This window comes from Lepidochelys kempii, chromosome 7, assembly GCF_965140285.1.
Source record: "Lepidochelys kempii isolate rLepKem1 chromosome 7, rLepKem1.hap1, whole genome shotgun sequence".
In the NCBI taxonomy this organism is placed as follows: domain Eukaryota; kingdom Metazoa; phylum Chordata; order Testudines; family Cheloniidae; genus Lepidochelys; species Lepidochelys kempii.
Genome location: NC_136386.1, coordinates 49,760,334 through 49,832,038, shown reverse-complemented (window position 1 = coordinate 49,832,038; position 71,705 = coordinate 49,760,334).

The following is a 71,705-nucleotide window of genomic DNA, read 5'->3' as shown; positions in this document are numbered from 1 at the left end:
GGGACTCCATCATGGTCACCTCTGCTGATGAGCTCTGCATGGTCACCTGCAGCTTGCCACGCTGGCCAAACAGGAAATGAGATTCAAAAGTTCGCGGTTCTTTTCCTGTCTACCTGGCCAGTGCATCTGAGTTGAGAGTGCTGTCCACACTGGTGGTCACATATTGGTCACATTGGTCACAATGGTCACATATTGGACATTGGTCACAATGGAGCGCTCTGGGATAGCTCCCGGAGGCCAATACCGTCGAATTGTGTCCACAGTACCCCAAATTCGAGCCGGCAAGGCCGATTTAAGCGCTAATCCACTTGTCAGGGCTTGAGTAAGGAAATCGATTTTAAGAGCCCTTTAAGTCGAAATAAAGGGCTTCATCGTGTGGACGGGTGCAGGTTTACATCGATTTAATGCTGCTAAATTCCACCTAAAGTCCTAGTGTAGACCAGGGCATAGTGTCACATATGGTATGGCATCTTCACGAGTAACCCACGAAAAAAGGCATGAAACAATTGCCTGCCATTGCTTTCACGGAGGGATGGAGTGAAGGGGTGGGGGCCTGATGACATGTACCCAAAACCACCGGTGACAATGTTTTTGCCCCATCAGGCATTAGGAGCTTAACCCAGAATTCCAGTGGGCAGCGGAGACTGCGGGAACTGTGGGATAGCTACCCACAGTGCACCACTCTGTAAGTCAATGCTAGCCACGGTAGTGAGGACGGACTCTGCCGACTTAATGTGCTTAGTGTGGACATATGCAACTGACTGTATAAAATTGATTTCTAAAAATCGACTTCTATAAAATCAACCTAATTTCATAGCGTAGACATACCTCTAGTCTCAGTGGAAGCCTGGAGTTGCTGCCGTAGCACAAATAACCGTTTACTAATTGTTCTCACTGGCAATTAGTTGTTAGAGAACTAATTGTTCTCACTGGCTGCTGCGCCCAGAGGCCATGGTGATGGGCTCCGAGAGCATTAGTGTCAGTAACAGTTAGTAAAACTGAGGATTTCCTGGACGAAACTCAGGATAGGCTTCCAGGGGCACAAAGCTCTACAGATATAGAGCAGGTTGCACAGAGGAGCCAAGAGACCAGTGAAGAAGCTTGGCAACATGTGACCTCCAGAAGAGGTAAGGGGAATGTCCGGGTTCCAGTAACACAGACACAGGTAACTAACCGCTTTCATGTTCTCTCCACAGGTATCGTTGCGGAGAGTGGACCAGATGATATGTCTGGGGCGAGAAAGCAGAAGGAGACTCCGCTGGTTGGAAGGCATGAGATGCGCTGTCCTGAGGTTGGGGGTTCCACGACCACCACCCCCAAGAGGAGAAGGCGGGTGGTGGTGGTCGGGGACTCTCTCCTCCGGGGGACTGAGTCATCTATCTGCCGCCCTGACCGGGAAAACCGAGAAGTCTGCTGCTTGCCAGGGGCTAAGATTCATGATGTGACGGAGAGACTGCCGAGACTCATCAAGCCCTCGGATCGCTACCCCTTCCTGCTTCTCCACGTGGGCACCAATGATACTGCCAAGAATGACCTTGAGCGGATCACTGCGGACTATGTGGCTCTAGGAAGAAGAATAAAGGAGTTGGAGGCGCAAGTGGTGTTCTCGTCCATCCTCCCCGTGGAAGGAAAAGGCCTAGGTAGGGAGCGTCGAATCGTGGAAGTCAACGAATGGCTACGCAGATGGTGTCGGAGAGAAGGCTTTGGTTTCTTTGACCATGGGATGGTGTTCCATGAAGGAGGAGTGCTGGGTAGAGACGGGCTCCATCTTACGAAGAGAGGGAAGAGCATCTTTGCCAGCAGGCTGGCTAACCTAGTGAGGAGGGCTTTAAACTAGGTTCACCGGGGGAAGGAGACCAAAGCCCTGAGGTAAGTGGGAAAGCGGGATACCGGGAGGCAGCACAGGCAGGAATGTCTGTGAGGGGAGGGCTCCTGCCTCATACTGGCAATGAGGGGCGATCAACAGGTTATCTCAAGTGCTTATATACAAATGCACAAAGCCTTGGAAACAAGCAGGGAGAACTGGAGGTCCTGGTGATGTCAAGGAACTATGACGTGATCGGAATAACAGAGACTTGGTGGGATAACTCATATGACTGGAGTACTGTCATGGATGGTTATAAACTGTTCAGGAAGGACAGGCAGGGCAGAAAAGGTGGGGGAGTAGCACTGTATGTAAGGGAGCAGTATGACTGCTCAGAGCTCCGGTACGAAACTGCAGAAAAACCTGAGTGTCTCTGGATTAAGTTTAGAAGTGTGTGCAACAAGAGTGATGTAGTGGTGGGAGTCTGCTATAGACCACCGGACCAGGGGGATGAGGTGGATGAGGCTTTCTTCCGGCAGCTCACGGAAGCTACTAGATCGCATGCCCTGATTCTCATGGGTGACTTTAATTTTCCTGATATCTGCTGGGAGAGCAATACAGCGGTGCATAGACAATCCAGGAAGTTTTTGGAAAGCGTAGGGGACAATTTCCTGGCGCAAGTGCTAGAGGAGCCAACTAGGGGGGGTGCTTTTCTTGACCTGCTGCTCACAAACCGGGTAGAATTAGTGGAGGAAGCAAAAGTGGATGGGAATCTGGGAGGCAGTGACCATGAGTTGGTTGAGTTCAGGATCCTGACGCAGGGAACAAAGGTAAGCAGCAGGATACGGACCCTGGACTTCAGGAAAGCAGACTTCGACTCCCTCAGGGAACGGATGGCCAGGATCCCCTGGGGGACTAACTTGAAGGGGAAAGGAGTCCAGGAGAGCTGGCTGTATTTCAAGGAATCCCTGTTGAGGTTACAGGGACAAACCATCCCGATGAGTCGAAAGAATAGTAAATATGGCAGGCGACCAACTTGGCTTAATGGTGAAATCCTAGCGGATCTTAAACATAAAAAAGAAGCTTACAAGAAGTGGAAGGTTGGACATATGACCAGGGAAGAGTATAAAAATATTGCTCGGGCATGTAGGAATGTTATCAGGAGGGCCAAATCGCACCTGGAGCTGCAGCTAGCCAGAGATGTCAAGAGTAACAAGAAGGGTTTCTTCAGGTATGTTGGCAACAAGAAGAAAGCCAAGGAAAGTGTGGGCCCCTTACTGAATGAGGGAGGCAACCTAGTGACAGAGGATGTGGAAAAAGCTAATGTACTCAATGCTTTTTTTGCCTCTGTTTTCACTAACAAGGTCAGCTCCCAGACTGCTGCGCTGGGCATCACAAAATGCGGAAGAGATGGCCAGCCCTCTGTGGAGATAGAGGCGGTTAGGGACTATTTAGAAAAGCTGGACGTGCACAAGTCCATGGGGCCGGACGAGTTGCATCCGAGAGTGCTGAAGGAATTGGCGGCTGTGATTGCAGAGCCACTGGCCATTATCTTTGAAAACTCGTGGCGAACCGGGGAAGTCCCGGATGACTGGAAAAAGGCTAATGTAGTGCCAATCTTTAAAAAAGGGAAGAAGGAAGATCCTGGGAACTACAGGCCAGTCAGCCTCACCTCAGTCCCTGGAAAAATCATGGAGCAGGTCCTCAAAGAATCAATCCTGAAGCACTTGCATGAGAGGAAAGTGATCAGGAACAGCCAGCATGGATTCACCAAGGGAAGGTCATGCCTGACTAATCTAATCGCCTTTTATGATGAGATTACTGGTTCTGTGGATGAAGGGAAAGCAGTGGATGTATTGTTTCTTGACTTTAGCAAAGCTTTTGACACGGTCTCCCATAGTATTCTTGTCAGCAAGTTAAGGAAGTATGGGCTGGATGAATGCACTATAAGGTGGGTAGAAAGCTGGCTAAATTGTCGGGCTCAACGGGTAGTGATCAATGGCTCCATGTCTAGTTGGCAGCCGGTATCAAGTGGAGTGCCCCAAGGGTCGGTCCTGGGGCCAGTTTTATTCAATATCTTCATAAATGATCTGGAGGATGGTGTGGATTGCACTCTCAGCAAATTTGCGGATGATACTAAACTGGGAGGAGTGGTAGATACGCTGGAGGGGAGGGATAGGATACAGAAGGACCTAGACCAATTGGAAGATTGGGCCAAAAGGAATCTGATGAGGTTCAATAAGGATAAGTGCAGGGTCCTGCACTTAGGACGGAAGAACCCAATGCACAGCTACAGACTAGGGACCGAATGGCTAGGCAGCAGTTCTGCAGAAAAGGACCTAGGGGTGACAGTGGACGAGAAGCTGGATATGAGTCAGCAGTGTGCCCTTGTTGCCAAGAAGGCCAATGGCATTTTGGGATGTATAAGTAGGGGCATAGCGAGCAGATCGAGGGACGTGATCGTTCCCCTCTATTCGACATTGGTGAGGCCTCATCTGGAGTACTGTGTCCAGTTTTGGGCCCCACACTTCAAGAAGGATGTGGATAAATTGGAGAGAGTCCAGCGAAGGGCAACAAAAATGATTAGGGGACTGGAACACATGAGTTATGAGGAGAGGCTGAGGGAGCTGGGATTGTTTAGCCTGCAGAAGAGAAGAATGAGGGGGGATTTGATAGCTGCTTTCAACTACCTGAAAGGGGGTTCCAAAGAGGATGGCTCTAGACTGTTCTCAATGGTAGCAGATGACAGAACGAGGAGTAATGGTCTCAAGTTGCAGTGGGGGAGGTTTAGATTGGATATTAGGAAAAACTTTTTCACTAAGAGGGTGGTGAAACACTGGAATGCGTTACCTAGGGAGGTGGTAGAATCTCCTTCCTTAGAGGTTTTTAAGGTCAGGCTTGACAAAGCCCTGGCTGGGATGATTTAACTGGGAATTGGTCCTGCTTTGAGCAGGGGGTTGGACTAGATGACCTTCTGGGGTCCCTTCCAACCCTGATATTCTATGATTCTATGATTCTATGAACTGTCCTTGTGTCTCATTCATAGGGCAGGTGCAAGTCAACCAGGGTGGGGGTGCCATGCAGACAAACTCCCTTCTAGCACCTGTGACAGCAGCAGGTGGTGGCTGTGTTGCTGCCCGTGGCATGTTCCCAGCCTGCAGATTAGCCCTGGGGCTTTGCTCAGCCCAGCAGGGTCCCCCTACTCCTTATGCCCCTCTGGGATAAGAAAATAAGTAAAGCAGCATGCTTCCACCATTCCAGTCTCCCATGGGAGCTGTCCAGGTCTGCTGCCGCATGGCCTCGTTCCGGCAGCTGGGTACCTCACTGGCACTCCGGCAGTAACATAAACGGGTCCATGGCTGCCTCACTTTCCATGATCGGTGCCATGGTGGACTTTGCCCCCCTCCCAGCCCCTAGTCATGAAGCCACACTGGGCTGGGCCCCGTCACATCACACAGGCTAAGTGGGGTTGGGTTTGGTCACTTCTTAGATGACAGGTCTCAAATCACAGGAACATAATGTTGGTGATCCATCAGTTATTCCCTCCCTGGTGCCCTCTGGCTGGCATGGAGGGGAGGGGGAGGGCACTGTGCTGCAAGGGGCGTTGTCTTTTAGACCAAAGTCCTGACCACTCATGGTTATTAAAGATCTAATTGACATGTGAGCCCCAATTTCCGGGCCACTTTCCAGCAGTGGCCCACCAATGGTCAATTACCATGTGCCTCCCTAAATTAAATGGATACCACATTCTTCATCTCTGCTTACATTGTGTCACTGTCTAGCTGCTGCATGCCACCCCAGAGGGCTGATCCCTGTGTGTAATGGGCTGTGGGAGCCTTCTGGAGGTGAATGCCAAGAAACCCTGCAGGGAAATAACTCCAGCTAAAGCGAATGTGGGGCAACAGGGAGTCAGGGATGCGGGCATGATCACCACCACACTGAACTCTGTGTTATAGCTGGCCTGTTACTTTAAATCTAGGGTGTTTGCATCCTGTCTTTGACGGTGTAATTAGGGCAGGATAAATGCATATTAGCATGAAATCTGTCATCTTTGCAAGCCAATTTAAAGGGCAAAAAGAAGGCAAAAGCAGAGGACCGGATAATACATTTCATGGTAATTGCTTGAGCTATCTTGTACTAATTAGAAACTCAGCTGTTTCATCCCTAGGAAATGAACATTCCAAGTGATAGGCAGCCACTCCCCTGGCCCCCAAACTGTACCTCTCAGCCCAGCGCAGAGGAGGGGGAGACAAGGAGCAAACAGCCACAAGGAAGAGGCAGATGACAATTCACACAGAGCTGCTGAGGGCCACACTGAGCTCAAGGTCTCTATACAGCCCCTGTCACCATTGCAGCTGAGTATCGTTCATATCTGAGCCTCACCTGTCCCTGTGCGGCAGGGCAGGGCTGTCGGCCCCATGATACTGACAGGGAAATGGGACAGAGTGCCATGTAGGCCCAGGTTTGAAGGGACAGAGGTGGTGTCGCGCTCAGCATGGCACTGCCTATGTGTCTGAGGAACCCACCTCTCATTTCTAAAGGGGCCAGCTGTGTGTGGTATTTGGGCACCTGGTGCCCGCTTGTTTCAGTGGGATGTAGGCGCCTGAGGCTGTTCGGTGTTGCAACACAGAGCACAGCAAGGCCTAAAGACCTTCCAAGCTCCGGGCCTCGGTGCCTGGCCCCAGGACACACAGGGACTGGAATACAGATCTCCCAGCTCCTAAGTGACACAAGCTCTGACCACTCTGGAATGGCATGATGGCACTGGGGCCGTGCCAGGAAAAGCAGCAGAAAACAGGGCTGTGGGACAGACATGCAAGGAGGAGATGGCGGCTGGATTGCAGGCAACGCAGGCAGCAGCTCTGGCAAAGGGGCCGGAAATGCACCTCGGCACCGGACCTGACAGGGGGCAGCAAAGGTGACTGCACAAAATTTGCACTCCCCTGTCCCCGGTCTTGGGGCTGGGGTGAGGTTGCTCTGAGTGACCAAGCTTTGCACTGGGGAAAGGGAGGCAGCGAGGTGCCCTTTGGCACACATGGCTCCACAGTGAGGACAGCAGTCAGGGCTCAAGCTGCACCTGGGAGAATGGGGCTCACTGTGGTGCCAGGCTGGCATTACCTGTGCCATCTGGCTCTCCATCCTGCAGCCAAGTAGACAGCCCCAGTGCTCTGCAGTCACTCCCCTTCCCAGGCACTGCCCTTGGAGAGCCCTGGGCTATGCACTCAGCTGGAGTCAGGGCGCCCAGGTACCATGTGATAAATGAAGGGGGGTTAACTCCCTTTTATGGACACCCAACCAGCCAGTTAGCTGCAAAATCCGTCTTGGTAGCTGTTCTCTGCTTGCTTTACCTGTAAAGGGTTAAAAAGCCTCCCTGCATAGGTACAAAAAAAAAAAAGAGTGGGCACCTGACCAAAAGAGCCAATGGGAAGGCTAAAACTTTTTAAAATTGGAAAAAACCCTTCCCTTTGTTGTCTGTTGTTCTCTCTGGGCTGAAGGGACACAGAGCAGCAATGCTATAAGCAGGAATGCTGTGTAAGGTTCAAACCAGGTATGAAAAATTATCTTCTATACCTAGAAGGAATCATTGGGACAGGGAATGTTTATATAGATGTGATCAGGTTTATTTCTTTATTTTGGCTTGTGGCTTTCCTCTGTGCTAACCCCAGATGCGTTTGTTTGCTTGTCACCTTTAAGCTGAACCCCCAAGAAAGCTATTTTGGGTGCTTAATTTTTGGAATTGTGCCTTTAAAACCTAGCAAAAGTCTAAGTTCCAAATGTATTTTCTTCCTCTTTGTTTTTAATAAAATTTACATTTTTTTAAGAACAGAATTGGATTTTTGGTGTCCTAAAAGGTTTGTGCATGTTGTTTAATTAGCTGGTGGTAACAGCTAATTTGCTTTGTTTTCTTTCTCAGCTCTTCTGCAGAGTGGGGTGAAAGGGCTTGAGGGTACCCCACAGGGAGGAACTCTCAAGTGCTCCTTCCTGGGTTCAAGGGTTGTTGTGGTTTTTTTGCATTTAGGTTGTGGCAGAGTTTACCAAGCCAAGGTCAAAGAAAAGCTGTAACCTTGGGAGTTTAATACAAGCCTGGAGTGGCCAGTATTAATTTTTAAAATCCTTCCAGGCCCCCACCTTCTGCACTCAAAGTGCGAGAGTGGGGACTCAGCCTTGACATGGTGGCAAAGGTGGGATAGTTTTGAACCAGAAGCACAGACCTCAGGGCTTTAAAAAGGACACATTTTTCCTTTTGGCTGCTTGAAAGCCAGGGGGTTTTTTTTCTCTTTCTTTTCTTTGCTGCCTGAGGTGGAACAGGCCCGCAAAGGGATCAGCCTGCAAAGCCAAGGAGTCCAACAAGCCGTTAATTTTTTTCCTTTTTCTATCTTTGTAGCAACGAAATAGCGAGGCTAGAGTAGGGCAGCCCTGTGCATGAGGCTGAGGTCAGGCACTGAAACCTTAGGAAAAACAGTCTTCCCAAAGCGGCACGCCATGGAGAAGACAGACCCAGATCAAACCCAGACATCCAGCTCCATGACCGAAAAGAAGGGAGGGGATGGGGGAACGGGGACTTCCCAGGAGGGAAGGATCAGCCCTCCCACAACCAAGATCCCGGTGACAGGATGGAGGGATGCCTTTAACTCAGGCTGAGTTCTAACTGAGGCAGAAAGGAATGTCTACCTAGAGAAAGCTTATGCGCAAATAAATTGGTTAGTCTCTAAGGTGCCACAAGTACTCCTTTTCTTTTTGCGAATACAGACTAACACTGCTGTTACTCTGATACCTAGAGATGAAGCGCTTGGAAGTGGAGGACAAGCGCTTGGAGGCGGAAATGCAGGTGAAGCACTTGGAGGTGGAGTTAGAGCTGAAGTGCTTAGAGCTGGAAATGGCTAAGCTGAGTCCACCTGGTAACCCTAAAAATCCTTCTCAAGGTACCGCTCCCCATTCCAAGAAATTCCCCACATACAAAGTAGGCGATGATACAGAGGCCTTCTTAGAAAATTTTTGAAAGGGCCTGCCTTGGGTACAACATCCCTACAGACCAGTATATGGTGGAGCTAAGGCTGTAACTCAGTGGACCCTTAGCAGAGGTGGCAGCAGAAATGCCTAAAGAACACATAAACGAGAACGACTTTTTAAACAAAAGGCCAGAATTAGGATGGGGCTAACACCTGAGCATGCCTGTCGGCGGTTCAGAGCCCTAAGGTGGAAACCAGATGTGGCATTTTCCCAACACGCCTACCACATTGTAAAAAACAGGGATGCCTGGACATCAGGAGCAAGTGTTAAGTCTCTGGAAGATCTGTCTTTCCTCATGCAAATGGAGCAGTTCTTAGAGGTTGTTCCTGAGGAAATAGAAAGGTACATCCTAGATGGGAAGCCCAAAACTGTAATCAAGTCGGGGGAGATCAGAACCAAATGGGTGGAGGTGGCAGAGAAGAAGAAAGGTAGTAGCAGTTGGAGCGGATACCAGAAGGGGCAACCCGAGATGACACCCCACCATTGGAGTCAGCCCAAAGTCCCACCTTGCAAGTAGGAGCCCACCACACAGCCAGGGAGACCCCAGGTGCCCTCTTGTCCCACCACCGTACTCTCCAGCCACCCACCTCGCCCCAGCTCACAGTCAGCTGGCTGATGCTTTAAATGTAATGAGCTGGGGCATGTAAAGGCCAACTGCCCCTAGAGCACCAGCCGACTGCAACTCATCACCCCGGAGTCACACAAAGAGCCTTCAGGCCCAGATGCCTTGCAAATGCCCCCATAGCGAAGGGAAAGATGAGAGTGCAGGTGGGAGGAAGATTACTGCGTGGAGAGACAATGGAGCACCTGTGTCCGCTATCCACCAATTCCTGGTGAACCCCAGATTCATCGACCCGGAGGCCAAAGTGACAGTGCAACCCTTTAAGGCCAACTCTTTTAACTTGCCCACAGCCAACTTGCCCATGAATGAGCACTCCAATCATTGGGGCCTAGTGTTGCAGCAGTTGCTCTTTGCCTATAGGAGTGTACCACATCCCAGTTTGGGGTTTTCCCCCCATGAACTTGTTTATGGCCACAAAGTTAAGGGGCCATTACAGTTGCTAAAGCAGCAATGGGAGGGGGTTACATCTTCTCCAGAAACTAACATTTTGGACTTTGTAACCAACCTGCAAAAAACCCTCAAAGACTCTCTAGCCCTTGCTTGAGAAAACCTACAGGATGCTCAGCAAGAGCAAAAGGCCTGATATGATAAACATGCCAGAGAGCGTTCCTTCAGAGTAGGTGACCAAGTCACAGTCCTGAATGCACCCCAGGCCAATAAGATGGAAACATCATGGGAGGGCCGATTTATGATCCGAGAGCACCTGGAAGCTGTTAATTACCTCATAGTGTTCCCAGACCCTACTCTAAAACCTAAGTTTATCATGTTAATTCTCTAAAGCCCTTTTATTCCTGAGAAATCAAGGTTCTTCAGTTTACAGCCCAGGAGAGAGACGACGCTGAGTGGCTGAAGACTACTATGAAGGAAAATGCAACGGTGGCCTTTCCATCACTCTTGGGCATAAGCAGCAATAGCAAATCCAGGAGCTGTGCACCAGCTTCATGCCAATGTTTTCAGCCACCCCAGGACAGACAGAATGGGCGTACCACTCCATTGACAGAGGTGATCCTTGCCCAATTAGAGCCTAACCCTACAGCATATGGCTCCTCAAGCCAAAACCACAATAGAAAGGGAGATCCAGGACATGTTACAGATGGGTGTAATCTGCCCCTCTGAGAGTGCATAGGCCTCTCTGGTGCTTCTGGTTCCCAAACCAGATGGGGAAAATCTGCTTTTGTGTGGACTATCGTAAACTAAATGCTGTCGCTCGCCCAGAAAACTATCCAATGCCACGCACAGATGAGCTATTGGAGAAAGTGGGACATGCTCAGTTCATCTCCACCTTAGACTTAGCTAAGGGTACTGGCAAGTGCCGTTAGATGACCCAGCCAAGGAAAGGTCAGCCTTCACCACCCATGTAGGGCTGTATGAATTTAAGGTGCTCCCGTTCGGACTGCGAAATGCACCTGCCACCTCCCAGAGACTGGTAAATAACCTTCTGGCTGGATTTGGGGAACTTGCAGTCGCCTACCTTAACGATGTGGCTATATTCTCAAATTCATGGGCAGAACACCTGGAACAATGCACCGCTACAGACTAGGGACCGAATGGCTAGGCAGCAGTTCTGCGGAAAAGGACCTAGGGGTGACAGTGGACGAGAAGCTGGATATGAGTCAGCAGTGTGCCCTTGTTGCCAAGAAGGCCAATGGCATTTTGGGATGTATAAGTAGGGGCATAGCGAGCAGATCGAGGGATGTGATCGTTCCCCTCTATTCGACATTGGTGAGGCCTCATCTGGAGTACTGTGTCCAGTTTTGGGCCCCTCACTACAAGAAGGATGTGGATAAATTGGAGAGAGTCCAGCGAAGGGCAACAAAAATGATTAGGGGTCTAGAACACATGAGTTATGAGGAGAGGCTGAGGGAGCTGGGATTGTTTAGCCTGCAGAAGAGAAGAATGAGGGGGGATTTCATAGCTGCTTTCAACTACCTGAAAGGGGGTTCCAAAGAGGATGGCTCTAGACTGTTCTCAATGGTAGCAGATGACAGAACGAGGAGTAATGGTCTCAAGTTGCAGTGGGGGAGGTTTAGATTGGATATTAGGAAAAACTTTTTCACTAAGAGGGTGGTGAAACACTGGAATGCGTTACCTAGGGAGGTGGTAGAATCTCCTTCCTTAGAGGTTTTTAAGGTCAGGCTTGACAAAGCCCTGGCTGGGATGATTTAACTGGGAATTGGTCCTGCTTCGAGCAGGGGGTTGGACTAGATGACCTTCAGGGGTCCCTTCCAACCCTGATATTCTATGATTCTATGATTCTAACACCTTGTGGAAGTAGATAAAGGGAATTTGGATGCAGGTCTCTGAAATGAGCTGGAGTCAGGCTAACTCTACCTTTAATAACACGAGATTTGTAGAAGCGGGGATAGTGCGAAGGGAATGGAAAACAACTGTGAAAGAGGCTGTTGTGACCTTGTATTAGATAAGAATAGAATGCAGACTATAAGAGAAATGGTAAGAAAAATAAGATATCATGAAGGAATATGTATAAACCATATGCAGTTGTTACCTTTATTACAGACAATAATAAGCATAAATACTTGCTCAAATTGTTTACCTGGGAGAGACCTGCTTAGGTGGGGGAAACCATGTGTCCTAGTGCACTCTCTCCCTCTGTGCAATTGCTTGAGGTAATAAAGTGTATCTGATTTGCTGCACCCAACCTCAGAGTGAGAACTGTGTTTTTCTCCGACAACCTCCAAGCTGCCTTCCAGCACATAAGGGAGGCAGGATTAACCATTAAGGCCAAAAAGTGTCAAATAGGTCTAAACAGTGTAACATACCTTGGACTCTAGGTGGCTCAAGGTACTATCAACCTCTACAGGCTAAGGTAAATGCTATCGAAAATTGGCCTGTCCCTAAGTCAAAGAAGCAGGTCTAAACTTTCTTGGGCTTGGCCGGGTATTACAGATAATTTGTACCACGCTACAGCCAAATTGACACCCCACTGACAGACCTAACCAGGAGAAAACAGCCAAATGCAGTTCAGTGGACTCAAAAATGTCAAAAAGCCAGCTTAAGGCAGCCCTTACGTCTGACCCTGTACTGAGGGCCCCAGACTTCAACCAACTATTCGTCATAACCACAGATGTGTCAGAGTGTGGTGTGGGAGCAGTTTTAATGCAGGAAGGACCGGATCAACAATTCCATCCTGTCATGTTTCTTAGAAAAAAACTTTGTGAGTGGGAAAGCCACTGGTCAGTCTCAGAAAAAGAATGCTATGCCATTGTGTATGCTCCGGAGAAGCTACGGCCATACATTTGGAAATGGCAGTTCCACCTGCAGACTGACCATTCTGCACTGCAGTGGCTTCACACAGTCAAAGGGACTAACATCTTTGGTGGAGTTTAGCTCTTCAAGACTTTGAAATACAACACATTTCAGGAGCCTCTAACAAAGTGGCTGATGCACTCTCCCAGGAAGGTTTCCCAGAATCAGCCAGGTAAAAATGTACCTGTATTCTAAGTCATTGTATTCCTTAAAATGTAAAAAGTACTGTTAGGGGGCTTATTCCTTCACCCACTTACTTTCCTGGTCCTTCTCACATGAACGGAGAGCAACAATACCTGAAGTCCAAAGGTGCAAACAATTCGCTGCTTATTGGGGTGAACTTCCAGCAAGCATGATTCCAGTTTCCTTCCTTAGTGTCCCCCTTCCCAGCTCTGACACCACAGAACCTTACCTGTGGCCCTGTTCCCATTCCTGCCCTTCGCTAAACATGATTCCAATTCCCCACCCCCATTCCCTGTTCCCATTTCCCCATCCACTCACTCACTTACTTCCTGATTGACTGCAGACTATATAGTAAAACTTGAGTTCTGCTTAGCTATACATTAACCAATCATTTTACTGAAATTTAACTAACCAATCCTAACGTATTGTAACATGATTATTTAACCAATTATATCCCACCACCTTAATTAGTTTACACCCAGCAAAATTAACTATAAAGCAGACAGAGACCATGCCAATAAACAATAGCAAAGTGGGAACTATAATGACAAAACAATACAGAAGTGAGGATTTCACATCCCAGCTATTGATAAGTGAGTTCTTGCCAGACAGGATGCTATCAAACTAAGTTTCCTAAGCATTCCTAACAGCCCAATAGCACCTTATTTCAATGTGACTAGTTTGGAATGTGAGGATGTGACCGGTCGCTTCCCAGCTTATGGCTGCCTCTGCTGCTTAGCCAAAGGCCTTAGCCTAAGAACAGGGCCTCAGACTGTCACAGTAAGAGAAGGCTCTTACACTGGCAGACAGTGATTTTGATTCTTTTTTTTATACCTCTATAACTAGCTAAGTGATAAGAATACACCTAAATTATTAGAGTATAGGCCTTTACAGACAGGCCTGAATATCTATATCCTAACAAGTACTGTTTAGTCCTTCATGTAATTATTAGTAAAATTAGAGGTTCCTAAACCTCCCGAAAAAAATCCCACCCAGTGTGGACCCGACCTGAACCAGGCTGCCCAGCACTGTCTGTGATTTGGGGGGCATATGATAAATGAAGGGGAAGTAGCCAGCCAGCCCAGTTAGCTGTAAAGTTCTCTGCTTGTTTTACATGGAAAGGGTTACAAAGCCTCCCTGCATAGGTACCAAAAAAAAAAAAATGGGTACCTGACCAAAAGAGCCAATGTGAGGGCTAAAACTTTTTAAAATTGGAAAAAACCTTCTGTAATGATATGGCCAAAGCGGGACACAACTGAGAATCATAGAATCATAGAATATCAGGGTTGGAAGGGACCTCAGGAGATCATCTAGTCCAACCCCCTGCTCAAAGCAGGACCAATCCCCAATTAAATCATCCCAGCCAGGGCTTTGTCAAGCCTGACCTTAAAAACTTCTAAGGAAGGAGATTCTACCACCTCCCTAGGTAACGCATTCCATTGTTTCACTACCCTCCTAGAGAAAAAGGTTTTCCTAATATCCAATCTAAACCTCCCCCACTGCAACTTGAGACCATTACTCCTCATTCTGTCATCTGCTACCACTGAGAACAGTCTAGATCCATCCTCTTTGGAATCCCCTTTCAGGTAGTTGAAAGCAGCTATGAAATCCCCCCTCATTCTTCTCTTCCGCAGACTAAACAATCCCAGTTCCCTCAGCCTCTCCTCATAAGTCATGTGTTCCAGTCCCCTAATCATTTTTGTTGCCCTCCGCTGGACTCTTTCCAATTTTTCCACATCCTTCTTGTAGTGTGGACCCCAAAACTGGACAAAGTACTCCAGATGAGGCCTCACCAAAGTCGAATAGAGGGGAACGATCCTGTCCCTCGATCTGCTGGCAATGCCCCTACATATACATCCCAAAATGCCATTGGTCTTCTTGGCAACAAGGGCACACTGTTCACTCATATCCAGCTTCTCGTCCACTGTAACCCCTAGGTCCTTCTCTGCAGAACTGCTGCCTAGCCATTCGGTCCCTAGTCTGTAGCGGTGCATTGGAGTCTTCCGTCCTAAGTGCAGGACTCTGCACTTGTCCTTGTTGAACCTCATCAGATTTCTTTTGGCCCAATCCTCCAATTTGTCTAGGTCCCTCTGTATCCTATCCCTACCCTCCAGCGTATCTACCTCTCCTCCCAGTTTAGTGTCATCTGCAAACTTGCTGAGGGTGCAATCCACACCATCCTCCAGATCATTTATGAAGATATTGAACAAAATCGGCCCCAGGACCGACCCTTGGGGCACTCCACTTGATACCAGCTGCCAACTAGACATGCAGCCATTGATCACTACCCGTTGAGCCCAACTATCTAGCCAACTTTCTATCTACCTTATAGTCCATTCATCCAGCCCATACTTCTTTAACTTGCTGGCAAGAATACTGTGGGAGACCGTATCAAAAGCTTTGCTAAAGTCAAGGTCCACCACTTTCCCCTCATCCACAGAGCAAGTTATCTTGTCATAGAAGGCAATTAGATTAGTCAGGCATGACTTGCCCTTGGCGAATCCATGCTGACTGTTCCTGATCACTTTCCTCTCGTGTAAGTGCTTCAGAATTGATTCCTTGAGGACCTGCTCCATGATTTTTCCGGGGACTGTGGTGAGGCTGACTGGCCTGTAGTTCCCAGGATCCTCCTTCTTCCCTTTTTTAAAGATGGGCACTACATTAGCCTTTTTCCAGTCGTCCGGGACTTCCCCCGATTGCCATGAGTTTTCAAAGATAATGGCCAAAAAAGACCACAGCCCACAGGCTGAAAAGCACTGCAGTAGGCCACTCACGAGGAGGGGGCAAGAGTCAGGTTCCAGTCCCTGTTCCACATCTGTCAGAGCGGGGTTTTGAACCCCAGTGAGTGCTCTACCACAGGTCTATAGGTTATAAAGAAGGCACCAATCACCGTCTTCTCCAGCATGTGTGTCTTGTGTGAGACCCGAGCTGGGAGGCGTGCTCAGAACACATCTCCTGGATACGGCCCTGTGGGTCAGATGGGCCAGTCTCATGAGCCCGCTGAGGCTGAGACAGGGCTTAGCTGTCACGTGCCCACCAGTGGAAATGTAGGTTCCTAGGGGACGTTCCCTGCACATAATTTGGGACCATGGGATTTTAAGTGGCAGTGAAACGAGTGTTTTGAGGATCTATGGTCTGGATTTAGGTACCTCAACCCCTTTTGTGGCTCTAGCCCTGTCATAAATATAAAGGAAAGGGTAACTACCTTTCTGTATACAGTGCTATAAAATCGCTTCTGGCCAGAGGCAAAGTCCTTTTACCTGTAAAGGGTTAAGAAGCTCAAGTAACCTGGCTGGCACCTAACCCAAAATGACCAATGTGGGGACAAGATACTTTCAAATCTGGAGCGGGGGAAAAGGCTTTTGTCTGTCTATGTGATACCTTTGCAGGGAACAGATCAAGGATGCAAGCCCTCCAACTCCTGTAAAGTTAGTAAGTAATCTAGCTAGAAAATGCATTAGGTTTTCTTTGTTTTGGTTTGTGAAATTCACTGTACTGGAGGAAATGTTTTTGTGTCTTTTTGTAATTTAAGGTTTTGCCTAGAGGGACTCTCTATGTTTTGAATCTGACTGCCTGTAAGATTATCTTCCATTCTGATTTTACAGAGTTTTTCTCTTATCTTTTTTGTTCTTCTAATAAAGTTCTGTTTTTTTAAGAATCTGATTGGGTTTTTTGGGTCTTAAAATCCAAGGCTGGTTTGTGCTCATCTTTTTTATTCTCAAGCCTTCCCAGGAAAGGGGGTGTAAGGGCTTGGGGGGATATTTTGGGGAAATAGAAACTCCAAGTGGTCCTTTCCCTGTTCTTTGTCTAAATCACTTGGTGGTGGCAGCATCTGTTCAAGGACAAGGCAAAATTTGTGCCTTGGGAAAGTTTTTAACCTAAGCTGGTAAAAATAAGCTTGGGGGGTTTTCATGCGAGTCCCCACATCTGTATCCTAGAGTTCAGAGTGGGGCGGGAACCCTGACAAGCCCTGAGACAGCCCTTTCTGCGCCTGCATTTCATATTTGACAGGCTCCTTGGCAATATCAGGGGCTCTGGCTACAGTCTGACACAGCCATATCTAGATTCTGGTTCCCAGTGATTTAGGGTCAACTGGTTCCTGCCCCAAAACACAGTCATCCACCTTCCTTTCTGATCTGAGCCCAGTGAGGCTTTCAGAGTAACAGCCGTGTTAGTCTGTATTCGCTGAAGTGAGCTGTAGCTCACGAAAGCTTATGCTCAAATAAATTGGTTAGTCTCTAAGGTGCCACAAGTACTCCTTTTCTTTCAGTGAGGCTTTGATTCACTCAGTGCTTGGGAAGCAGGTGCCACTGTTGGATCACCTGGCCTCTGCTGAGCTCCCTGGGCTGAGATCTGGGCTCTTTCTTAATCTAAATATTTCACGGGCACAAATACTTGCTTAATTCCCCAACGTTGTCCCCCTGCCGCCCATCCTGTGTTGCCCATCCTGTCCCGAGCAGCAGCCTGGGTGTGCCATCTCACTGTGAACAAGGAGGGCTGAATTCGCTTAGCTATGTTACAGGGCCCTCGTGTGGCCTCCATGGGTTGGGGCCTTCGACCTGTGCCATTGGCAGTCCCCACGCTCCCAGCTCTGACTGACTTGCTTTCTCTCCACAGCCTAGGGGATTGTAGGAAGGCACTGGCAGACTAGAGGCCCTCGATTGATGCAGTGCAGCACTAACCTACACCTACACTACAAAGATCTCAAGTTGGTGGCTCTCGGGGAATTTCACTCAGGATCTGCCCCCCCCCTTCACCCTTGTTCAACAAGGATTCTCTTGGCCCTAGCCATGGCCTGAGGAGCAGCGTTTGATGCAAGCCAGGTCCAGGCTAGCCCCACATTTGGGTGTGCTCAGCCCCGGAGCTTGGGTTGGGTCCAGATCTCCATCCTGAGTGCGGGAAATATGTCTTCTCAGAGACGTGGGACAGGCCCATCATGGTGTGCTCCATTCAGCGTAGGTGAGAACTAGAGTTGTGTGTCTATTGTGACAAAGCTCTGTCCTTGTCTCCGTGGGTCCCATGCTTCCTGGCAGATTTTGCTAGCGTCAGAGGCTCACTGTGACACTCCACGTAGCCCTTCTCTCTCTAGAGGCAAGGGTTACAGCCTACTGAGCCATTTTCATCATAAGCCAGCAAGGGAGGTGAGGAGAAGCAACCCTCCCGCACACAGTCTCTGTTGTCTTGCACCTCAGGGCAGATGAAAGCAAGTCACAAAGTTCCATGAAAGTGCCCTTATGCATGCGAAAGTTTCGCAGCCACTGGGAATCATCCCAGACCTGCAACACTATGCAGTCCCACCAGTCTGTGCTTGTTTCCCAAGCCCAGAATCGGCATTCCACCGCATGAACCTGCCCCATTAGCACCATGATGCCCACATTGCCAGGGCCCATGCTTTGGGAGAAGTCTGTGTCCATGTCCTCATCACTCTCGTCACCGCTCTGATGTCACCTACTCGCCCAGTTTTACTTTGCCAGGTTTTGGTGCTGCGTATACTGCTGGATAAATGCGCGTGGTGTTTAATGTGCTCCTAATTGCCAAAGTGATCTGAGTGGGCTCCATGGTTGCTGTGGTATGGCATCTGCACAGAAAAAAGGCGCGGAACGATTGACTGCCACTGCTCTGATGGAGGGAGGGGCGATTGATAACATGGCTTACAGGGTTGGCTTACAGGGAATTAAAATCAACAAAGGGGGTGGCTTTACATCAAGGAGAAACAAAAACAACTGTCACACAGAATGGTCCCCTCAAGGGTTGAACTCAAAACCCCTGGGTTTAGCAGGCCAGTGCTCAACCCACTACGCTATCCCTCCCTATGGTATTTCAGGCAGGACTGAATCTCCATTAAAGTTTTCAAGGTGCCCCTGACAGACCTCACCAAAATGATTGTTGGCCGTTGATTTCATGGAGTGGGGGATGGGGGAGCAAATGAATACAAACGAAATCTTGTGTATTTCTTGTTTTGATCCACTCCATCTATCTTTTACATCTTTGGCTGGCAGCAGACGGTGCAGTAGGACTGCAAGCCAACCACATCTCCTGGCTGCTTGGCAGAAGATGGTGCAATAGGACTGCTAGCCATCCTCAGCTCCTGCCCACTCACCATAAGGTGGTACAATAGGACTGCCTGCAGGACTAAAGAGAATGACCTGGTTGAGTCACTCCTAATTTAGTCCCTGTGCTCATGTCTGCCCAGGCGCTCCTGACTGACCTTACCGAGGCAGCCAGGAGCACCTTGGACACAATGACGATGGTTATCAGACCTATTGCACCGTCTGCTGCCACAAGGCAATCAGTTGCTGCTGCTGTGTAGCAATGCAGTACCGCCTCTGCCAGCACCCAGGAGACATACTGTGACAGTGAGCTGAGCGAGCTCCATGCTTGCCATGGTATGGCATCTGCAGAGGTAACTCAGGAAAAAAGGCGCGAAACGATTGTCTGCCGTTGCTTTCATGGAGTGTGAGAGGGAGGGATGGCCTGACGACATGTACCCAGAACCACCCGTGACAATGTTTTTGCCCCATTAGGCATTGGGATCTCAACCCAGAATTCCAATGGGCATTGGAGACTGGGGGAACTGTGGGATAGCTACCCACAGTGCAATGCTCCAGAAGTTGATGCTAGCCTCGGTACTGTGGAAGCACTCCGCCGAGTTAATACACTTAATGCACTTAGAGCATTTTGTGTGGGGACACACACAATCGACTATATAAAAACGATTTCTAAAAAACCAACTTCTATAAATTCGACCTAATTTCGTAGTGTAGACATACGCGCAGTGATTAATCGGGGAGGGGAGGAGGTAGCCTGCGCCCACCCTCTACTCCAGGCTCCAGCCTAGGGACCAGTAGCAGCTATAGTAGCTTGACTGTTTGGAAATAGGACACGTAGAATTCCCTGGGACAGTTCCCCACAGCAGCACCCACTTCCTCAATATCTACTTCACCGTTATCTCAGGGCCTCCTTCCTTAAGCCTGAAATGGTGTGTACTGCTTAATTCCTCCAACAGCACAGCTTCCTCCTACAGCTCCTGACACATGCACCCAACTGATGTGCCAGCCCCTAATTGGCTTCAGGTGTCCCAATCAACCTAGCTATCTTCCCTGCCTTCTGGAAAGATCTTAATTGGGCCCAGGTGTTTTAATTGACCTGGAGCAGCTGCCATTTACTTATCCTAGTAACAGGGATTTATTTAGCCTGGGGCTACTATCTCTGTCTCCCACTCCTTTCCTATAGCCATCTGGCCTGGAGGGAGGTGGGAAGCTGTTACTCCTGCTGCTTGTGGGGGAGCCCCCTCGCATCACTACAGGGACTGGTCAGTTTTGCTCTGGCTGCTGATCCCTCCCTCCCTGGGGGACTGCTGCTGACTGGCTAACTGGTGGGAGCTCCCCACCCTGGAGAGCTGCTGCTGCTGCCGCTGGTGTGGGGAAGGCCCGGGGGCCTTGCCGGCCTGCCCCCCCATCCCCACCTCCATCCCTCCAGAGGGAAAACTGAGGACCTAAACACCACCACCACCACCTTCCTTGCCTGGGTCCTCACCTGGCTGGCTGCTGCCTGCTTGCTGCTGCTGACAGTTGCTCCTGAGCCTGCTGCCTCGTCAAGGAGGCAGAACACCACTGCGAGAAATTGTGGAGGGGGTTGGTTGCTGATACTGAACTGAGTGACTCTAACACCTGTGCTCCTGGGGTGGTGGTAGCCTTTGCTGCTGTCGGGGGCATGGAGCCTTTTGCCTAACCCAGATGCCCCCCCTACACACTTTCCACCACCGCCGCTGCCCCCTCCACCAACCCAGCTAATCACCAACACCTGCTGCTCGCCCCTCAACTGGGCCTTTTGCTCCTCCCTGCACCACCATCTGGGACTGTTTCTAGCAGCAAGCAAGGACTGGCTTGTGCTCACAAGCGCTCGTGGGTACACTCCCCCCACCCTTGGACTTGGCCCCCCTCTCCCAGTTGCATTGGGCCGGGGGCCTCCCCACTACTCCCCCCTCAGCCCAGTTTTTTCCTCCCTCCCTACCGTAGCCCCTCAGGAGTTTTTTCCCTGTTGCTTTGCCTGCCCCACCTTGGGTTCCTGAGTTTGTCGATTTGCCTGCCCCACCCAAAGATACTGAGTTTGTTGCTTTGCCTGCCCCGCCCTTTCCAGCAGTTGGTTTTCTCCTGCTTTACCTGCCCCTTCCACAGCCATTTCTCCACCTGTCCCCTGTCTCCCGCTGGCCCACCACCTGCCCAGGCTGTAGCATTGTGTGCCCATGTCCTTTCCCTGAGCGCTTGTGTCCCCCCGTGCTTTTAAGTTGTATACCCTGATCACTGCACCCCCTCCGATGCCATTGTAGCTCTTCCTCATCTGAGTGCAGCTGGAGGAGCTGGTACCCCACCCTGCACCTGCGATTACGTCCCCCTTTTGCCCCTGTATCCCCCCACTGCTGACGCCCTCCTCCCCTGTCCACAGCCTAGCGGGGAGGAGTGGTTGCTTCTTCCATTTCCCCCAGTCCCCTCTGTAGTCCCCCGCCCACTCTGGTACCCTCCTTCCCTGAGTATAGCCTAGCAGGGAGGAGTGGTTAGCCCTGTTCCCTCTCCCCCACTGGTCCCTCCTCCCCTGTGTATTGCTTAGTGGAGAGGAGTGGTTGCCCATCTCTCCACCCCCATATTAGGGCCTCCTCCTGCCTCTTGCTACCATGGAGGAGGACCCTGCTCCTGCCCCTACCCCTACCCCTGTTGACCCCATGGCCCCGCCTTTGCCACTGTCCCTGCCTGCCCTTGCGGCTGACCTCTTGGCCACTAGTGGTCCGGACTCCTCCGCCTTCATGGCCCTCCCTTTCAGGAGCAAAAAGGGCCAGGGGAACAAGAAGGGCAAGGGCTCCGCCCGGAAAACAAAATCTCCTGCAGGCGGGGCTGCCCTCCCTGCCCCGGCCCTGACACCTGCCATGGCCCCTCCTTCCCCTGCTGTTCCTTCCACCAGCTCTGGAGGCGCTCCATCTCAGGCCCCCAGAGCATATGCCCAGATGGCCGCTGCCGCCCCTCCCCACCTGCCACCGCGCCAGCCGCCCTGACCGCTGCCTCCAGTACCATCCCTGGCAGCCGGGGTCCCTTCCCCTCGCTGACCAGGAGGCATGGTGTCCGTTGCCTCCTGGCACCCACCTCACCCCACGTCGAAACATACATGTGGGCATTGGCGTGGGTGGTGGGGCCCACAGCCATCGTGGTGGCCTCCAAAATGTACGGGAAGGTCGTGTTCTTCCTGGCTTCAGAGGCAGCTGCTCAGGAGGAGGTGGAGAAGGGCCTGGTGGTGGGGGCGTGTTCGTCCCCATAAAACTCCTGGAAGACCTGAGCGTACAGGTGGTGTTGACCTCTGTCCTGCCCTTCCTTCCCAATGCTGCCCTGTTACCTGCCCTCCCCACCCTGGGGAAGCCCATTTCAATCATCAGCCCTCTCCCACTGGGCTGTAATGACCCCCCCTCTGTCACATCCTGTCCTTCCACCGGCAGGGCCAACTCCAACTGCCGCCGGTGGTGCGTGATGACGTGGTGCTCAAGGGGTCCTTCCTGGTGCCTTACCAGGGGGCCCACATCCCAGGTCCACTACACAATGCGGGAGGCCCAGTGTTTCATCTGCCAGGCAACTGGGCATGTTCGGAGGGACTGCCCCCTGGCCTGGCCCGGCATGAAGGGGTGCCCGGGACTCCCAAGACCTGGGAGGACACCAGCCCTGTCATCACCAGTGACCCTGGTGGCCCAGCTACCACTGCCACAGCCCCTTCTCCTCCTGCCATAGCCCCCACTTGGGCCACAGGGACAGCACCCCTGTTGCGCCCAGAGGAGCGAGCGGGCCTTGCCTCCATCAGCTGCTATTTGGCGGGGCCCATGGAGGGAGGGCGGAGAGACCCTTGCCCGCCCCAGGAAGAGGTTTTCCTTTCCCCCGCTGTCCCGCCCTAGCCACCCCAAGCCCCAGAACCATCGCCCTTGCCCCCTGGCCCTACCCCTGCTGACCGGCCCTCCACCTCCACCTCGGAGGGCTGGGTGCTCGTCCGGGGGAAGCACGGCGCCCACAAATCACAGGCTCAATCCCTCCCCTCCGACGAGGAGGGAGAAGAGGCCCCCAGAAAGATGCTACAGGGTGCTGCTAAACCTTCCATCACACTCCCTGTCAGGTTTCCCTCTGAACTCTAGGGTACAGATGTAGGGATCCGCATGAAAGACCCCCTAAGCTTATTTCTACCAGCTTAGGTTAAAAACTTACCCAAGGCACAAATCTCTATTTGTCCTTGGACTGAGGTATACTGCCACCACCAAGTGATTTAGACAAAGAATCAAGGAAAGGACCACTTGGAGTTCCTATTCCCACAAAATATTCCCCCAAGCCTATGCACCCCCTTTCTTGGGGAGGCTTGAAAAATAAACAAGGTGAGCACAAACCAGACCCTTGGGTTTGTAGGACACTAAAAACCCAATCAGATTCTTAAAAAACAGAACTTTTATTATAAAGAGAAAAAAATAATAAAAGAAGCACCTTTGTAAAATTAGGATGGAAGGTAATTTTACAGGACAATCAGATTCAAAACACAGAGGATTTCCCTCTAGGTAAAACTTAAAAGTTACAAAAACCAGGGATAAACCTCCCTCTAGCACAGGGAAAATTCACAAGCTAAAACAAAAGACAAACTAACGCATTTACTTGCTTTACTTACAATTTTTGTAATCCAGATGCTTAGTTCAAGTAGGGCTTTGGGAGGTGTATTTTCCCTGTCCTGATTCCTCGCTGACCCGCAGAGAACCAACAAAAAGAACAAAGCAAAAACCTTCCCCCACAGATTTGAAAGTATCTTCTCCCCTCATTGGTCCTTTGGTCAGGTGCCAACCAGGTTACCTGAGCTTCTTAACCCTTTACAGGTGAGGAGGGATTTTATGATACCCTTAGCTGTATGTTTATGACACCCCCGGATGGGGCCCAGCAGGAGGCACTGGCCATGGAAGCCATGGCAACAAACTGAGGCAATCCCACCCCCCTTGTCGAGTCCTGCTCTGAGGAGGCCTCTGCGGGAGTTCCCCCAGCTCCTTTGCCACCTGTGCCCCCCGCCGCCACAGATGCCGGGGTGATTGCTGCCCCGGTTACTGGCAGCGGGGACTATGGGGCCGTGGGGACTGATTTTACTTCCATCTTTGAGGAGATTGAGGCCCTGCATCTGACCCTGGTCACCCAGGGGGAGGACGACCCCCCCGACCAGAGAGCCTCAATCTGGGTGGTGGCTTAGTCCCGCCGCCTCCTCCTCCTGCCTGCCCCTTACCCCCAGCTTTTGCACCTGCTCTAGTTGTTGGGGCACTCCTGGCCCTCCCTATTTGCCGGGCCGCAGATGGCGCTACACCTGAGACTGCAGAGCCCCTCGGGGCGATGGCCAATGCCGAGTGGCTGGGCGCCTGTGGGTGCACCCTCTACCATCAAGACAGAGGGGGGCCCTATTGATGACTCCACCGTGCCTAACGCCATGGTTGCAGGTGACGCGCCTCTCACGACTCCCATGCCCGGCTTTGGCAAAGACTCCCCCTCCTGCCCCCGTCCCCTTAGCTCTGAGCCCTGGTTGAGAGGAGCTCCGCTGCTGGGGACCAAAAACCACGTCTGTTCCCACTCCCGCTTCAGTCCCTGCCCCTGATCACGCTCCCGCCCCTGTTGCTGCCTGTCATAACCATAGGGGTAGCCTAAATTCCTCCTTATCTGTAAGTGGTTAAAAAGCTCAAGTAACCTGGTTGGCTCTTGATCAAAGGAACCAATGGGACAAAAGATACTTTCAAATCTGGTGGGGGGGGAGAGGTTTTGTTTTGGGTTCTTTGTTTCTGTGGCCGTTCACTCTTGGGACTAAGAGGGACCAGACAGCAATCCATGTTTTCCAAATCTTTCTAAGCAAGTCGCTCATATTTCAAACTTGTAAGTAACAGCCAGACAAGGCATCTTTGTTTTCTCAACTTGTGAATTTTCCCTTTGCTAGAGGGAGGTTTATCCCTGTTTTGTTGTAACTTTAAAACTAAGGCTAGAGGGGCTTCCTCTATGCTCTTCGAATTTTCTGCTACTCTCTAAGGTTAACTACCAGCCTCAGTTTACAGAGGTGATTCTTTTACCTTTTTCTCTTTAAATAAGGTCCTTCTTTTTAAGAACCTGACTGATTTTTCCATTGTTCTAAGACCCAGGGGTTTGGGTCTGTAGTCCCTTTGTAACCAATTGGTGAGGATATATGCTCAAGCCTTCCCCAGGAAAGGGGGTGTATAGGCTTGGGGGAATATTTTTGAGGAATAGGACTCCAAGTGGTCCTTTCCCTGTTTGTTTGTTAAATCACTTGGTGGTGGTAGTGATCCCAAGGCAAGAAAGAAATTTGTGCCTTGGGGAAGTTTTAACCTAAACTGGTAAGAATAAGCTGAGGGGGTCTTTCATGCAGGTCCCCACATCTGTACCCCAGAGTTCAGAGTGGGGAAGGAACCCTGACACTGCCCCAGCCCCAGCCCCAGCCCCAGCCCCAGCCCCAGCTTCAATCCCTGCTCCTGTTTCAGTCCCTGTCCCTGATTCCACTTCTGTCCCTGCTTCTGCCCCATATCCCGCTCCTGGTCCCGCTCCTACCCTGAAAGCACTGCTTGGCCCTCTCCCCTCCACCTCCCATGCTATTGCCGCCCCGAAGGTTGTCTCATTTCCGCTGCCTACGGACAACTCTCAGGGGGCGGTTTTCGTTTCTCCATTTTCTGACATCATGGGGGCTGCAATATTCCCTCCGCAGCCCCCTCCCTTGCCTGGGATGGGGATGGGCTGCCCGGCACAGTTGCGCTGGGGCTCAGCCCCCTGTTTGCCCATCTCTGCAGGCCGCGAGGATCTGTGAGGGGCCCCACCGGAGGACGGCAGAGGGTTGGCAACCACTTCCCCCTCTGCGCTGAAGGATGAGCTGCACTGTTTTCTAATGGAAACCTGTGGCTTGAAGGGCAAGGTGCAGCTTGCCCTCCAGTGCTGGGGGGACTTCCATCATGTCCTCTGGGCCACGAAGGCCCTTTTGGGAGAGGGGAGAGGGACAGGGAGGCAGGACATCCGGGAGGCAGGACATCACGGGTCCACAAGTTCCACAACTCCGTATTGAACTTTGGGGTCGAGATCAGGTTGTTGCGGGGCCCGCTGGAGGCTGTCAATCACCCTGCCCGTGAGGATCCACCCCAGCCTTCACTATGACGGTTACCATCTTTGCTACATTAAACACCCCAGGCTGTAGGGTGGGTCTCCACAGGAGCCAGGTACTCTCCTTCCTTCAGGAGGGGGGTACTCTGTGATCTTCCTGCAGGAGACCCACACGACTCCAGCCATCGAGGCTAGCTGGCGACTGGAGTATGGGGACAGGGTTTATTTCAGCCACCTCAGTGCCCATTTGGCTGGGGTGGCTACCCTGTTCTCCGCTGAGCTATGGTCCGAGGTGCTGGGGGTCACCGAGGTCATGCTGGGCCTCCTGCTACACGTCCAGGCCTGTGTGGAGGGGCTGACCTTAAACCTAGTCAATGTTTACACCCCAAACACAGGCCCAGACCAGGTTCGCTTTTACCGGCAGGCATCGGCCTTCCTCAGCACCCTGGATCCTCACAAGTGTGTGGTCTTGGGCCGGGACTTCAACACCACCCTCGAGGATCAGGACTGCTCAGGACTTGAGAGTTCCCAGGCCACCGCTGGTGTCCTCAGGGAGATCGTGGATCATCACTCCCTGGTGGACGTCTGGCGCTACCACCGCCCGGACGACGATACCACCTTCACCTATGTCCGGGTGGAGGACAATCAGTCGCGCCACTCCTGGTTGGACAGAATTTATTTCTCACGTTTCCATCTGGCACGGGCCCACACCTCCGGCATCCGGCCAGCCCCGCTCTCGAATCACCATTTGGTGACTGTGACAGCCTCTCTCAGTTCAGAGAAGCTGGGGCCAGCCTATTGGCATTTTAATAACAGCTTGCTGGAGGGTGTGGGCTTCATGGCATCCTTCTGAGAGATCTGGCTGGCCTGGCGGGGGCAGCGACGTGCCTTAACCTCGGTACAGTGGTGGTGGGATGTGGGGAAGGTACGCATGCCACTCTTCTGCCAAGACTACACCCGGGGCGCCAGCCGGCGGAGGGATGCGGTGATAGGGCAGTTGGAGTGGGAGGTCAGAGCTAGAGAGGCGTCTGGCATCCAGCCTCGAGGATCCACCCCTCTGCGCAGCATACCAGGAGACGTGGGAGGAGCTCCAGGCCCTGGAGGACCATCGGACATGGGGTACCTTTGTTCGATCCCGCGTCCACAGCTGCCGCTTCTTGGAGAAAAAGAGGGGGGCCAAAAAGCATGTCATCTGCCTCCTGGTGAAGGGCGGCACCCCTCTCATGGATCTGGAGGAGATGCATGGAAGGGCCAGGGCCTTCTATGCCAGCCTTTTCTCCCCAAATCCTACTGACGCTGAAGCCCGTAGGGTGTTCTTGACCAAACTCCCAATGGTCAGCACAGGCGACCAAGACCAGCTGGAGCTGCCTCTCTCTCTAGCAGAGCTCTCGGAAGCCCTCCATCTCATGCCCACCAACAAATATCTGGGCATGGATGGGCTGACCATGGAGTTCTACAGCTTGTTCTGGGATATCCTCAGCCCAGACCTCGTCACCATCTGGGCCGAGTCCTTGAAAAGCAGGGTCCTCCCTCTCTTGTGCAGGCAAGCTGTGCTTGCCTTATTGCCGAAGAAGGGGGACCTCCACGACCTACAGAATTGGCTTCCCATCTCGCTCCTCAGCACGGACTACAGGTCATAATGAAGGCCATCTCACTGTGGCTGGGGTCCGTGCTGGCGGATGTGATCCATCCCGACCAGACCTACACCGTCCTGGGCCGGACCATCTTCGATAATTTGTACTTGGTCCTGGACCTCTTGGAGCTGGGGTGTAGGGATGGTCTGTTATTCTCCTTCCTGTCCCTGGACCAGGAGGTGGTGTTCATCAGGATGGACCACGGGTATCTCCTGGGCACTCTGCAGGCATTTGGCTTTGGGTCCCAGTTTGTGGGCTTTCTCCAAGTGCTGTACGCTGAGGTGGAGTGTCTGGTCGGGCTCAACTGGACCCTGACAGAGCTGGTCAGCTTCAGGTGGGGAGTACGGCAGGGGTGCCCCCTCTCAGGCCAGCTGTATGCTCTGGCAATCGAGCTCTTCCTCTGTCTCCTCCGCCGGTGGTTGACGGGTTTGGTACTTTGGGAGCTGGAGCTGTGGCTAGTCCTGTTGGTGTAAGCCGATGACGTGTTCCTCATGGTCCAGGACCTGGGTGACCTGGTGTGGGTGGAAGTCTGCCAGGCTGTTTACTCGGCGGCCTCCTCCACCCGGGTCAACTGTGTCAAGAGCTCTGGCCTCGTGGTTGGGGACGAGTGGCAGGTGAGCTCCCTCCCACCCACACTTCAAGCCATCCAGTGGAGCTCGGGTCAGCTGCTCTATCTCGGCATTTACCTTTCCGCCACATATCCTTATCCACCAGAGAACTGGCAGAATTTGGAGGCCGGGGTGGGTGAGTGGCTTCGGAGTTGAACAGGATTGCTCCGGTGTCTCTCCCTGCGAGGGAGGGGGCTGGTGCTGAACCAGCTAGTCCTGTCCATGCCAGGGATCCTGGCCCGGCTCCAGAGGTCATCCCTGGAGTTTTTCTGACCAGGACTGCACTGTGTCTCTGCAGGGGTCCTGAGTCTTCCCCTGGAGGAAGGAGGACAGGGCCTGGTCTGCTTCATAGTCAGGTCCATGTCTTCTGCCTCCAGGCCCTGCAGAGGCTCCTTTATGGTGCAGGTAGTCCGGTGTGGAGCACGTTGGCACACACCTTCCTCCATTGCCTCCGAGGGCTCTGATACGACCGGCAGCTCGTTTTTCTTCACCTGAGGGGTCTTCCGCAAGACCTCTCAGAGCTGCCAGTCTTCTACCAGGACCTCCTTCAAACCTGGAAGCTCCTTTCAGTGACCAGGTCCATTGTGGACACGGAGGGGGCAGACCTCCTCGTGGAGCCCCTGCTATACAACCCCAATCTACGTGTGCAGGTGGCAGTCTCCCCCTTGGTGCACCAGAGGCTGGTCCTGGCAGAAGTTACCAGGATCAGAGACCTCCTGGACTACAACAGGGGGACTGGGTGACGGCTCTCCACCCTTCCAACCTCCCTGCACATACTCCAGGAGGTGGGCGCCGCTTTGTCGCCCCCTTCTCTCATCTTCCTACGGCGGGCCCTGTGCGAGGGTGCTTCCTGCCCACCCCTCACCCCAGGCCCTCCAGACCTTTTTATCAGGCCCCATTCTGCGAGCTCTCCCCCTCCCCCCCCCCGGCTTACCTGCTCAAATACTCCGAGCCGGCTGCACACCCTGCAGCCGGTTTGCTTCCAAACCGCACCCACAGGCCAACTGTACACGCTCGTGCTCCACACGTGGCATTTCCTCACCCTTTCATCCCGACCTGACACCAAGTGGCAGGACTATTTACCACCTGTGGAGGGTGAGGAGCCCCTGTGGGCCAGCCTTTGTTCCACCTTGGTCCCAAGGCTCACTGGGGACATCGGTTGGCGGCTCCTTCATGGAGCCGTGAGCACGGGTGTGTATCTGGCATGGTTCACCCCCATACCTGAGGCCTGCCCATTCTGCGGCATGAGGGAGAACCTGGGGCACACTTACCTCGAATGCGCCAGGTTGCAGCCCCTATTCTGGTTCCTCCAGAACCTCTTGTTGAGGTTCTGGCTGCACTTTTCCCCACACCTGTTCATTTTTGCATACCCTATCCGAGGCCCCACAAAGTCACAAGACCTCCTTGTCAACCTCCTCCTGGCTCTAGCTAAAGTCACCATCTATAACACCAGGAGGAGGATGTTGGACGAGAGGGTGCTCTGGGACTGTGGGGCCTATTTCCATTCCTCCCTGGTCTCATGTCTCCAGGCAGAGTTCCACTGGGCAGTGTCCATTGGCTCCCTAGGTACCTTTGAGGAGCAGTGGGCACTGTCCGGGGTCCTCTGCACGGTGTCTCCATCCAGTCCCCTTGTTTTGAACCTGTGACCATCACTCCGATTCCTGTTTTTCATTAGTTGTCCCCCGTATTCATTTGGTTCCTGGGTCCAGTGGTCCCTCCCACTAGGCTGGGGTTCCAATAAGTCCTGCTGGTGCTACTAAGCCCTGGGCTCTCACTGCTGCTGCTCCTGGTCCAGCAACTCCTTTGGCTGGTCCAGACAACCCACCCCCACCCCACCCGTTCTCTGCTACCTGGCTGCTGCCCCCACCCCCGGTTGTTGCTGCTCCTGCTGCAGCCACTTGGGGGGGCCTGCTGGCCCGCTCCCCAGAGGAGGGGAGTGAGGGACCCCAGCCCCAGCTGTTGCTACTGCTGCTGTGGACACCACCACCACCTGCGAAGGGTCCTTCCTGCCTGGCTATCAGAATGCCTGCTGGAGCTGCTAGAGCCTCAAGGAGGAGGAAGAAGGGGACCATCTGACTGCTGGGGGAGCACACAGAGCCTGTGCAGACCACTGTGGAGGGGGCCTTCCAGGACTGAGTAACTTCAGAACTGTGCTCTTGTGGTGGGGGTCTTGACTGTATTTGTGGGTACACAAGGGGTGTGGTGTGGAGCCTGCCCCCTGGTCCATATGTGTCCCCCCTGCCCCCCCACCATCGCTGCCCCCTCCACCACACCCAGTGGCTGGTTACCATCTGCCTCAGCTCCTGCCTCTGGGACTCAGCTGCTTCCCTAGCTTGCCATGCCCTTTTGCCACCATTTGGGCCTGAAGGAGCAGCCAGCATAAACTGACTTTCTTTTGCAAGTGCATGTGGGCGCATGTGCCCCCCACCTTGGACTGGCACCTCCCCTTCCATGCAGCAGTCTCTCCCTAGAATCATAGAATCATAGAATATCAGGGTTGGAAGGGACCCCAGAAGGTCATCTAGTCCAACCCCCTGCTCAAAGCAGGACCAATTCCCAGTTAAATCATCCCAGCCAGGGCTTTGTCAAGCCTGACCTTAAAAACCTCTAAGGAAGGAGATTCTACCACCTCCCTAGGTAACGCATTCCAGTGTTTCACCACCCTCTTAGTGAAAAAGTTTTTCCTAATATCCAATCTAAACCTCCCTCACTGCAACTTGAGACCATTACTCCTCGTTCTGTCATCTGCTACCATTGAGAACAGTCTAGAGCCATCCTCTTTGGAACCCCCTTTCAGGTAGTTGAAAGCAGCTATCAAATCCCCCCTCATTCTTCTCTTCTGCAGGCTAAACAATCCCAGCTCCCTCAGCCTCTCCTCATAACTCATGTGTTCCAGTCCCCTAATCATTTTTGTTGCCCTTCGCTGGACTCTCTCCAATTTATCCACATCCTTCTTGAAGTGTGGGGCCCAAAACTGGACACAGTACTCCAGATGAGGCCTCACCAATGTCGAATAGAGGGGAACGATCACATCCCTCGATCTGCTCGCTATGCCCCTACTTATACATCCCAAAATGCCATTGGCCTTCTTGGCAACAAGGGCACACTGCTGACTCATATCCAGCTTCTCGTCCACTGTCACCCCTAGGTCCTTTTCCGCAGAACTGCTGCCTAGCCATTCGGTCCCTAGTCTGTAGCTGTGCATTGGGTTCTTCCGTCCTAAGTGCAGGACCCTGCACTTATCCTTATTGAACCTCATCAGATTCCTTTTGGCCCAATCTTCCAATTGGTCTAGGTCCTTCTGTATCCTATCCCTCCCCTCCAGCGTATCTACCACTCCTCCCAGTTTAGTATCATCCGCAAATTTGCTGAGAGTGCAATCCACACCATCCTCCAGATCATTTATGAAGATATTGAATAAAACCGGCCCCAGGACCGACCCTTGGGGCACTCCACTTGATACCGGCTGCCAACTAGACATGGAGCCATTGATCACTACCCGTTGAGCCCGACAATCTAGCCAGCTTTCTACCCACCTTATAGTGCATTCATCCAGCCCATACTTCCTTAACTTGCTGACAAGAATACTATGGGAGACCGTGTCAAAAGCTTTGCTAAAGTCAAGAAACAATACATCCACTGCTTTCCCTTCATCCACAGAACCAGTAATCTCATCATAAAATCCCCTCTCCCCTTACAGCCCTTTACCCACCCCCTTTTTACCCCAGCCCCTCAGCAGCTTGTTTGTTTGCCTGCCCCGCCCTTTTCCCTCTGCAGTTTGTTTGCCTGTTTGCTCCACCTCAGCCTCTGAAGCTAGCCCCTTGGTTTCCTTGTCCTACCTCCAGCCTGGTTGTTTCCCCCCAACGCCCCGGCTGTTCCCCTGCCCTGATTAGTCCCTTGCTTCGTGCCCTTGCCCCCCTCCCATGTGCTTGTGTCCCTCCCCTGTTCCATTTGAACCCCTGTGTCACTGCACTCCCCCAATGCTATTGTAACCCCTCTGCCATCAGAGTTGGCAGCAACAAGGACTGGGTTCAGTATCTAGGGGTTTCATTCCAATAACACAATGCAAAACTGTCTCGAGCCCCCACCCAGTGACCTGGGACAAATATATACCACCCCCGCTGGGCGCCTCCAAGAGGCAATACTTCCCCTCTCGTAAGCACAGAGTCTGAGTGTAGCAAAAGCCTTTTAATAACAGAAACAATGTGGCATTATGTTGGGAAAACACCACCAAGATTCATAACACAACTCATGAGCAAAAAACCCACCCCAAGCAAATTGGGGCATGTCCTTTCCCTTTGGTTCTTGAGTCCAACAACCCAAAGTCACCCAAAGTCCCAAAAGTCTCTATCCCTAGTCAGTGCAGCGCCAGAGTTCGAAAGTTTATCTGCAGAGTTTTACCTCCTAACCTGGGTGGAGTTGTGGGAGGAGGGATTAAGGGGTGCCTTACATGGTCCAAAGCCGATTGCCCCACCTCTCCATGGGGCTCCGCTCCACTCCACCAGCTGTCCCATGAATCACTCCACTCTGCCAGCCACCCCATGAGCCACTCCAACCATCTCAAGAACTGCTCAGCAATATATCTTCAGGCTCCCCCACTACTTAACACAACACTCAGTGATTCCAGTTCTTAGTAAGTTTAGCTCTTTTGTGATTTCAGCTTGTAGTAGGGGAACCTCAGTGCTGGTGCACCATTGGCCCAAGGTGAATTCAGCTCAACAGCCTGTAACTAGACTCCTAATAGAATCAAAATTAGCTCTGATATTCTACAATGGAGAGAGAGAAGTCAATACTATTAGCATATGGGACCCATACCACCAGGTATCAATATCCAACCCCAGCCTCTTTCAATTCACTGAGTTTTGGAACCCATGTCCCTTGCCTACCGAGTGCTACTTAGTCGATGGCGAGTCCCTCCATCATGACAAAAGGCCAAGTACAGTTCCACTGTCCTTGATTCATATAATCAAGATAATAACAATTTATTCTTCCTGCCCCAATAACAGAGAAACTGGGGATCCCACAGCAGCCAAAGTGACCATTTGGACAGCTATGGGCTCATGCTAGGCGTGGTGGGTGTGCCTATGGAAATGAGATCAGCCCCTGAAGTTCTTTTCCACAACTTGCCACAACTCACCACCAGATGTCAGGGTGGAGCTCATCCTGACTCTGCTTACATTATTATAACCTCCCCCCGCCCCCCAATGCAGCCAGAGGAGCTGGAATCCCATCCTGTGTTGGTGACTGAACCCCTCCCACTCCCAAGGCCTTGCCTTTACAGGCCTCCCCATCCGGTCCCCTCCCCCTGCTTCTGGCGCCCTCCTCCCCTGCCTACAGCCTAGAGGGGAGGAGTGGTTGCCCTGTTTCCCCTTTCCCTACCCGCCCCCCCAGTGTCTGTCCTCCATCCACGCTTGTTATGTCGGGGGACAAGGTGGGTGGGAACCCTCAGGTAGCCCCCACTGCTGGCTGCCCCCCCCATCGGCTCCTGTGGCTCCCACCTCAAATGCCGCTGACAAACCACTTACTACCAGGCACCGGCAGTGGCATGCACTGGGGTAGACTCCACTGCTGCCGAGTCTCTCGCCACCTCCGACTCGGGTGGGGGGGGGGGCAGCCAGCAGGAAAGGCCAAGGAAAAAAGAAGGGTAAGGGGCCCGCAAAAGGCAAAGCCCTCCATGGTAGGGACTGCCCCCTCTGCCATGGCCCCACCACCGTCTGCGGCATCCCTCCCTGTTGCTCCCTCCACCAGCTCTCTGGGTGCCCCTCTTCCTGCCCCCAGGGTGTACACCCAGGTGACACTGCTATGTCACCTCCCTCGGCCACCGCCTCCGCTTCCATCTCTGGTGGCCAGGACCCCTTCCCCACCTTGACCAGGAAACACAGCGTCTGTTGCCCCCTGGTGCCTGCCTTGCCCCAAGTGGAGTCCTAAGTGCAGGCATTGGCGAGAGTGGTGGTGCCCATGGCCATCATGGCGGCCTCCAAAATGTACGGGAAGGTAGTCTTCTTCCTGGCATCGGAGGCTGCCACCCAGGAGGTGGTAGAAAAGGGCTTGGCAGTGGGGGGCATGTTTGTCGCCCTGGAGCCGTTGGACGTCCGACTGGTCTGACTGGTCCTGACCTCCATCCCTCCCTTCCTTCCCAATGCTGCCCTGCTACCCGCCCTCTCTGTCTTGGGGAAACCCCTCTCTGTTGTGAACCCTCACCCCCTGGGCTGCAAAGACCCCGCCCTCTGTCACATCCTCTCGTTCCACCAGCAGGTGCAACTACTGGGTGCATTATTCTACAAAGGAGGCCCTGTGCTACCTCTGCTGGGCAATGGGGCACGTCCAGAGGGACTGCCCCTTGGCCCGGCATGGAGGAGTGTCCGGGACCCCCGAGCCCCGGCAGGGGACTGGCCCTGTCATTGCCAATGCCCCTGGATGCCTGGCACCCAGAGCCACCCCTCCTCCTTCCCAGCCCTCCACTGCTTCCGCTCGGGCCCGAGGGGTACCTCCCCCAGCATGCCCAGATGAGTGGAAGAGCCCTGCCTCTGCTGCATGCAGTCCAGTGGGGCCTATGGAGGAGGGTGCAGCGGGATTATCGCCGGGCATGGGAGGGGGCATGCCCCAGGGGGAATCTTCCCTCCCCCGTACCACTCCACCATTACCTCCCCGAGTACCCGTGACAGCGCCCCTGCCCCCTGGCCCAAGCCCTGTTAGCCAGTCCACAGATGAAACCATGGGTTTCTAATAAGAGGGAAGTGAGGCAAGCGGAAGGCTCAGGCTCTGCTCCTCCCATCTGAGGTGGAGGATACAGAGGCCCACCAAAAGACCAGGAAGGGGGCCACCAACACCGGGCCTTCTGCCTTGCCCCTGGGTGAATTCCATCCTCCGGAGCTGGCTGCGATAGCACTTCTTAAGGGAGCCCTTCCTGCCCCTTTGCCACCTAAGGCCACTGCTAGCCCTGAGGTGAGTGTCACTTAGGGTATGTCTACACTACGAAATTAGGTCGAATTTATAGAAGTCGGTTTTGTAGAAAGCGTTTTTATACAGTTGATTATGTGTGTCCCCACACAAATGCTCTAAGTGCATGTAGTCGGCGGAGTGTGTCCACAGTACCGAAGCAACCGTCGACTTCCGGAGCATTGCACTGTGGGGGGCTATCCCACAGTTCCCGCAGTCTCCGCCGCCCATTTGAATTCTGGGTAGAATCCCAGTGCCTGATGGGGTTAAAACATTGTCGCGGGTGGTTCTGGGTACATATCGTCAGGCACCCGTTCCCTCCTTCCCTCTGTGAAAGCAAGGGCAGACAATCGTTTTGCGCCTTTTTTCTTGAGTTACCTGTGCAGACACCATACCACGGCAAGCATGGAGCCTGCTCAGCTAACCGTCACTGTATGTCTCCTGGGTGCTGGCAGACGTGGTACTGCATTGCTACACAGCAGCAGTTTATAGCCTTTTGGCAGCAGACAGTGCAGTATGACTGGTAGTCATCGTCGACGTAGTCCTGGGTGCTCTTTTAACTGGGCGCCTGGGCAAACATGGGAGTGACTCAGCCAGGTCATTTCCCTTGTTTCGTCTCATGGCGATTGAGTCCTACCGGCAGTTCACTGTCTTTTAACCTCCAGCTAGCAGAAGATGATGGCTAGTCATCATACTGCACCGTCTTCTGCCGAGCACCCAGGAGATGATGATGGCTAGCGGTTGTACTGCACAGTCTGCTGCCAGCAAGATGTATAAAGGTAGAAGAAGTGGCTCAAAAAAAGGAATAGACCAGATTTGTTTTGTATTCATTTTCTCCTCCCTTCCTCTGTGAAATCAACGGCCTACTAAACCCAGTTTTGAGTTCTATCCTTGAGGGGGCCATTCAGTTTCTCGCAAAGCCACCCCCTTTGTTGATTTTAATTCCCTGTAAGCCATGTCGTCAGTCGCCCCTCCCTCCGTCAGGGCAACGGCAGACAATCGTTCCTCGCCTTTTTTCTGTGCAGATGCCATACCACGGCAACCATGGAGCCCGCTCAGATCGCTTTGGCAATTAGGAGCACATTAAACACCACGCGCATTTATCCAGCAGTATATGCAGCACCAGAACCTGGCAAAGCGATACCGGGCGAGCAGGCGGCATTAGCGCGGTGACGTGAGTGATCAGGACATGGACACAGACTTCTCTCAAAGCACGGGCCCTGGCAATGTGGGCATCATGGTGCTAATGGGGCACGTTCATGCGGTGGAATACTGATTCTGGGCTCGGGAAACAAGCACAGACTGGTGGGACCGCACAGTGTTGCAGGTCTGGGATGATTCCCAGTGGTTGCGAAACTTTCGCATGCGTAAGGGCACTTTCATGGAACTTTGTGACTTGCTTTCCCCTGCCCTGAGGCACAAGACTACCAAGATGAGAGCAGCCCTCACAGTTCACAAGCAAGTGGCAATAGCCCTGTGGAAGCTTGCAACACCAGACAGCTACCAGTCAGTTGGGAATCAATTTGGAGTAGGCAAATCTACTGTGGGGGCTGCTGTGATGCAAGTAGCCAATACAATCAAAGATCTGCTGCTATCAAGGGTAGTGACCCTGGGAAATGTGCAGGTCATAGTGGATGGCTTTGCTGCAATGGGATTCCCTAACTGTGGTGGGGCCAGAGACGGAACCCATATCCCTATCTTGGCACCGGAGCACCAAGCCGCCGAGTACATAAACTGCAAGGGGTACTTTTCAATAGCGCTGCAAGCACTGGTGGATCACAAGGGACATTTCACCAACATCAACGTGGGATGGCCGGGAAAGGTACATGACGCTCGCATCTTCAGGAACTCTGGTCTGTTTCAAAAGCTGCAGGAAGGGACTTTCTTCCCAGACCAGAAAATAACCGTTGGGGATGTTGAAATGCCAATAGTTATCCTTGGGGACCCAGCCTACCCCTTAATGCCATGACTCATGAAGCCATACACAGGCAGCCTGGACAGTAGTCAGGAGCTGTTCAACTACAGGCTGAGCAAGTGCAGAATGGTGGTAGAATGTACATTTGGACATTTAAAAGTGCACTGGCGCAGTTTACTGACTCGCTTAGACCTCAGCGAAACCAATATTCCCACTGTTATTACTGCTTGCTGTGCACTCCACAATATCTGTGAGAGTAAGGGGGAGACGTTTATGGCGGGGTGGGAGGTTGAGGCAAATCGCCTGGCTGCTGGTTATGCGTAGCCAGACTTCAGGGCAGTTAGAAGAGCACAGGAGGGTGCGGTGCGCATCTGAGAAGCTTTGAAAACCAGTTTCATGACTGGATAGGCTACAGTGTGAAAGTTCTGTTTGTGTCTCCTTGATGAAACCCCCCCGCCCCTTGGTTCACTCTACTTCCCTGTAAGCTAAGCACCCTCCCCTCCTCCCTTCGATCACCGCTTGCAGAGGCAATAAAGTCATTGTTGCTTCACATTAATGCATTCTTTATTCATTCATCACACAAATAGGGGGATAACTACCAAGGCAGCCCAGGACGGGTGGAGGGAAGGACAAGGCCACGCAGCACTTTAAAAGTTTAAAACTTTAAAACTTATTGAATGCCAGCCTTCTGTTGCTTGGGCAATCCTCTGGGGTGGAGTGGCTGGGTGGCCAGAGGCCCCGCCCCCGCATTCTTGGGCGGCTGGGTGAGGAGGCTATGGAACTTGGGGAGGAGGGCGGTTGGTTACACAGGGGCTGTAGCGACGGTCTGTGCTCCTGCTGCCTTTCCTGCAGCTCAGCCATATGCTGGAGCATATTGGTTTGATCCTCCAGCAGCCTCAGCATTGAATTCTGCCTCCTCTCATCACGCTGCCGCCACCTTTCAGCTTCAGCCCTCTCTTCAGCCCGCCACTTACTCTCTTCAGCCCGCCACCTCTCCTCCCAGTCATTTTGTGCTTTTCTGCACTCTGACATTGTCTGCCTCTACGCATTCGTCTGTGCTCTGTCAGTATGGGAGGACAGCATGAGCTCAGAGAACATTTCATCACAAGTGCCTTTTTTTCACCTTCTAATCTTCACTAGCCTCTGGGAAGGAGAAGATCCTGTGATCCTTGAAACACATGCAGCTGGTAGAGAAAAAAAAAAGAGACAATGGTATTTAAAAAGACACATTTTCTAGAACAATGGCTACACTCTTTCACGGTAAACCTTACATACACAGCACATGTGCTTTCGTTCCAAGGTTGCATTTTGCATCCCCCCACCACGTGGCTAGCTCCTCACCCCTCCCCATGGCTAACAGCGGGGAACATTTCTGTTCAGCCACAGACAAACAGCCCAGCAGGAACGGGCACCTCTGAATGTCCCCTTAAGAAAAGCACCCTATTTCAACCAGGTGACCATGAATGATATCACTCTCCTGAGGATAACACAGAGAGATAAAGAACGGATGTTGTTTGAATGCCAGCAAACATACACTGCAATGCTTTGTTCTACAATGATTCCCGAGTACGTGCTACTTGCCTGGTGTGGTAAAGTGTCCTACCAAGGCTGCCCTCCCCAGAAATCTTTTGCAAAGGCTTTGGGAGTACATCCAGGAGAGCCGCAAATGCCAGGGCAAATTAATCATTAAACATGCTTGCTTGTAAACCATGTATAGTATTTTAAAAGGTACACTCACCAGAGGTCCCTTCTCCACCTGGCGGGTCCAGGAGGCAGCCTTGGGTGGGTTCGGGGGGGACTGCCTCCAGGTCCAGGGTGAGAAACAGTTCCTGGCTGTTGGGAAAACCGGTTTCTCCGCTTGCTTCCTGTGAGCTATCTACAACTTCATCATTATCATCTTCCTCATCCCCAAAACCTGCTTCCATGTTGCCTCCATCTCCACTGAAGGAGTCAAACAACACAGTTGGGGTAGTGGTGGCTGAACCCCCTAAAATGGCATGCAGCTTATCATAGAAGTGGCATGTTTGGGGCTCTGACCCGGAGCAGCCGTTTGCCTCTCTGGTTTTCTGGTAGGCTTGTCTCAGCTCCTAAAGTTTCATGCGGCATTGCTTCAGTTCCCTGTTATGGCCTCTGTCCTTCATGCCCTGGGAGATTTTGACAAAGGTTTTGGCATTTCGAAAACTGGAACGGAGTTCTGATAGCACGGATTCCTCTCCCCAAACAGCGATCAGATCCCATACCTCCCGTTCGGTCCATGCTGAAGCTCTTTTGCGATTCTGGGACTCCATCATGGTCACCTCTGCTGATGAGCTCTGCATGGTCACCTCTGCTGATGAGCTCTGGACAGCGTGGCAAGCTGCAGATGACCATGTAAACAGGAAATTGAAATTCAAAAGTGCACGGGCCTTTTCCTGTCTACCTGGCCAGTGCATCTGAGTTGAGAGTGCTGTCCAGAGCAGTCACAATAGAGCACTCTGGGACAGCTCCCGGAGGCCAATACAGTCTAATTGCGTCCACAGTACCCCAAATTTGACCTGGCAAGGCCCATTTAAGCGCTAATCCACTTTTCAGGGGTTGAGTAAGGAAATCGATTTTAAGAGCCCTTTAAGTCGAAAAAAAGGGCTTCATCATGTGGATGGGTGCAGGTTTACATTGATTTAATGCTGCTAAATTCGACCTAAACTCCTAGTGTAGACCAGGGCTCAGGGCACAAGGGAGGAGGTCCCTGGGGTGGTGGGTGGTGATTTCGCCTCCATCTTTGTGGAGATCAAGACCCTAGGTCTGATCCCAGTCACTCAGGGGGAGGACGACCCTCTGCCAGCGGGCCTCAATCTGGGTGACCTCACCCCAGCCCCCCTCTCCCCATGCTCCATCCCCCTAACTGCTGCTTCTGCTCCTGCCTCCGAGGAACCCCAGGACTCTTCCACCAGCATGGCCGCAGATGGCCCCTGGTGAACGGCCACTGAGCCTATTGAGGCGACAGCCAGTGCCATGAGGCCAGGACTTGAATCACCATTGATGTGGGGCAGCTGACCTCCTTCCCGGGTGGGGACTCCATTGCTGCTTCCCCACCTATCAATGCTGTGGCCACAACACCTGCCTTGGAGCACGAGCCTGGTATCGTCGAGGGCCCCCTTCCCACTCCACAGACCCCTGAGCCCGGCCAAGAGGTGCCACCCCACAATGACTAGGCTGCTGGGGCCCACGATCCCACTTCCACCAGGGGCCTGTAATCCTGCCCCCCGATAGGCTGCAAGAGGAGCTGTGGGAGTTTCTCCAGGACCCCCGTGGGTCCCGGAACAAGGTGCAACTTGCTCTCCAGCTCTGAAGGGACTTTTATCAAATTCTCCGGGCTGTAAGGGCCATTCTAGGGGAGGGTAAAGGGACTGGGAGGCAGGCCACTTCGGCCTACCAGCGGGTCCATGGCTTCTGTGACTCTTTGCTCACCTACAGGGTAGGTCACTGTTTGCTGCGCAGCCCAACAGGGGCCGTGAGCACACCTGCTGGTGAGGATCCCCCCCAGCACTCCCCATGGCACCCATCATCTTCGCAACATTAAAGACCCGGGGCTGTAGGATGGGTCTACGCCAGTGCCAGGTGCTCTCCTTCCTTTGGGAGGGGGGGTACTCTGTGATTTTCCTGCAGGAGACCCATACAGATACAGCCGCCAAAGCAAGTTGGCAGCTGGAGTGGGGGGACAGGCTCTATTTTCGCCACTTCACAGTTCATATAGCTGGAGTGGCTACCCTGTTCTCCCCCTACCTTCGGCCTGGGGTGCTGGGGTTCGCCAAAGCTGTGCTGGGCCGCCTGCTGCACCTCCTGGTCCGCATGGAGGAGCTAGTCAATCTTGTCAATGTTTACACCCCCTCATCGGGCCCAGAACGGTTGCATTTTTATCAGCAGACATCTGCCTTCCTCAGCTCTTTGGATCCTCACGAGTGCCTGGTCCTGGGCGGGGACTTTAACACCACCTTCAAGCAGCGGGACTGCTCGGGGATCGAGCAGTGCCCTGCCGCCGCGAACGTCCTCCAGGAGATTGTCAACTGTCACTCCCTGGTGGACATCTGGCTTGACCACCACCCGGATGACATCTCAACGGTCACTTTTGTCCAGGTGGAGGCCCATCAGTTGCGCCACTCCAGGTTGGACTGCATTTACTTATCACACTGTCACCTTTCACGGACCGCCTCCTCCAGCATCCGGCCGGCCCTGTTCTCCAATCACCACCTAGCAACCATGATGTCCTCTTTATGGAAGGAGGGACCAAGGCCAGCCTACTGGCACTTTAATAACAGCTTGGTGGAGGATGTGGGATTCGTGGTGTCCTTCCAAGAGTTCTGGCTGGCCTGGTGGTGGTGAGACGTGGGGAAGGTGCGCTTCTGGCTCTTCTGCCACGACTATAGACGAGGCGCCAGCCAATGGAGGGATGTGATGATGAAGCAGTTAGAATAGAAGGTCTAAGAGCTGGAGAGGCATCTGGCTGCTAGCCCCGAGGATCCATCCCTCTGCAGAGCGTGCCGGGAGAAGCGGGAGGAGCACTGGGCCCTCGAGGACCATCGGGTCTGGGGTGCCTTTGTTCGATCCCTCATCCACCTCCTTCAGGAGATGGATCGCGGCCCCCGCTTCTTCTATGCCCTGGAGAAAAAGAGGGGGGCCAAGAAGCACATCACCTGCCTCCTAGCAGAGGACGGCACCCCCCTCACAGATCTGGAGGAGATGCATGGGAGGGCCAGGGCCTTCTACATGGGCTTTTTCTCCCCAGATCCGATCGATTCCGATGCTTACAGAGTGCTCTGGATGGACTCCCAACGGTCAGGATGGGTGACCAGGACTGGCTACAGCTGGCTCTCACTCTGGATGAGCTCTCGGAAGCCCTCCGTTGCATGCCCACCAATAAATCCTCGGGCATGGACGGGCTGACCGTGGAGTTTTGCTGCCTGCTCTGGGACATTCTCTGCCCAGACCTCATCACTGTCTGGGCTGAGTCCTTGGCAAGCGGGGTTCTCCTCCTGTTGTGCAGGCGAGCTGTTCTTGCCTTGCTCTCAAAGAAAGGGGAGACCTGCAACCTTCGGAATTGGTCTCACTCCTCAGCATGGACTACAAAATCGTAGCGAAGGCCATCTCACTGTGGCTGGGGTCCATGTTGGCAGATGTGGTCCACCCCGACCAGACCTACATGGTCCCAGGCTGTACCATCTTTGACAATCTGTATCTGGTCCAGGATCTCTTGGAAATTGGGTGTAGAGATGGTCTGTCGTTCGCCCTTCTGTTCTTGGATTAGGAGAAGGCATTCAAGAGGGTGGACCATGGGTATCTCCTGGGCACTCTGAGAGCGTTCAGCTTCGGACCCCAGTTTGTGGGCTTTCTCCAGGTGCTGTATGCCTCTGCAGAGTGTCTGGTCAGGCTCAACTGGATCCTGACCAAGACGGTCAGCTTCAGGTGGGGAGTACGGCAGGGGTGCTCCCTCTCAGGCCAGCTGCATGCTCTGGTGATTGAGCCCTTCATCTGTCTCCTCTGCTGGAGATTGACAGGGTGGGTTCTGCGAGAGCCAGAGCTGCGGCTGGTCCTGTCAGCGTATGCCGATGATGTGCTCCTCATGGTCCGGGACCCGGGCGACTTGGTGCGGGTGGAGGCTTGCCAGACTGTCTACTCGACAGCCTCTTCCGCCCGGGGTCAACTGGGTCAAGAGCTCTGACCTGGTGGTTGGAGGTGGCAGGCGAGCTCCCTCCCACCCGTGCTTCAGGCCATCCGGTGGAGTGCGGGTCCGCTGCTCTATCTTGGTGTTTACCTTTCTGCCACGCATCCGTCTCCGCTGGAGAACTGGCAAGGTTTAGAGGAGAGGGTGGCAGAGTGGCTCCTGAGATGGACAGGACTACTCTGGTGCCCCTCCCTCCAAGGGAGGGCACTGGTGGTCAATAAGCTAGTCCTGTCCATGCTCTGGCACTGGCTCAACACCCTGGTCCCAGTCCTGGGCTTCCTGGCCAACTTCCGGACATTGGTTCTGGAGTTCTTCTGGCCAGGACTGCACTGCAGTCTCTGCAGGAGTCCTCCACCTGCCCCTGGAGGAGAGAGGACAGGGCTTGAAGTGCCTGCGCACTCAGATCCACGTCTTCTGCCTCCAGGCCCTGCAGAGGCTCCTTTATGGTGCAGGTAGTCCAACATGGACGTACTGGCACGTGCCTTCCTGCACCGCTTCTGAGGGCTCTGATATGACCGGCAGCTCATAGAATCATAGAATCATAGAATGATAGAATATCAGGGTTGGAAGGGACCTCAGGAGGTCATCTAGTCCAACCCCCTGCTCAAAGCAGGACCAATCCCCAACTCAATCATCCCAGCCAGGGCTTTGTCAAGCCTGACCTTAAAAACTTCTAAGGAAGGAGATTCCACCATGTCCCTAGGTAACGCATTTCAGTGTTTCACCACCCTCCTAGTGAAAAAGTTTTTCCTAATATGCAACCTAAACCTCCCCCACTGCAACTTGAGACCATTACTCCTCATTCTGTCATCCGCTTCCACTGAGAACAGTCTAGATCCATCCTCTTTGGAACCCCCTTTCAGGTAGTTGAAAGCAGCTATCAAATCCCCCTTCATTCTTCTCTTCTGCAGACTAAACAATCCCAGTTCCCTCAGCCTCTCCTCATAAGTCATGTATTCCAGTCCCCTAATCATTTTTGTTGCCCTCCACTGGACTCTTTCCAATTTTTCCACATCGTTCTTGTACTGTGGTGCCCAAAACTGGACACAGTACTCCAGATGAGGCCTCACCAATGTTGAATAGAGGGGAATGATCACGTCCCTCGAACTGCTGGTAATGCCCCTACTTCTACATCCCAAAATGTCATTGGCCTTCTTGACAACAAGGGCACACTTTTGACTCATATCCAGCTTCTTGTCCACTGTAACCCCTAGGGCCTTTTCTGCAGAACTGCTGCCAAGCCATTTGGTCCATAGTCTGTAGTGGTGCATGGGATTCTTCCATCCTAAGTGCAGGACTCTGCACTTGTCCTTGTTGAACCTCAACAAATTTCTTTTGGCCCAATCCTCTAATCTGTCTAGGGCCCTCTTTAGCCTATCCCTACCCTCCAGCGTATCTACCTCTCCTCCCAGTTTAGTGTCATCTGCAAACTTGCTGAGGGTGCAATCCACACCATCCTCCAGATCATTTATGAAGATATGGAACAAAACAGGCCCGAGGACTGACCCTTGGGGCACTCCACTAGATACCGGCTGCCAACTAGACATGGAACCATTGATCACTACCCGTTGAGCCCGACAATCTAGCCAATTTTCTATCCACCTTATAGTCCATTCATCCAGCCCATACTTCTTTAACTTGGGAGTGCTTTGTTCCAGGTGAGCCTTGAGTGGGCCTGACAGTTATAAAAAGCCAGTCAACTGAGAACCAGCTGAGCGGCAAATAGCAGAGAGGCTAACAGAGGGAGTTTGCCTGGGAGTTCACCTGCGTACAGCCCACTTACATCTTGCTTACATCTTGCTGGCTTCTCTGAGTAGTTACTACAACTCCTGAGGAAGCTCGTAGAAGAAGATAATATGGATGGGGAGTGTTCAGCTTTTGTGACCTGCACTGGATATGCCATGTTTGTCTTTCTTCCACAGGACAGAAGCGACTTTGTCTGTACAAAGTACAAACTGGTCTCCATATTGGAAGAGAAGGTTCAATGTCTGGGGAAACAAGTATCAACCCTGTGTTGCATAAGAGAAACTGAAGATTTCCTGGACAGATGTCAGGATATGCTTCTATGGGCATAATGTTCTGAAGATTCAGAGCAGGCTGCGCAGCGGGGACAGGAGGACGGTGAAGAAATTTGGCAGCATGTGACCTCCAGAAGAAGAAAGGGGAGCATCCATGTACCAGCAACGCAGATACAGGTAAGTAACCATTTTCATGTTCTCTCCACAGGTACTAATGCGGAGAGTATACTAGATGATACATCTGAGGGAAGGGAACAGAAGGAGACTCCGCCGATTGGAAGGCATGAGATGCACTGTCCTAGGGATGGGGGTTCCACAACCACCGCGCCCAAGAGGAGGAGGTAGGTGATGGTGGTCGGGGACTCTCTCCTCAGGGGGACTGAGTCATCTATCTGCCACCCTGACCAGGAAAACAGAGAAGTCTGCTGCTTGCCAGGAGCTAGGATTCACGATGTGACGGAGAGACTGTCGAGACTCATCAAGCCCTCGGATCACTACCCCTTCCTGCTTCTCCACGTAGGCACCAATGATACTGCCAAAAATGACCTTGAGTGGATTACTGCGGACTACATGGCTCCGGGAAGAAGGATAAAGGAGTTTGAGGTGCAAGTGGTGTTCTCGTCCATCCTCCCCGTGGAAGGAAAAGGCCTGGGTAGAGACCGTTGAATCGTGGAAGTCAATGAATGCCTACATAGGTGGTGTCAGAGAGAAGGCTTTGGATTCTTTGACCATGGGATGGTGTTCCAAGAAGGAGGAGTGCTAGGCAGAGACGGGCTCCACCTAACAAAGAGAAGGAAGAGCATCTTCGCAAGCAGGCTGGCTAACCTAGTGAGGAGGGCTTTAAACTAGGTTCACCGGGGGAAGGAGACCAAAGCCCTGAGGTAAGTGGGGACGTGGGATACTGGGAGGAAACACGAGCAGGAGAGCGCGAGAGGGGAGGGCTCCTGCCTCATACTAAGAAAGCAGGACAAACAGCAAGTTATCTCAAGTGCCTATACACAAATGCAAGAAGCCTAGGAAACAAGCAGGGAGAACTGGAAGTCCTGGCACAGTCAAGGAATTATGATGTGATTGGAATAACCGAGACTTGGTGGGATAACTCACATGACTGGAGTACTGTCATGGATGGATATAAACTGTTCAGGAAGGACAGGCAGGGCAGAAAAGGTGGGGGAGTTGCACTGTATGTAAGAGAGCAGTATGACTGCTCAGAGCTCTGGTATGAAACTCCAGAAAAACCTAAGTGTCTCTGGATTAAGTTTAGAACCGTGAGCAACAAGGGTGATGTAGTGGTGGGAGTCTGCTATAGACCACCGGACCAGGGGGATGAGGTGGAAGAGGCTTTCTTCCGGCAACTAACGGAAGTTACTAGATCACATGCCCTGGTTCTCATGGGAGACTTCAATCACCCTGATCTCTGCTGGGAGAACAATACAGCAGTGCACAGACAATCCAGGAAGTTTTTGGAAAGCGTAGGGGACAATTTCCTGATGCAAGTGCTGGAGGAACCAACTAGGGGCAGAGCTCTTCTTGACCTGCTGCTCACAAACCGGGAAGAATTAGTAGGGGAAGCAAAAGTGGATGGGAACCTGGGCGGCAGTGACCATGAGATGGTCGAGTTCAGGATCCTGGCACAGGGAAGAAAGGAGAGCAGCAGAATACAGACCCTGGACTTCAGAAAAGCAGACTTTGACTCCCTCAGGGAACTGATGGGCAGGATCCCCTGGGAGAATAACATGAGGGGGAAAGGAGTCCAGGAGAGCTTGCTGTATTTTAAAGAATCCTTATTGAGGTTACAGGGACAAACCATCCCAATGTGTAGAAAGAATAGTAAATATGGCAGGTGACCAGCTTGGCTTAACAGTGAAATCCTTGCTGATCTTAAACACAAAAAAGAAGCTTACAAGAAGTGGACAAATGGCCAGGGAAGAGTATAAAAATATTGCTCGGGCATGCAGGAGTGAAATCAGGAAGGCCAAATCACACCTGGAGGTGCAGCTAGCAAGAGACGTTGAGAGTAACAAGAAGGGTTTCTTCAGGTATGTTAGCAACAAGAAGAAAGTCAAGGAAAGTGTGGGCCCTTTACTGAATGAGGGAGGCAACCTAGTGACAGAGGAGGTGGAAAAAGCTAATTTACTCAATACTTTTTTTGCCTCTGTCTTCATGAACAAGGTCAGCTCCCAGACTACTGCACTGGGCAGCACAGCATGGGGAGGAGGTGACCAGCCCTCTGTGGAGAAAGAAGTGGTTCAAGACTATTTAGAAAAGCTGGACGAGTACAAGTCCATGGGGCCGGATGCGCTGCATCTGAGAGTGCTAAAGGAGTTGGCGGCTGTGATTGCAGAGCCATTGGCCATTATCTTTGAAAACTCATGGCAATCGGGGGAAGTCCCGGAAGACTTTAAATCTTTTTTAAATCAAGGTGAGGAAACTGAGGCACCATCAACCAGGGCTGTACCCTCAAATCCAGCAGCTGAATTCCAGATGGAGCTGCAGGAGGATCCCTCCTTAGAGAAGCATAGGGCCCTTCCTGGCCACAGCAGTGCAGGATTCCAGGGGGAGGACCACTGGGAGAGATTCCTGTGGGAGAAGGGATTCCTGTACTGGGAATGGGCTGGTTTGGGGCAAACTGAACCTTGGAAAGCCAGGAGGCAGTTGGTGGTCCCCCAGAGATACCATTGCAGTCTGTTGTACTTGACCCACCGTATTCTCCTTTCAGGGCACTAGGGCATCCGGCGCACCAGGCAGAGGCTGCTGCAGAACTTTTACTGGCCCGGGGTCTTTGACTCTATACAACAGTATTGCCGGTCCTGTGACTCCTGCCAGAGAGTGGGGAAGGTCTGGGTTAAGTGTAAAGCAGCTCTGAGACCTTTGCCAATCATAGAGGAGCCTTTTCAGAAGGTGGCTATGGACATAGTGGGGCTCCTCAGCAGGGCGACCAGGTCAGGGAAGAAATACATTCTGGTGGTGATAGATTTTGCTATGTGCTACCCCAAGGTGGTGGCCTTGTCCTCGATCAAGGCAGACACCATGGCAAACGTGCTGCTGACCATTTTCAGCAGAGTGGGGTTCCCTAGGGAGGTCCTTACAGACCAGGGGTACAACTTCATGTCCACCCTGCTCCAGTGCTTGTGGGAGAAGTATGGGGTCCAACACACCTGGGCCTTGGCATATTACCCTCAGTCCAATGGGCTGGTGGAGAGGTTCAATGGGACCCTAAAGATGATGCTGTAAACATTTATGGATGAGCACCCACAGGACTGGGACAAGTATTTACCTCACCTGCTGTTCACATACAGGGAAATGCCCCAGGAATCCATAGGGTTTTCCCTGTTCGAGTTGCTATATGGGAGGAGAGTGAGAGGACCCCTGGACTTAATGGGGGATGAGTGGGAGGGGCAGGCCTCCCCTGATTGGGAATCAGTGGTGGAGTATGTACTGGCCTTCCAGGAAAACCTCGCTGAGCTCATGGGCTTGGCCAGGGGAAGCCTAACCAGGGAACAAAGGAAGCAGAAGGTCTGGTACAGCAGCTCCTATGCTATCTGGGTCCAGGTGATGATTCTCATCCCCGTGAGGAAGAACAAGCTGCAAGCTGCTGGGATGGCCCCTTCAAGGTCATCAGACAGGTAAACGAGGTGAACTATGTAGTGGAACTGTCCAACCGGGCACACAGCCACCAGGGGAACCATGTCAACATGATGAAGCTGTACTGGGACAGAGAGAAGTTGGTGTTGGCTGTGTGTGGGCAATGGGAGTAGAAGGGAGAGGATCCCCTGGTGGGAATCCTCGCTGAGGTGGGGGCTGACCCCTCACTGGAATCAATTCCCCTCTCAGACCAGCTAACCCCCGCCCAGCAGGCTGAGATCAGAGAGGTGCTGCATTCATACTGGAAGCTGTTCTCCAACCGATCTGGGCTCACTAACCTGGCTGTTTGCAGAGTGAAGACAGGAGCCAACTTTCCCAACATTCAGCGTTTACTATTCAGCGTCACTGGGAAGACAACCCAGGACCTGGAAAGAGAGGTCGGAGATATGCTGGCTTTAGGAGTGATCCATCCGTCCTCTAGCCCCTTGGCCTCTCCCGTGGTGCTGGTCCCCAAGAAGGATGCAATCACCATGTCCGATGCCTACCCCATGCCTAGGACTGATGAGATCCTAGACAAGTTGGGGGGTGCTTGGTACCTCACTACCATGGATCTCACCAAAGGCTATTGGCCGGTGCCTTTGGACGCAGAGGCCAGGGCGAAGTCTGCCTTCACCACCCCAATAGGGGTCTTCGAGTTTCTGGGCCTGCCTTTCAGCCTCAAGGGGGCACCTGCCACCTTCCAGCTCCTGGTGGACAAGTTACTAAGGGGGATGGAGGACTTTGCTAAATATACTAAACCAGTATATTGATGATATCGGTGTCTTTAGCCAGACCTGGGAGGAACATGTGTCCCAGGTAAAGAGGGTGCTGGGTCGCCTTGAGGACTGACTATAAAAGCTAGAAAGTTCAAGGTGGGGATGGCAGAGGTGTCATACCTGGGCCACAAGGTGGGGAGTGGCCACCTGAAGCCGGAGCTGGCCAAAGTGGAGGCAATCAAGGATTGGCCCGCTCCCCAGACTAAGAAGGAGGTCCAGGCTTTCATTGGGATGGCAGGGTACTACTGGACTTTTGTGCCACAGTTTAGCTCCCTGGCAGCTCCCCTCACAGAGCTTTGCAGAAAGGGAAAGATGGATAAGGGGGTCTGGACTGAGCAGTGCCAGAGGGCTCTCTCCGAAGCCTGGTGCTGGTAAACCAAAATTTTAACAAACTCTTCCTGGTGTTCACTGACACCTGAGCCCCCCGCCTGGGTGCGGTGCTGATGCAAACTGAAACTAAGGGGGAGAGCCACCCCACTGTATACCTGAGCAAGAAGTTGCTGCCACGGGAGCAGCACTATGTGGCCATAGAGAAGGAATGCTAGGCCATGGTGTGGGCCCTTCAAAAGCTGCAGTCGTATCTATTTGGGCGGCACGTCACTGTGTACACTGACTATTTGCCCCAACATGGCTGCACCAAATTAAAGGGGCTAATGCTAAGCTCCTGAGATGGATCCTGCTCCTCCAGGGTTATGACATGGAGGTGGTCCATGTGAGGGGGAGTGCCAATGTTATAGCCAATGCTTTATCACAGGGCGAGGGCCCTGAACTTCCCCAGGTCACTGGCTAAGTGACCCCGTGTAATGATGTTGCCTCTGGCGGGACACAACTGAGAGTACCAATTCAGGACAAATTGATTAGAGCAGGGTGGTCACAGCCCAAAACTGGGGTCTCTTGCACACCAAACCAGCCAAACAGAGAGGACTTTGGTTTCACCCCACTGGCTAACCATAAGTCATACAAGCAATTCCTTTAGACACTCCAGTTTCCCAGTATCACCACCAGTGCCACTCGTTATGGGGACAAATGTTTATGAAACCCAATACCCCAGTAACAGAAAAACGGTTCTCCCAGTCCCAAAGGACCAAGCCCCAGACCCAGGTCAATATACAAATCAGATCTTACCAACAAATCACGCTGTTGCCAATCCTTTAGAATCTAAAATCTAAAGGTTTATTCATAAAAAGAAAGAAATATATATGAGAGTTAGAATTTGTCAAATGGAATCAATTGCATACAGTAATGGCAAAGTTTCTGGTTCAGGCTTGTAGCAGTGATGGAATAAATGGCAGGTTTAAATCAAGTCTCTGAAGTAAATCCATAGCTTGGATGGGTCATTCAGTCCTTTGTTCAGAGCTTCAGTTTCAAGCACAGTTTCTCCAGAGGTGAGAAGCAAGATTGAAGACAAAATGGAGATGATGCCGCAGCCTTTTATAGTCCTTTTGCCATGTGGCTTGTGCCTTCTTTGTTCCAACCACAAGCCACTCAGCACATGGCATGGAAAAACGTTAGAGTTCTGTCCATAGGCGTGTCCTTGCATACCTTGCTGAGTCACAAGGTGTATATGCCTTCTCTCAATGGGTCAGTTGTATAGCTGATGGTCCTTAATGGACCATCAAGAAGGCTAGGTAGTACTGACGCCAAATTGTCTGGGGTGTCACCCAGAAGCATAACACAAGTTTGAAATACAGACAGTATAGAGCCAATACTTATAACTTTAAATACAAAAATGATATGTGCCAGCAGATAGCATAATCATAACCAGCAAATCATAACCTTTTCATGAACACCTTACGTGACCTCCTTTGTACAAGATTTGGTTGCAACAATGATCTCTACAGTCACAGTTCATGTCAATAATGTCACATCCCGCTCAGTTCAGACTCAAAGTGGGGAGAGATGTGACAAAGTGGGGGGTTCTCTTGGTTTTTTCTTGTTTTTTTCAATGGTTTGCATGCAGAGGGGGTGGGATTCAGTTTCCCTGGGTGTTACTGGTTTAACGAGGTGATGGGAGAGGGAGTTTGTTGTTACAGAGGACCGATGTTGGAACTTGGGACCCCAGCCAATGGCCTGGAGAATGGATACCCCAGCGACTGGTGACCTGGTGATGGGGAGGCCCAGCTCGGGAGTCACAGCTGGTTCTGGCCAGTGGGAGGACAATGGGCTGTTGAGAGAGGATCCCAGTGACCTGACCAGCTGATTCCAGCCAGAGGGGAACAAAGGGCGGCTGAGAGGAGAGGAGGCCCAGGAGCCCCTGTTTAGTTGGACAGAAGACAATGGACAGAGGCAGAGCTTGGGGGCAGGTGACACCAGATGCCAAGCTGGAAAGCATGGTGGCTTGGGTATGAAGAAAGCGAGCAGGCGGAGCCCACCTGGATGCAGGAGAGATTTAGATGTACTTTGCTTAACGAGGCCAGGAGTGATTGCCCTGAGAGTTTCGTATGCTGTGTTTGTACGCTCGATAAACCCTCCTGTTTTATGCTGGCTGACATTCTCTCTGGTCTAGAGAACAGGGTTGCATTATTCCCTCTGGGAGTGGAGGCCCTGGGGCTCCAGAGCGAGTGGACTCCCTGAGGGGGCCCACAGCAGGGGACAGGCGTGCTAAGGCTCAGAGAGGTGCGGTTCCAGGAGGAGGAGGGGCTTAACCCCCGAGAGAAAGTGGATCCCCAGGAAGGGCTGTCACACTGAAGGGGGTTCCCCCCAGGGACTCTATGGGGGCAAGAGTGGGCATGATCTGTGAGTCCATGACACCATCCAATCTGTCTATCCATCCATTCATCCACCCATCCACTTGTGCATCCCTCTATCTGTCCATCCACCCATGCACCTGTGTATCCCTCCATATGTCCAGGTCCGACATCATGGCCATCACCAGGGTCTCTGAGCACATTGCAAAGGGTTTCACTCCTACAGTTTTGCTCTGCAGTGACTTTTCAGCCCCATGCTCAGTGCCAGTGACCTCCCTTTGTGGATGCTGTGTGTCCTCTGGGCAGGGAGCCGCTCTGAGCCCATGGCTGGGCTTCCTTGCCCCCTTGGCTCCTCTCACCCGATTTGAAATCATCTCCGGGAAACGACACAGTCACTTGCGTCCTAGTTCTGATTCAGAACTTCCTGAATGTGCGGTGCGAGGGACAGGTTGCCACGGCAACCCTAATAGGCCTTGACAGCGTAACCCACTCGGCAGTGGCATTGTTCTGGTCCTTGGTGGTGAAGGATGGCTGTGCTCACGGGGGTTGGGGGAAGGAAAACACGTTTCACAAACATCACTGGCTTGTAGGCTCAGCCCAACCCTTGGTGAGCTTCTCTGTCTGCCACGGGGGTGGGGGTAAGGCCACCCTTCCTCCCTCCCCCATACCCCCCCCCCACACACACTGCTTAGCACCCAACTCCACGCAGGGGTCTGGGCACCTTGCCACCCTCCATGAGTATATCACACATCCTTGTGGGGCGTGAGCACCCCCTACAGCCCTGGCAGACAGAGGTGTTATTATGCCCTATAGAGAGGGGAAACTGAGGCAAGGGACTTGCCCAAGGCCACATGGCTAGTCTACACTAGCCAACAGGTGAGATGACTCCCACAGTGCTGGGAGGTTCCCCAGTAGTTGCATGTGGCCACACCACCCACCCCTCTGATCGCACGGGGCTGGGGCATGACCCTAGTGGTGACATCAGGCAGCACAGACTGGGAAGCAGAGACGCAGAGACCCACAGGGTCTGTCTGCATCCGCCACCTGGATACCAAGTCGCCTTTTTCTTCAACCGAGTCCAGTCCCTGCTCTGCCAAGCAGGGTGCTACACAGGGCATAAGCCAGCAGTGACACTACATGGTGAGCCCCACCCTGCTCTGGTTGCTAGTCCCCTCAGGGTCAGTGCCTGACTTCACTCTCTGCCAGCATTCTGCAGCCCTCTGGCCCTCTGTGCACCCCCTACTCCCACCCACTATTCTGACTGTCTTCTCGAGGGTTGGTTTAGTTTGGAAAGCTCAAGCCTGTTCATGGTGTTGGCAAGAGAGACAGAGAAATGCAGCTGCCGTAGGCAGCAACAGAGGCCAGCACTATTCCCAGCCCACCCTGGGATGCTCCCTGTGCCTGGGCTTGGTGGCACAACCAGCCCCATCCTTGGCAGAGGGCCCTTCATGCTGGGGTTCTTTTGTGGGAGGCTTATGCCAGCCCTGTGGCTTCTTTGTGCCAACCCGAGGCCCTTGATGGATTGGGTTCTGGCTCCCTCCCCCCGGGCATCACGCTCCCCCCTGCCCCAGAGCTCTCCGCTGCTTCCATTCCCTTTTGGTGGCACTGCCCCATGTTGTATGTAAGTTACTCCTCACCCACTGGCTGCTGGATCCAGTCTCCCTGGGCTCTCTCACCCACCACCCTGGCATCTCCAGCTGGGCACAGATGGTCAGCCATTCAGAGCCAGCTGCCCAAGTTTGCAGTGAGCTGGGAGCAGCAGTGGGCAGTGCCAGCTACTTCTTGCAGGGTGAGGGCTAGGCACAAGGTTTGGGGGAAGCTTTCCAGGCTCTGCCTCTTGCTCAGTCTCCAGGCACCATCAATAACCAGCTATCCCTCCTGTGTTAATGTTGCATGGGGCATACAGGGCACTGCCTCCTGACCTACAGGTACAGCTCCTTCACCCACCTGAGTAAGGCCAGCCGGCGTCAGAGCCCAGATCAGAGCCAGCGTCAGAGCCCAAATCAGACCCAGCGTCAGAGCTGGGATCAGAGCCAGCATCAGAGCCTGGATCAGAGCTGGCATCAGAGCCCGGGTCAGAGCCCAGATCAGAGCCAGGGTCAGAGCCCATATCCAAGCAGCATCAGAGCCCGGATCAGAGCCGGTGTCAGAGCCCAGATTCAACTGGGATCAGAGCCAGCATCAGAGCCCAGATCAGAGCCAGAATCAGAGCCCAGATTGGAGCTGATGTCGGAGCCTGGATCTAGTCCGTGTCACAGCTGGCATTGGAGCCTGGATCAGATCTAGCATCAGAGCCTGCCTAAGCGGAACAGAGGTTCCCTGAGCTGTGGTCCCTGGCGACCTCTCTGGGGCTCTGCAGACAGCTGGCTGGGCACATGGTGCTGGCTCCTCCTCACTTCCCGCTGGCTCCTCCAGCTGACTCAGCTCTCCCACTTTGAATTGCAGCTGGAATGAGGAGGGGCCAGACAAGCTGCTGCCACTGTGGGGAGCTCCTACATAAGGGGGAGAAAACAGGCGGTGCCCTTGGGGAGCAGAGCCCCAGTGGGACTGGAGCTGCAGGGCACCAGTGGGAGGGGGAGATGGGCCCGAGCAGCAGGGCACTCTACGGGAGCAGGGGAGAGAGGGAAGATGAGCAGAATGCCGGCTGTTCAGCTGGTGCCCCACTCTACGGGGATCTTAAGGCCTGGTGCTGCTGCTGCCTCTTCCCAGCAGCCCGCCCTGATGTCCCTGGGGGTCGGGGTGGTTACCCCTGACTAGACACCCCTGTGTCCTACAGCATCCAGAGCTCTGCTAGTGGCAGGACCAGGTATAGCTTCTCATCACACCCCACACTGCAGGATAGGGAGCTCTCTGGAGGGCAGGGAGAAGAGCGGGCTGGGGCAGGGCAGCCTTATGGGACACAGAACCCCACTGGGAACCCTGGCACCTTGCTCCAAAAGACAGGGAAGGGGGCAGCCCCTCCTGGAAGGGGCAGTGATAGCCTCCCTGGCCCCTAACTCTGTGTGCACATCCCCCTCACACGAGAGAATCAGAGCCTACTACTGCTGCCTGCCAGTGGGGCTGCCCCTGTGGCTTGAGCTGTGGCAGCCCATGCTTCAGCCCAGGGGATCCGGGTGTCAAACCTGGGGATCCCACCACTGACATTCACAGCCTTGCCCCCCTTCCCAGCCTGTAAGTAGCGGGGCAGGGTAAAGAGTTGGCTCCACCACCCCAGTGCTGCCAGTGCTGGGGGGCTGCAGTAACTTACTAACCCCTGGAGCAACGGGGAGCTCTCAGTCCCGTAGCTATACGCTGCCTCTTACCCCAGGTTGGAGGTCAGGTCAGGATCTAGCCCAAGCCCTGGTCTCCCCTCTCCCAGACCCTGATTAAACCCCAAACTCTCCCCCCGGCTCTGTGCTGAGGCTCAGCATCTGGGGTGCGGGGTCCGGCAGTGTGGGGTGGGGAGAGAGCAAGGATCGCCCTGTTAGGCAGTGCTGTAGTGACTCTGCCCCAGGTGAAGTCCTGCAAGAAGCTGCCAATGGATCATATCAGACCAGATTAAATGACCACTGGGTCCCTCTCCCCTGCTCTAACCACTAGGCTGCACTATCTACTCAGGAAAATCAAACCCAAGAGTCCGGACTCTTAGCCCTCTGCTCTAACCCACTAGACCCTGCACACCTCCCAGAGCTGGGAATAGAACACAGGTGTCCTGGCCCTTCCCTCCTTCCCACCTACACCCATGCTGGATGGGCCTCCCTTCAGAAGGGCCTAGCTGCCCCTCCAGAGAGCTCCCTCGACTCCATCCCATCAGCCCAGCAATGAGAGAAGTGGGGCCCAAGTCTGAGCCAGCGCCTGGAATGGACAGAGTAAATCATCAGGAGAGCAGCTGAGCCCTCTCCCCAGCGGAGAATGAGCTGCAGGGACATAGCGCTGGGCCTGGAGCTGGACCAGGTGTGACCGTACATGGTGGGAAGATGGACAGGTTTCTTTACAGGCACCGGGAACACAGGACTCTGCGTTCCCCCAGGCAGCGAATTTAAGGAGCAGAGGGGTCTCTGGCTGAGCCGGAAACTCCTCTGCAAGCAGCTCCACCAGACCCAACACCCAGTGCAGGGCCTCAGCCAGAAGAAAGTGCCCCCAAGCCTCACTCAGCCCCACCTCCACACAGCAGCATGGACCCTTCCCCATATGGGAACCCCCCAGAGTTTGCCTCTTGTCTAGCCAGAACACCCGACCATCCAGCTGGCTTGGATCCAGCCATGACCACACCTACCATAGAGCCGGGACCTGCCCCATCTCACTAGTATTCCCTTTTCCCTATTGCTGGATCTAGCTGGGATCTCCCTCTCATCTCACTGTGGACACTGCTTCCCTTCAGCCAGGGGAGGGCAGGGCTGTTGTGATGCCCAGGCTAAGAACCCCGTGATAGAGGGACACTGGACCAGGTGCTCTGAGCAGAGGCCGAGCTGCATGGCCTTAGTTGGTGATGGGCTGCAGCAGCTCCCCTGACCACTGCAGAAATGGCCGCTGTGCATCCTCCTGGCTTGGAAAAACAAGTGCCCCCATCCACAGGAGCTGTGCTGCCAGCATCTTTTGCCAGGCTCAAATGCCAATCAGTGCTAGGTAGGCGTGATGGGTCACATGATGTTTCTTTTATTCCCTGATTGGATGGAGGAAACTCATCAGGCTAGGGCCACAGCGCAATGACATTGATAGAATTATAGAAATGCAGGGCTGGAAAGGACCTCACAAGATCTAGTCCAGCCCCCTGTGCTGAGCAGGGCCATATGACCCTAGACTGGCCCTGAAAGGGGTTTGGCCAACCTGTGCTTAACTCTGAGAGCGTTCAGCTTCGGACCCCAGTTTGTGGGCTTTCTCCAGGTGCTGTACGCCTCTGCGGAGTGTCTGGGCCCTGACTCAACTGGGCCCTGACTTAGCTGGTCAGCTTCAGGTAGGGAGTACAGCAGGGGTGCCCCCTCTTGGGCCATATGTATGCTCTGGCTATTGAGCCCTTCCTCTGTCTCCTCTGCCGGAGGTTGACAGGGTTGGTGCTGTGAGAGCCGGAGCTGCGGCTGGTCCTGTCAGCATATGCCAACAACGTGCTCCTCGTGGTCCAGGACCCGGGCGACTTGGTGCGGGTGGAGGGTTGCCAGACTGTCTACTCGACAGCCTCTTCTGCCCGGGTCAACCAGCTCTTTCCTGGTGGTCTTCAGGCCAGCAGGTGGAGTGCAGGTCCGCTGCTCTATCTTGGTGTTTACCTTTCTGCCACGCATCCCTCTCTGCCGGAGAACTGGCAAGGTTTAGAGGACAGGGTGGCAGAGTGGCTCCAGAGATGGACAGGACTACTCCGGTGCCTCTCCCTCCGAGGGAGGGCACTGGTGCTTAATCAGCTAGTCCTGTCCATGCTCTTGCACCGGCTCAACACCTTGGTCCCAGCCCCGGGCTTCCTGGCCAACCTCCGGACATGGATTCTGGAGTTCATAGAATCATAGAATATCAGGGTTGGAAGGGACCTCAGGAGGTTCATCTAGTCCAACCCCCTGCTCAAAGAAGGACTAATCCCCAATTTTTGCCCCAGATCCCTAAATGGCCCTCTCAAGGATTGAACTCACAACCCTGGGTTTAGCAGGCAAATGCTCAACCACTGAGCTATCCCTCCCTCCCCAGTTCTTCTGGCCAGGTCTGCACTAGGTCTCTGCAGGAGTCTTCCACCTGCCCCTGGAGGAGGGAGGACAGGGCCTGAAGTGCCTGCGCACTCAGGTCCATGTCTTCTGCCTCCAAGCCCTGCAGATGCTCCTTTATGGTGCAGGTAGTCTGGCATGGAGTGTACTGGTGCAAGCCTTCCTGCACCAGTTCCAAGGGCTCTGATACGACCAGCAGCTCCTTTATCTCCGTCCGAGGGGTCTTCCACGAGACTGCTCCAGGCTGCCGGTCTTCTACCAGGACCTCCTCCAGACCCGGAAACTGGTTGGTCTCTGAGGGGGTCGATCTCCTCGCAGAGCCCCTGCTACACAACCAACAGCTCTGTGTGCAGGTGGCGGAGTCCCCCTCGGTGAACCAGAGGTTCATCCTGGCAGAAGTCACCAGAGTCGGAGACCTCCTGGACTACAACTGGGGAGACTGGCTGGATCCCCTAATACTCGCTCAGCACATGGGGCTCTCCAGGCCTCATACTCCCCAGCATGTACTTCAGGAGGTGAGGGCCGCTTTATTGCCCACTGCTCGGGTCTTCCTTGACTGGGTCCTGCGAGGGGGCATGCCCCGCCCACCTGATACCCCAGGCCCTCCGGACCTTTTCATCAGGCCCCTGCTCCGTGGACCTCCCCGGCCATCCCACCCCTTTACCGCGAGCCGGTTGCACGACTTGCAGCTGGTTTGGTTCTGGACCATGCCAAGAAAACATCTGTACACGCTCGTGCTCCACACTCTTCATGTCCTTACGCTCGTGTCCCGCCCCGACACGAAGTGGCGGGACCTCTTGCCACCTTTGGAGGGTGAGGAGCCCTGGTGGGCCAGCCTATATTCCACCCTGGTCCCGAGGCCCAAGATGGACGTCAGCTGGCGGCTCCTTCACGGAGCCATGAGCACGAGTGTGTACTTGACGCAGTTCACTCCTCTCCTGGACACCTGCCCCTTTTGCGGCACGAGGGAGACCTTGGCGCATGTGTACCTGTGGGGCACCAGGTTGCAGCCCCTATTCTGGCTTCTTTTAGATCTGTTCTTATGTTTTTGGTTGCACTTTTCCCCTCACATGTTCATATATGCACTTCCTATCCGTGGTCCCACAAAGTCACCTCCTAGTCAACCTCCTCCTAGCCCTGGCCAAAATGGCCATCTACAAAACCAGGGAGAGGAGGTTGGTTGACAGGATTTCCTGCAACTGTGGGGCCTATTTCTGCTCCTCAGTCCATTCATGCATCCGGGCAGAGTTCCTTTGGGCAGCGTCCACTGGCTACCTCCACACCTTTGAGGATCAGTGGGCACTGTCCGGGGTTCTCTGCTTGGTGTCCTCTTCTGGTTCCCTTTGTTTAGCCCTGTGATCTCACTCCCATTCCTGTTTTATCATCAGTTGTCCGCCATACTTATTTGGAATCCTGGACCTGTGGGTCCTCCCCTTAGCCAGATATGTCAAGAGTAATAGCCAGAGATGTCAAGAGTAACAAGAAGGGCTTCCTCAGGTATGTTGGCAACAAGAAGAAAGCCAAGGAAAGTGTGGGCCCCTTACTGAATGAGGGAGGCAAACTAGTGACAGAGGATGTGGAAAAAGCTAATGTACTCAATGCTTTTTTTGCCTCTGTTTTCACTAACAAGGTCAGCTCTCAGACTGCTGCGCTGGGCATCACAAAATGGGGAAGAGATGGCCAGCCCTCTGTGGAGATAGAGGTGGTTAGGGACTATTTAGAAAAGCTGGACGTGCACAAGTCCATGGGGCCGGACGAGTTGCATCCGAGAGTGCTGAAGGAATTGGCGGCTGTGATTGCAGAGCCATTGGCCATTATCTTTGAAAACTCGTGGCGAACCGGGGAAGTCCCGGATGACTGGAAAAAGGCTAATGTAGTGCCAATCTTTAAAAAAGGGAAGAAGGAGGATCCTGGGAACTACAGGCCAGTCAGCCTCACTTCAGTCCCTGGAAAAATCATGGAGCAGGTCCTCAAAGAATCAATCCTGAAGCACTTGCATGAGAGGAAAGTGATCAGGAACAGCCAGCATGGATTCACCAAGGGAAGGTCATGCCTGACTAATCTAATCGCTTTTTATGATGAGATTACTGGTTCTGTGGATGAAGGGAAAGCAGTGGATGTATTGTTTCTTGACTTTAGCAAAGCTTTTGACACAGTCTCCCACAGTATTCTTGTCAGCAAGTTAAGGAAGTATGGGCTGGATGAATGTACTATAAGGTGGGTAGAAAGCTGGCTAGATTGTCGGGCTCAACGGGTAGTGATCAATGGCTCCATGTCTAGTTGGCAGCCGGTATCAAGTGGAGTGCCCCAAGGGTCGGTCCTGGGGCCGGTTTTTTTCAATATCTTCATAAATGATCTGGAGGATGGTGAGGATTGCACTCTCAGCAAATTTGCGGATGATACTAAACTGGGAGGAGTGGTAGATACGCTGGAGGGGAGGGATAGGATACAGAAGGACCTAGACAAATTGGAGGATTGGGCCAAAAGAAATCTGATGAGGTTCAATAAGGATAAGTGCAGGGTCCTGCACTTAGGATGGAAGAATCCAATGCACCGCTACAGACTAGGGACCGAATGGCTAGGCAGAAGTTCTGCGGAAAAGAACCTAGGGGTGACAGTGGATGAGAAGCTGGATATGAGTCAGCAGTGTGCCCTTGTTGCCAAGAAGGCCAATGGCATTTTGGGATGTATAAGTAGGGGCATAGCGAGCAGATTGAGGGACGTGATCGTTCCCCTCTATTCGGCATTGGTGAGGCCTCATCTGGAGTACTGTGTCCAGTTTTGGGCCCCACACTACAAGAAGGATGTGGATAAATTGGAGAGAGTCCAGCAAAGGGCAACAAAAATGATTAGGGGTCTAGAACACATGATTTATGAGGAGAGGCTGAGGGAGCTGGGATTGTTTAGCCTGCAGAAGAGAAGAATGAGGGGGGATTTGATAGCTGCTTTCAACTACCTGAAAGGGGGTTCCAAAGAGGATGGCTCTAGACTGTTCTCAATGGTAGCGGATGACAGAACGAGGAGTAATGGTCTCAAGTTGCAGTGGGGGAGGTTTAGATTGGATATTAGGAAAAACTTTTTCACTAGGAGGGTGGTGAAACACTGGAATGCGTTACCTAGGGAGGTGGTAGAATCTCCTTCCTTAGAGGTTTTTAAGGTCAGGCTTGACAAAGCCCTGGCTGGGATGATTTAACTGGGAATTGGTCCTGCTTCGAGCAGGGGGTTGGACTAGATGACCTTCAGGGGTCCCTTCCAACCCTGATATTCTATGATTCTATGATTCTATGATTCTGGGAAGGAACTTCTGAACTCTCTACGGTCAGAAACCTGTGGGTGAGGTGACTGGGGGGTTGCTGGGCTTAAGACCCTGAGGGGAAAAGGACACTGCCAAACTTACTTTGGGGGTGGGTCTTTTGCTCATGCGTTGTGTTATGAATCCTGTTGGTGGTGTTTCCCCAACATAATGCCACATTGTTTCCCTCCTTTATTGAAAGGCTTTTGCTACACTCAGACTCCGTGCTTGCGAGAGGGGAAGTATTGCCTCTCAGAGGCACCCACGGGGGTGGTATGTAATTGTCCCAGGTCACTGGGTGGGGGCTCAAGCTGGTTTTGCCTTGTGTTATTAAAATGGAACCCCTAGATACTGAACCCGGCCCTTGTTGCTGCCAACTCTGATGGGCAGAAGGGTTACATTTATGGTGTTCCTGGGTATAAATACCTGTCATGTTGTGAAGGTTGAGAGTTGTTCTGAACTTGCCATTAGCAGCTCCGGATGTGGGTTCTGGCTATGACTGTGTCTGTGTAGAACATTGTCATGGTAACTGGGCTGCAACTGCAGCATCACCTCACAACAGAGGAGACACAATCTGAGGCTTCTCCCAGGCCAGTTGTTTCCACATAACTAACTGCAGGCACCCAGCCTTGCACAGCCCAGGAAGACACAATGGTGGACCATTAAATTTAATGGAAAGACACTGAAACAGAGAAGAAAAGAAACCCCCACTCTTGGGAAACTGAGAAAGGAGGGAAATTCCCCCCACCATTGATCACACAGTCTGAGAGAGAGAGAAAAAAAACCCTGCCAGCCCATAACAGAGAAGGGGGTGGCATGAAGGAGATCCAGATGCAGAGGGCCAGCATTCAAGCGGGGTGCTGTCTATGGAACATGGGGTCCCCTCTAGGCCAGAGGCATGCTGGGGACTGTTCAGAGGCATTAGGTGACTTGGATTAGAAAGGGGAATTTAGCAAATACAGCCTGCAGTTGTCTCTATGGGGTTCTTTTCCATGTGACTTGGCAGCATGGCTTTTCCACACTGGCTCATCCTGGAAGTTGTGATTCTCCTCTGAAATCAACTGTTTGTTCATTCTTACCCTTACAGGTGTCTAGTTTGCCAAAGTGAGCTGATAACTGGGGGGAGGTGGCACACTTCAGGGGTGACAAACCCCGAGGGGAGAATCTGTGTCCCTGGCTGTTAAAACTCAGGAAGGCGGATCTGGGGGGACTCAGGACTGGAGGAGATTGTTGGGGTCACCTTGCCGAGAGTAACAAGGTGGGTAAGAGCCAGCAGGAGCCCTTTCCATGTGTGGTGTCAGAGTGTTGAGCCATGGCAGCATGGCGCTAAGGGCCCAAAATTACAGGAGGTGAGGGAACCCCTGGCTGGTCAGGGTGATCCCCAGAAGGGCACACTGAAACTGACCAGATCCTGTCAATGTCAGTTCTTTGGCTGCTCTCTGGGCAATGGCGCAAGGCAGGGCTGAGGACAGGTGGAGGGGCTGGGGTCGGGGGTGGAAATACTAAAAGGGAGTGAGATGAACAAAGTGGGGGAGGGAAGAAAAACGAAGGAGGAAACAGGGAAAGAGAGAATAAAAGCAGAGGGATTGCTGGGCTCATGGCCGACACAGGGCAGGAACAGACAGACACACGTCCGCCCCTGTGGTCTCAGAAACAAAATTCTTTTGTGGCACCTGAAGGAAAACAGTTTGCAGGAGCAGGAGAGAGTCTGTGTGTGATGGGTTTGCCCTAGAGAGATCCAGCCACAACTACACCACACTACCCTACCGCCAACACCAGCCTTGGCAGCGATGGCTCTGGTACGGCGCCCTCCACAACAGACATGATACTTGGGGCAATATCTGATGTGAATACAGCCCCAGCTTTTCTCCACAGCCAGACAAGGAACAGCAGGGTCACCTGCAGCTGAAACAGCCAGGGAATTCTGAGTGAACTGATGGATTTGTCACTCTGGGATGCCAGGACTTCCAGGTGCTCCTGATTGCCTGTCCGGACACAAGGAGGGATGCTGGGAGTCAGGACTCCTGGGTTCGCTTCTCGCCACTGATTTGTTGTGTGACCTTAAGCAAGTCACTTCCCCACTTTGTGCCTCAGTTTCCCCCATATCACTGCCTCAACAGGGAGAGTGAGGCCTAATTAATGGCTAACATGTTTTCATTTGGAATCTGTGATGGATGGGAAAAGAATTATTCATTATTTTCATTCCCAGCTGGCAGTCCCAATCCATGCCTGGGAATGCCAGTTCTCCCCGTTCAGCAGGACGGACAGGATCAGGCAGCACAAGCACCATCAGGGTGACCAAGTCTCATGCTCTCCAGTGGTGCTAGGAGCTCAGCCACACGTGGGAGGCAGCTCATCTGGCACTGATGGCATAGGGATCACCCCGGCAGGAAGCTTTGCCAGGGCCAGAGCACAAATGAAGTTAAGAAAGGAGCTGCTGGGTGTCAAGCGGGAGTGCAGATGGGCCAGGCTCTGAGCTGTGGCTGCTAATGTACTTACAGCTGGGAGGAAATCAAGCATCAGACGGAGTCTCCCAGGAAGCTTCAGGAGGATAACTTTGCTTCAGCGCTGCACGGCAGCCCAGCATTTGGTTGGTCACAAGCAGATGCTCTTAGGCCTGGTCTACAGTACGCGGTTATTTCGGAATTAGCCAACTTACCTCAAAATAAATCTGGTTCCATCCACACAACAAAACCAGTTTTTTTCGATTTAATCGGCTCTTTACTCCGATTTCTGTACTCCACCTCGGCAAGTGGAGTAGCGCTAAAATCGAGATTGCAGTTGTTACAAGTACTGTGGATGCAATTCAACGATATTGGCCTCCTGGAGCTATCTCAGAATGCTCCCTTGTGACTGCTCTGGACAACACTCTGAACTCCAATGCACTAGCCAGGTTTTTTTTAGGCAGTAAAAGCCCCGGGAACTTTTGAATTTCCTGTTTGGTCACCATCAGCACAGGTGACCATCAGCACAGTCCACCATCACAGGCGACCATGCAGAGTCCACCATCTCAAGAGACCACGCAGTCCCGGATTCGCAGACGAGCTCCAGCATGCTCCGAACGGGAGGTACTGGATCTCATCGCATGTTGGGGAGACGAATCTGTTACGGCAGAACTACATTCCAAAAAAAGGAACACAAATACGTACGCTAAAGTCTCCAGGGCCATGACGGAAAGAGGCTACTCCAGGGACACAGAACAGTGTCTTACAAAAATCAAGGAGCTCAGGCAAACATACCAAAAAGCCAGGGAGGTGAACGGGTGCTCTGGGTCACAGCCCCATACATGCTGCTTCTACCGTGAGCTGCATGCAATTATGGGGGGTGACGACACCACTACCCCACCACTGTCCATGGACACCTGCAAGGAGGGAGTAGCACAGAGCGAGAAGGATGAGTTTTTGGAGGACGAAGAGGAGGAGGAGGACAGTGCACAGGCGGCAAGTGCGGAATCTGTTTTCCCCCCTAGCCAGGAACTATTCTTAACACTGGAGCCAATAGCCTCCCCCTACTCCCAAAGTATGCTCCCAGACCATGACCCTGGAGAAGGCACGTCTGGTGAGTGAGAGCTTGATTGGAGCCACACAGTGTGGGGTGGGGGGAAACCCAGCCACGCTGGGCTGTTCGAGTTTAGTTTAAAGGGCTCATCCCTGCTCAGAGCCTCATCGAAGCCCTGTGGTGTGTGGGGGGGTGAGGTTGGGGGGAGGATGTTATGTGAAGCGATCGTCCCAGAGAGCCCTCAGGCTGCCTGCAAGCTGAATTCTGTTGCTTGGCCACATGTGATTGCTTACTCGCACCAAAGTGGCAGGCACTTCAGTATAAGAGGCAAAATGAGACCTTGTACAGAAAGAACATGTGCCATGTACTATGAATTGCCTGTTTCACTGAGTAACAGTGTCCCCTTTGTTCTCTAAAATGTATCTTTTAAAATACTACCCTCCCTTTTTCTCCTCCTGAAGCAGGCGCAAATGTTGCAATGTGGGCCCCCATCCCAGAGGCTGGGCCAGATTAGAAGACGGAAAAAATGAACTCAGGACGACATGTTTGCCGAGCTCATGCAGTCTTCCCACACTGATAGGGCCCAGTTGAATGCGTGGAGGCAAACAATTGCAGAGTCACATAAAGCGTTAAATGAACACGAAGAGAGGAGGGACGTGCGCGATGAGAGCAGGCAGGATCTATGGTCAAGCTCATGGGGGAGCAAACTGACATGCTCTGCTGTATGGTGGATCTAATGCGGGAAAGGCAGCAAGACCACAGACTGCCACTGCAGCCCCTGAATAACCGCCCTCCCTCCTCCCCAAGTTCCATAGCCTTCTCACCCAGACACCCAAGAATACGAGGGTGGTGGGTGGGAGGCTACGGGGACCCACACAGTCAACCCCAGAGGATTGCACAAGCAGCAGAAAGCTGGCATATCCTAAATTTTGATTTGGTTTCTGGACTTGTCCTTCTCTCCTCCTCCACCCTCCTAACCCAATACCCCCACCCCCCGTCTAGCTTCTGATTTCTCTCAATGTTTTGTGCAACATATAATAAAGAACGGTTTTTAAACAATTGTGACTTTATTTCCTTTCAATCATATATATATATATATATATAGAAGGTGGGTAACTTTAAGAGAAATAAACACAACTCTCACACCGTACCCTGGACAGTCATGAAACTGGCTTTCAAAGCTTCTCTGATGTGCAGTGCACCCTGCTGCTCTCTTCTAATTGCCCTGTTGTCTGGCTGTGCGAAACTGGCCGCCAGGCGAGTTGCCTCAACCTCCCACCCCGCCATAAACGTTTCCCCCTTACTCTCACAGATATTGTGGAGCACACAACAAGCAGCAATTACAATTGGAATATTGGTTGTGCTGAGATCTAACCGAGTCAGTAAACTGCATCAGCGCACTTTCAAATGTCCAAACATACATTCTACCACTATTCTGCACTTGCTCAGCCTATAGTTGAACTGCTTCCTACTACTGTCCAGGGTGCCTGTGTACGGCTTCATGAACCATGGCGTTAAGGGGTAGGCTGGGTCCCCGAGGATAACTATAGGCATTTCAACATCCCCAACAGTAATTTTCTGGTCTGGGAAGTAAGTTCCTTCCTGCAGCTGTTCAAACAGACCAGAGTTCCTAAAGATGCAAGCGTCATGCACCTTTCCCGGCCATCCCACATTGATGTCAGTGAAACGTCCCTTGTGATCCACCAGTGCTTGCAGCACCATGGAAAATTACCCCTTGTGGTTTATGTACTGGCCTCCCCAGTGTTCCGGGGCCATGCGTTCCGTCTATTGCCTTGCCGCAGTTAGGGAACCCCAGCGCATTAAAGCCATCCACAATGGTCTGCACATTTCCCAAAGTCACTACTCTTGATAGCAGCTGGTCAATGATTGTGTTGGCTACTTGCATCACAGCAGCTCCCACAGTAGATTTCCCCACTCCAAACTGATTTCTGACTGACCGGTAGCTGTTGGGCATTGCAAGCTTCCACAGGGCTATGGCCACTCACTTCTCAACTGTGAGGACTGCTCTATTTTGGTGTCTTTGCACTTCAGGGCAGGGGACAGCAAGTCACAAAGTTCCATGAAAGTGGTCCTATGCATACAGAAGTTTCTCAGCCACTGGGAATCATCCCATACCTGCAACACTATGCGGTCCCACCAATCTGTGCTTGTTTCCCGGGCCCAGAATCAGCATTCCACCACATGAACCTGGCCCAACAGCACCATGATCTCCCAATCACCACTTGCCATGCCGTCTGTGTCCATGTCCTCATCAGTATAGTAATTGTGCTGTCGTCGCTTCCTTGCCTGGTTTTGCAGGTACTGCACATACTGCTGGATAATGCGCAAGGTATTTACAATGGTCAAAACTGCAGTGGAGATCTGATCGGGCTCCATGGCTTTGGTGCCTGCATGGTAATCCTGGAAAAAGGGCGCGAAACATAGGAGAGCAGAGTGGCAGCAGAAGCTGTGCTGTTTGGTTCACGGTAGCCGAACAAAGGCTCAAAACGGTTGACTTCTGAGGCTTTCACGGAGGTGGGAGCCCAGGACAGACAACATAAAGAAGCTCGGAAGCGTGGCAAAAGCGGGAGAGCAGAGTTAGTGGTGGAAGCTGTGCTGCTTGACTCACGATGGCCGAGCAGAGTTGAGTTGGAGAGGTGGATTCATAGGAGCAGGAGAGCAACGGCGCACCGTCTGCATGTCAAAAAAGGCACAAAATGATTGTCTGCCATAGCTTTCTGACGACACACACCCAGAAACACCCGCGAGAATGTTTTTGCCCCATCTTGCACTGGGAGCTTAACCCAGAATTCCAATGGGCGGTGGGGACTGCGGGAACTGTGGGATAGCTACCCACAGTGCACCGCTCCGACATTCGATGCTAGCCTTGGTACTGTGGATGCAATCCACCAAATTCTGTGCTTTAGTGGGGACACAGAAGACCGAATGTATAAAATAGCTTCCGAAAATTTGAATAGAATAATTTCTAAATAATTTTGTACTGTAGACGTACCCTTACTACCTGTGTCACATGAGGCAGGGAAGACTCCTGACTGCTCTCCTGGGACAGTACCTCAGGGACTTGGCTTGAGATCCACCTGGCTTGTGGGCTTCACATTGTAAGCCTCCAGATCAAGGAATTGGGTTCTGATCAGACGGAATCCCAGCACCAACCCGTGTGTGCTGGGTTCTGTTCCAACTGCACCTCCGCATGCCGAGTATGAGTGCCGACCTGTGTGTGCTGGATTCTGATGCGACCATCTCTCCGGGCACCGAGTCCCAATGCCGACCCATATGTACAAGGTTCTGATCCACACACCCCTCTACACACCGAGTTTCAGTGCCGACCCATTTGTGCCGGGTTCACATCCAGCCACCAATCTATGCACTGAGTCCCAGCACAAACCAGTGTGTGTTGGGTTCTGATCCAACTATCCCTCCGCACACTGGATCCCAATGCCAACTCGTGTGTTCCAGGTTCTAATCAAACCAACCCTCTGCACACCGAGTCCCAGCACCAACCCCTGTATCCAGGGCTATCCTCCAACCACTGAGTGCCGGTGCCAACCCATGTGTGCCAGGTTCTGATCCAACCTCCCAACTGCTTAGCGTGTCCCAGTGCCAACCTGTGTATGCCGGGTTCTGCTCAAACTACCCCTCCGCACACTGAGCCCCAGTGCCAGCCCATGTGCCACGTTCTGCTCCAGCCACCTCAGAAAAGGTGGGGGAGTAGCACTGTATGTAAGGGAGCAGTATGGCTGCTCAGAGCTCTGGTACAAAACTGCAGAGAAACCTGAGAGTCTCTGGATTAAGTTTAGAAGCATGAGCAACAAGGGTGATGTCATGGTGGGAGTCTGCTATAGACCACCGGACCAGGGGGATGAGGTGGAAGAGGCTTTCTTCCGGCAACTCGCAGAAGCTACTAGATTGCACGCCCTGGTTCTCATGCGGGACTTCAATCACCCTGATATCTGCTGGGAGAACAATGCAGCGGTGCACAGACAATCCAGGAAGCTTTTGGAAAGCGTAGGGGACAATTTCCTGGTGCAAATGCTGGAGGAACCAACTAGGGGCAGAGCTCTTCTTGACCTGCTGCTCACAAACCGGGAAGAATTAGTAGTGGAGGCAAAAGTGGATGGGAACCTGGGAGGCAGTGACCATGAGATGGTCGAGTTCAGGATCCTGGCACAGGGAAGAAAGGAGAGCAGCAGAATACAGACCCTGGACTTCAGAAAAGCAGACTTTGACTCCCTCAGGGAACTGATGGGCAGGATCCCCTGGGAGAATAACATGAGGGGGAAAGGAGTCCAGGAGAGCTGGCTGTATTTTAAAGAATCTTTATTGAGGTTACAGGGACAAACCATCCCAATGTGTAGAAAGAATAGTAAATATGGCAGGTGACCAGCTTGGCTTAACAATGAAATCCTTGCTGATCTTAAACACAAAAAAGAAGCTTACAAGAAGTGGACAAATGGCCAGGGAAGAGTATAAAAATATTGCTCGGGCATGCAGGAGTGAAATCAGGAAGGCCAAATCACACTTGGAGTTGCAGCTAGCAAGAGATGTTAAGAGTAACAAGAAGGGTTTCTTCACGTATGTTAGCAACAAGAAGAAAGTCAAGGAAAGTGTGGGCCCCTTACTGAATGGGGGAAGCAACCTAGTGACAGAGGATGTGGAAAAAGCTAATGTACTCAATGCTTTTTTTGCCTCTGTCTTCATGAACAAGGTCAGCTCCCAGACTGCTGCACTGGGCAGCACAGCATGGGGAGGAGGTGACCAGCCCTCTGTGGAGAAAGAAGTTGTTTGGGACTATTTAGAAAAGCTGGATGAGCACAAGTCCATGGGGCCGGATACGCTGCCTCCGAGGGTGCTAAAGATGTGGGCGGATGTAATTGCAGAGCCATTGGCCATGAACTTTGAAAACTCATGGTGATCATGGCAGGTCCTGGATGACTGTAGAAAGGCTAAAGTTGTGTCCATCTTTAAAAAAAGGAAGATGGAGGATCCGGGGAACTACAGGCCAGTCAGTGTCACCTCAGTCCCTGGAAAAATCATGGAGCAGGTCCTCAAGGAATCAATTTTGAAACACTTAGAGGAGAGGAAAGTGATCAGGAAGAGTCAATATGGATTCACCAAGGGCAAGTCATTCCTGACTAACCTAATTGCCTTCTATGGGTATGTCTACACTACAGAATAAGGTCGAATTTATAGAAGTCGGTTTTTTAGAAATCGTTTTTATATATTCGAGTGTGTGTGTCCCCACAGAAAATGCTCTAAGTGCATTAAGTGCATTAACTCGGCAGAGTGCTTCCACAGTACCGAGGCTAGAGTTGGCTTCCGGAGCATTGCACTGTGGATAGCTATCCCACAGTTCCCGCAGTCTCCGCTGCCCATTGGAATTCTGGGTTGAGATCCCAATGCCTGATGGGGCTAAAACATTGTTGCGGGTGGTTCTGGGTACATATCGTCAGGCCCCCGTTTCCTCCCTCCCTCCGTGAAAGCAAGGGCAGACAATCGTTTTGCGCCTTTTTTCCTGAGTTACCTGTGCAGACGCCATACCACGGCAAGCATGGAGCCCGCTCAGGTAACCGTCACCCTATGTCTCCTGGGTGTTGGCAGATGCAGTACGGCATTGCTACACAGTAGCAGCAACCCATTGCCTTCTGGCAGCAGACGGTGCACTATGACTGGTAGCCGTCCTCGTCGTGTCCGAGGTGCTCCTGGCCACGTCGGCTGGGAGTGCCTGGGCAGACATGGGCGCAGGGACTAAATTTGGAGTGACTTGACCAGGTTATTCTCTTTAGTCCTGCAGTCAGTCCTATTGAACCGTCTTATGGTGAGCAGGCAGGCGATACGGATTGCTAGCAGTTGTACTGTACCATCTTCTGCCAGGCAGGCAAGAGATGAGGATTGCTAGCAGTCGTATTGTATCATCTTCTGCCAGGTAGGCAAGAGATGAGGATGGCTAGCAGTCGTACTGTACCATCTTCTGCCGAGCAGCCATGAGATGTGGATGGCATGCAGTCCTTCTGCACTGTCTGCTGCCAGCCAAAGATGTAAAAGATAGATGGAGTGGATCAAAACAAGAAATAGACCAGATTTGTTTTGTACTCATTTGCCTCCACCCCTGTCTAGGGGACTCATTCCTCTAGGTCACACTGCAGTCACTCACAGAGAAGGTGCAGCGAGGTAAATCTAGCCATGTATCTATCAGAGGCCAGGCTAACCTCCTTTTTCCAATAAGAACAATAACTTAGGTGCACCATTTCTTATTGGAACCCTCTGTGAACTCCTGCCTGAAATACTCCTTGATGTAAAGACACCCCCTTTGTTGATTTTTAGCTCCCTGAAGCCAACCCTGTAAGCCGTGTCCTCAGTCGCCCCTCCCTGCATCAGAGCAACGGCAAACAATCGTGCATCAGAGAGTGCTGTCCAGAGCAGTCACAATGGAGCACTCTGATGGGGCTAAAACATTGTCGCGGGTGGTTCTGGGTACATATTGTCAGGCCCCCGTTCCTTCCCTCCCTCCGTGAAAGCAAGGGCAGACAATTGTTTCGCGCCTTTTTTCCTGAGTTACCTGTGCAGACGCCATACCACGGCAAGCATGGAGGCCGCTCAGCTCACTTTGGCAATTAGGAGCACATTAAACACCACACGCATTATCCAGCAGTATATGCAGCACCAGAACCTGGCAAAGCAATACCGGGCGAGGAGGCGACATCAGCGCGGTCACATGAGTGATCAGGACATGGACACAGATTTCTCTGAAAGCATGGGCCCTGCCAATGCATGCATCATGGTGCTAATGGGGCAGGTTCATGCTGTGGAACGCCGATTCTGGGCTCGGGAAACAAGCATAGACTGGTGGGACCGCATAGTGTTGCAGGTCTGGGGCGATTCCCAGTGGCTGCGAAACTTTCGCATGCGTAAGGGCACTTTTATGGAACTTCGTGACTTGCTTTCCCCTGCCCTGAGGCGCATGAATACCAAGATGAGAGCAGCCCTCACAGTTGAGAAGCAAGTGGCGATAGCCCTGTGGAAGCTTGCAACGCCAGACAGCTACCGGTCAGTTGGGAATCAATTTGGAGTGGGCAAATCTACTGTGGGGGCTGCTGTGATGCAAGTAGCCCACGCAATCAAAGATCTGCTGATATCAAGGGTAGTGACCCTGGGAAATGTGCAGGTCATAGTGGATGGCTTTGCTGCAATGGGATTCCCTAACTGTGGTGGGGCCAGAGACGGAACCCATATCCCTATCTTGGCACCGGAGCACCAAGCCGCCGAGTACATAAACCGCAAGGGGTACTTTTCGATAGTGCTGCAAGCTCTG